Genomic DNA, 72,089 nt, shown 5'->3' on the forward strand with positions numbered 1-72,089 from the left:
GGTCCCCGATCAACTCTGCGCTGGTAGCGTAACAGAGTGTCAGTATTCTTTGCTAGTTAACATTTCTTGTACGGTTTGTATTTACTTTTTTTGCAAAGATCACTTTGTAATAGCTATTCGTTAAGACCCATCAGTCTCTCTGAGTAGCAACATAAATCCCTATGAACTAGGGGCTTGGAGTGAAATAATTTATTTTCTACCACCAATGGCTTTACAGTACAGTGGCTTTACAGTACAGTGGTTTTACAGTACATTTTTATTGTGCTTGGGATTCTATCCTTATTTTTCAGTTTTAGGTACCTTTGATTTGTCAGGTAGTGACATGAAGACCAGGCTGAAGAGAAGAATTTAGTTGGCTGGGGGATTTATGAAAAAAATGTATTTTATTTATAGTCCCTTAAGATATGAAAAATTAGCATTTTCTTATCAGTGTTTCATTTCAAGGTTTCATAACAACATGACCAAATATTACATATCAGAGATACTCAGCACAAAAAATCCAATCCTACTAAAAATGTGAAAATTGAAGGCTAATAATGATTGACATCTGCTTCAAGGATTTTACCATGAAAATCTTTCCAGAGCAATATTATCCTTAAAATTGGATTTAGTGAGTCAGAATCTCAGAGCCAAATAATTATCAACAAACATTTTATGTCTCACTTATACACAATCTGCATTAGGCTTATTCAGGTGATACCCCTGTAATACATTCATACAAAGGCAGCTCTGGGGAGACAAAACAATGTTTTCCAAATTAAGTTTTCAAACTAGGGAAGTCCATTTGACTACTATCAAATTCTATTGCTAAGGAATAAGCCGAGGAAGAAATATTCATAAAATGTTAAAACAGACCCAGATATCAGTGCAGATACTAGTAACATGACATTATCCAGAAAGGTAATATTATTTACATGGTAAAATTACATGAGAAATTATAGAGTGCTCACAGCAGCATCATAATATTTGGCCTGGGTTGGTACTTCTGTATGCTAGACAACCAAATGCCTGACAATTTTCAGTCTGCCTAAGAGAGCAGCTGCATGGGTATAATTCAGGGCTGACTTAAAATGTGGCTTCATCGGAAATTACAGATTTTTTAATAACATAATTGTTATTAATTTAAATAACTAATGTTATTGATGTTAATGTTATTCTTTTGCTTTTACCTGCACAACAACTCCATCCTCCAAACCTATAGACCCACTATAGATGACAGATAGAGATCATTCATAATGCACAATAAACATGTTAAAATGTTAAAAATGAAGTGTTAAAATAAGTAAAAAATGTTACATTTCCAGATAAAATTTGGTAAACTTGATTTGTATTTTATGCTAGAGGTTGAGAATTATGTTTTCTGAGTATATTGAATTATAGTATATTCAATCAGCTTGTCTCTGTCTGGCATTATTTTTAGCAGATTATCATTTTTGGAAACATTAATAAAATATTACAACTATTGTTGAAGGATGTACTGTGATAACCTAATAGAAATCATAGCATTAGTGCATCAACAGAAAATCAGGTGGGCCAGTCCCATAACCATTAACTTGGTTACAAAATAACACTACAGACTCAGCTACATATTTTTTGTCAGTTTTTAAATGACCTGTGGCTTTGCTAAGACCAAATAAACAAAGAGAAAGAAAAACCTGTTTTCCTGCCTCTCAACAGCAGTTTCCCTCACTGTGAAAGCTGAATGGGTGGCTGAGTTCCATGTCTGAGTTCCATAAGTTAGCAATTAGTTTAACTGGCATTTAAGTGGCTTTTTATATAAATGACAAGATATACAGTACTGTGCAAAAGTCTTAGGCAGTCAAAGAAAATATTTAAAACTACACTACAGTATATGGACAGAAGTATTTGGACAACCGTCTTAATCATTGAATTCAGGTGTGTCATTCAGACCCACTGTCTACATGGCCAAAGGTATACTCTGTAAGGGACAACATCAGATGTAATCATAAATAGAAAATCTCTGAATTTGTAGCAGCGGAGATAAAAATTGCTAAAGAAAATTGAGATAGAGTGTGCTGGAAAAGGGAGGCATATGAAATGGCTGCGGAGGAGTAGAAGAGTAAAAATAAATCAGAGGCGAGGATAAGGGAGGGAAATAAGGGAGCGATTTCTGCACTGGAGATCGGGATAAGGTATATGGTCTCAAAAACTAATCAATGGCATTCACTCATAATGGCAAGGTAGGAGAAGTGGAGTGCAGAGCCTTGGTATCTGATGGGAAATTGTGGCAGGGGAGAGAAAAAGGAATCAGGTCCACATGTTAGAAGAGTATGGATGATGATATCTCAAAGCCAATTAACACTCAGCATCCTCCACTTGCTTCGACAATCACCTCTGTTAAGACATTACTACTATGCTGATGTGTAGTCACAGAGTCTTTTGTTAATACACAGTTGGGAACTATTAAGAATGATTTAAATATGCTACATTGATGACGCACCCTGTTTAAGCACTTGAATGCTCCTTCGGTACTTTCCATTGAATTCTTTTAACCACGTCCTTAACATTAAAATTATTTGCTGTTACTAACACCTGCTGAGAACAATCTTTTTCATTACCTGACATTATTTATCATGTATTGATTATATTGACCTGCTATAATATTTAAAGGTTAAAAGGCTTCATTTAAGGCTGGTCTTGTGCTTTGCTTCTTAAAAGGATTTCTCACTGTGACCTTCATTAATGTAACATTTAATTAAAGGTCAATGGTGAATTTCAGGGCATGGCTTCTTTGGTGCTCATAAATGAATTAGGATCCGTGATGCTCTGTAGAAGCATAATAATGCTAAGACACAATGATTTTACATAAAAAAATTGTATACTACTGAATCCTGGGCTTTATATAGTTTTCATACATTATAGGAAAATAACCTATAAACATGACTACTTAAGAAAGATTTAATTAAAGACTGAATTTTCCTGTAACGATAAATAAAATGTCTCTGCATGATAGTATGCGAATCCCCTCAATCAATTATATGACTTGAAGTGAAATCTCTTTGAGCCACTGAGAATTCTCTGGCATCTACTTTGAGGGATTATCACTCATTCAGCTTTGGCAAATTTCAGTGCTGTCTGGCATGAATTTCTCACTTCAAACCTTGGACAGACTTAGGTCAGGACTTTCACTTCAGTTCAAAATGTATAATTTCTTTCTCCTGAGTTATTCTTTGGTAGATTTGCCTGAATGTTTCAGATCATTGTCTTATTGGAACAACCCAATTTGTCTGATATTTGTAGGTTTATCCGGTATGCTTCAGAGGGCAACGTGTGAGCCATCCCCAGATAATGATATGTCCACATACTTAAGCCAAGGGGTACGGTTTATCTTTGTGCTGGACAGAGTTGGATTATCCGTAAACTCCAAGATTACATTTTTGTTTGTAACCAGAAAGGCCATTTTTGACTCATCTATGCAGAGAGCAGAGTCGCAAAGATCTGCAGACGGTTTGGTTCCTTTTAGACCACAGAAGCTCCTGGAAACCGTTGCACAAATGCCAGTTTTCTCTTAGTGTTTTTCTTATTGATGAGAGATACACAATGACATCAGGTGCAATAAGAGATACAGATCACTGGATGTTTTCTTTGGTTTGATTTTAGGCCCTTGTTACTATTTTAGATGGTCCAATGTCGTGAACAGACATGATAAGGAACGATCCACATGGTGACGTGGTAACAAAAGGGAATTTATTAAAAACTGAACAGATCTGAGCCAGGAATTAAAAGGGACCTTAAGGGGGTTGAAACCAAAGCAAGAGAGCCAAACAGGAATTACCAAAACTATGCAAACTCATATACCAAGACAAGAGACAGGCGTGAATAACTCACCAATTATCAGAACACTCATGATCAAAAAAAAAAAAAACTGGATGGTCAGCGACATCTTCTGGCTGAACGGGGACATGATGGACATGATCCTGACATCCGGTTGCTGTGTTAGTAAATTCCGTCCATTTCCATATTATTTTTTGTCAAAGGAGACCAATACAATCTAAGTCTAAACCAAGGGTCACCAACATGGTGCCAGTAGGCTCCAGGATGCTCCCAAGGACCACATGAGTCGCCCACAAACCTGTTATAAAAATAGCACAACAAGCACAACAAGGGAGCAGTGTCTAAAATTTAATTTTATCCTGTTGCTATTCTTCTTTAATCACATTTGAATTTATATAGATTTGAAAATGACAATATCTAAAATAAAACATTTAAAACATGTTTATAATACATGAAGTTTACATAAGTTTAGGAGGGCGTTTCAAACTGGTAGCCCTTCGTATGGCTCAGTACCCGTGAAGTAGCTCTCAGTTTCAAAAAGGTTGGTGACCCCTGGTGTAAACCGTTTCAGTATGACGTATGTGTGATCTTCACAAATGCATTCGCACTAAGCTTCCAGAAGTCTTGAGGCCCCGATATTGAAAAACATCCACAGGGCAGGACTGAGATAAAAAATCTGCCCTTGACTTTTCATGCAGACAGGCCCACCATACATACATACCCACAAGTTCCATCCATCCATCCATTTTCCAAACCGCTTATCCTACTGGGTCGTGGGGGGTCCGGAGCTTATCCCGGAAGCAATGGGCACGAGGCAGGGAACAACCCAGGATGGGGGGCCAGCCCATCGCAGGGCACACTCACATACCATTCACTCACACATGCACACCTACGGGCAATTTAGCAACTCCAATTAGCCTCAGCATGTTTTTGGACTGTGGGGGGAAACCAGGGTACCCGGAGGAAATCCCACGGCGACATGGGGAGAACATGCAAACTCCACACACATGTGACCCAGAGGGAGACTTGAACCCGGGTCCCAGACATGTGAGGCAACAGTGCTAACCACTGCACCACCATGCTGTCCCCACCCACAAGTTTACCATCCAAATTTGTCAACCGGGAATGGGGGAGAGGGGGAGTGGTGGTCCCACTGGCCCACCAGGAAAACGCCTGGTATGACAGATGGCTGGTCAAGTCCTGGACATCAGTATGCTGTGTTATGTCCGTTCGGGACAAACTGATCTGTGATTGTTAGGTGATGCCTGATCGTGGTGCGGGGTGAGCGCCGAGTTTGATCTGGAGAGAGAGGGTGTTTCCAGTTGTTGATTAAAGTCATTTTGCTTAGACTCTCAAAGCACAACTTACCTCGCCTCCGGTGCTATCACACTTTCACATATCCAGCCCCACTGTGGTCACCTGTGATGCCTCAGCCACTGCCATTGGGCTGTACTATCACAGGTGCAGGATGGCATTGAGAGACCTTTTGCATTTGCCTCTTGGGCCCTCAATGAAACTGAGCAACGGTATTCAGTTGGGGAGCGCGAGGCACTTGCCTGCATCTGGGCATGCGAGAGATGGCACCTTTACCTGTATGGTCGCGACTTCACATTGAGGACAGACCACCAGGCCCTGACTACTCTGCTGTCCTCTGCGGGCACTGGCCACAAGCCCCTGAGATTGGTATGATCATTTACGCCAGTATAACTACACCATGCAGTTTATACCAGGCTGAGATAATATCGTTGGGGACCTCCTATCTCGATCAGTTCCTGCCCTGGCCCTACCCACTAGCATGAACCATGTCGAGAGTGAGATCATGCACATGCTACACATTCCACTCCAGGCCACTGTCACCCTACAGGAGCTAAAAGCATCTTCAGAACAGGACTCAGTTCTCTCCCAGCTCTGCACCTACATTCGACAGGGATGGCCGAAGGAAGTGCGAGAGGATCTGCTAGCCTGCATGGTGGTCCCAGATACCCTACGTCCGCGTGTGCTGACCATGGCACATGAGGGCCACCTGGGCATAGTGAAGCTTAAACAGCACTGCCGGGATCTGGTGTGGTGGGCAGGCATAGATAAAGACATGGAGACCCTGGTTAAGGACTCTCACGAGATCTCTCGTCGGAGTGAAAAATGGTCTCGCGAAGGCGCTGCATATCAGCTGATGTAAGCATGTCAACTTCTGACAAAATTACCATAGTAGATGCTCCAGACACTTTAAAATCTTTTACATGGCAGTGTTTTGTCTACTCTGCGGAAATATAAACAGTCATAGGGTGATAGAGAAAACACAAACCATCTGTAATCATTGTAGGAAAATAATGCCGTACACAGCAGCTAATGCTGCTACTATGCAAAGCCATTTTCAACACCATCATAGCTCTTTACTTAAATCCACTGCACCGGTGAAGAAAACATAAAAAAATGTTTTATGTTTGTTATTTATATTATTTTATCCATCCATCCATTTTCCAAACCGCTTAATCTACTGGGTCGTGGGGGTCCGGAGCCTATCCCGGAAGCAATGGGCACGAGGCAGGGAACAACCCAGGATGGGGGGCCAGCTCATCGCAGGGCACACTCACACACCATTCACTCACACATGCACACCTAGGGGCAATTTAGCAACTCCAATTAGCCTCAGCATGTTTTTGGTTTGTGGGGGGGGAAACCGGAGTAACCTGAGGAAACCCCACGACGACATGGGGAGAACATGCAAACTCCGCACACATGTAACTCAGGTGGAGACTTGAACCCGGGTCCCAGAGGCAACAGTGCTTACCACTGCACCACCATGCCACCCCCTATATTATTTTATTTATATTCTATTTTATGTTCAATTGAGTTGTCAAATTTGAGCCTGTCATTTGAGTTTGATAAATGGGCTGCATTTATATAGCGCTTTTCTACTCATACGAGTACTCAAAGCGCTTTACATTTTTATGCCTCACATTCACCCATCCATACACTCATTCATACACCGGTGGTGGAGGCTGCCATGCAAGGCGCCAACCTGCACACCGGGAGCAATTTGGGGTTCAGTTTCTTGCTCAAGGACACTTTGATGGGGTCAGGAGGAACCAAGGCTCGAACCAGCAAACTGTCAGTTGCTAACCGTAGCACTACTTCCTGTGCCACATCTGAAATGTTTTATGGTGCTACATATTTCTTCTATTCTTTACTGCATATTCCTCTTTGAAGTTTTCCTTGTTAAAATATTGTATCATTCTCGTGAACCCAATATCGTGTCTCGTCTCGTGGGCTGGGCATATCGTTACACCCCTGATATATGCAGACAGACACACACACACACACACACACAAATGTCCTCATAAAAATTACTTCATATACAGAATAAATGAAAAATTGGTGTACAATTATAATGCTCTTCACCGTTTATTTTTTAACACACCTATACACCCATTGACTTTCCTATGAATATGAATATGACTGTAACACCCAAACTATTGTTTAACCATTTCTGGAGCAGAACAAGAAAATCTACAAAAATAAGCATCAAAGGCTTCGAACTGGATATTTTTTTTCTGTCCAGTTCTAAATCCTTGTAATAATTTGACAATTATATTAGACTGCATTATCCAAATTTCAACATGACAAAGTTGCAATGAAAAAACTACATATTTATGCAGAAGTCAGTCTGATTCAATCACATGTTTGAATTTGTGATGAATCGTTTACACTTTTTATAGTTCACAGATTCAATCCCTATGGAGGCAACCAGATATATTGCAACCACACCACAATACAGCAACCACACCGCAAAGAAGAATAAAAACTCACAAATAAAATGACAGTTTGATGAAGTCGAGGGGGCTTTTATCTCTGGCCTAACTCAGCTGTGGTATGGCTCAGATTCCCTCCAAGTATTTCAATAAAATGCAGGTCACATAGTTTCAGTTACCCAGGGAGTCTTTTGCTGTCTAGGGAAGCTTCTGGAACACCAATTGACATGTCTCCTTTGCAGGACACAGATAGCAGCGAGACTGAACTGATATGGGTTCTGGCTGATAAAATGCTTAAAAAGCAGTTTGGTATAAAAAATAAAAATGCTTAAAAAGTTGAATATCAATAGGCTACATAGAAATGTCTCATATTGATTTGCACATTAATTAGACATCAGTGACTAAATTGTTGATTTTAACTGGTTTTTGGAATGGAGTCCATGTGAGCAGACCTTAAAGGACATTAATTTAATCTGAAAAAAGTTCATTTTTGTTTTCATTCATGTTCATAGTGGATTTTTTTTCATCACTGGCTTTATTAGTATTTCATGATGGAATTTAATTCTAGTCACACAAATTGTAACATTAAGAAACATTCCATGTGTTGATTAGGTACCATGTATCAGAGGATCTAGTGATCTAATCATTTACATTGACTTTCTCTCAGTGTCCTGCCTCCAGAAGCCTGACAACAGTCATTTGGCCACCATCATTGTCAAAAATGACCAGGAGAATTGTATTAAGACGAACTTGTGGATGACTACATTGCCTAGAATTAATCATTGTCCTACTGTTACTGTCATACATATGAGGTGATTGAGGTATTGATTGATTCTGATCGTGTGTGAACTGATCAAATTCATCGTCCATGATTCACCTATAATATTATTCTATTAAGGATAAAACCGTATAAGCAATGTTTCTTTCCTCTCTGATCACTTATATAACTTGTTTTTCACAAATGATTGGTTTCAGAGTATCCTTATCTTATATCAAAGAATTCTCGTTCTGGGATGTTTACCCTATTCAAGGACGCTTACCATGTTTCCCCGGGTTTAGAGGGGCTTGCTGACAACAGGGAAAGGTGTTGCTCAATATGTTTTGTACGCCACTGGTCAGTGTATGAGACACCTGCCTTATCTTCATGGGGAGGGAAAGCACTGCTCAAGGATACTTGTTTAATTATTTTGGGAACTGCACCTAGTCAGTCAGTGTGTGCAGAACTCTTACCCCCATCCTTAGGAGGAGGGGGGACATTGATTATAGAAACTTTCCTATTGAAACTGCAGGCGGCATTGCTCGGACAAAATTGGAAATTTGAAAATGCATTGCCTGGTGGGGGAGGGGAGAGTGAGCCTGGCCAGTTCGTCCCCTGCCCACATGTAATGCCCAAAATTTTGTATAAAGGAAGGGGGAGATCTCAGAGTTGGTTAGAGCTCAGCCGTGGGATAGAGCGCGCATCACCCGGCACTTTCTCGGGACTTACGTGTTGGTCTCCTGCCAGGACTGAAAAGGGCCCCCCAGTCTAAGAGTGAGGGTAGGTGATGATGGCACGTCCGAGTGTGAATAGCTTTGCAGTGTCAATGTGTTCATTCAATCAATTATCACAATAACTATAATATCAATTTACACTTTCTATGTATGCATGTTTCATTGTCACTTTTTATATATATACCTATAATCTGTTATATTTTCAGTTTAATTCTTGCTAATGACATATGTATATAACTATAATTATTAGATATCACTTGTGATACGGGAATATTTTGCATTGTCTTTGATCCAGTGGTTTGGTATTGATTTTAAGGCAAGGTTATTTTGTATTGCTTGAAATAAAAGGTTTTTAGAAGCGAACCTAAGTGTGCCTGTTTGTTCCTTCGAGAGCCCTACTGTATATCCCCCTCACATCATCTTAAAACAGGAATCATAAATTCATTTGTAATGCATGCAAATGTGGAATTAATCAACAGGTTTGGAAGGCCAATTGTATCATTTTCAGTTCAGCCTAGTTGAATCTGCTACATTTAGAAATAAAATACACTTCTTACATAGATGGTGTGTGGCTTGGCAGGTTAGGCTGCTGTGATAGTGATCAGCAGGTAGTGGGTTTGAGTCCTGTGACCAGCAGTGTCATCTCACTGTTAGGTCCATAACCCCCAATGGCTTCATAGAATAGCTAATATAGGCCACTTGAGATAAACACATAAAATGAAAATACAATTATAATTTCTTTTTAAATTGTACTTCAAGTGATTGGTACTTCATAGAACCTCCCTTGTAATTTTGAGAAGATGGGCAAAGATATACTATTTTTAATACAGTACTATCATTTTTGCGGAGCAGACAGGAGAAACAGATGAAAAATCAGGAAATATGGTGAAATCAACATGTTAGACTGCTATGATTGAAGACGGGGAAGGACTGACGATCCAAATGCAGCATAGAGTAACTAAAGGGGACTTTGTCGCAGAAAAGAAAAATATATAACAGGGAGTAAATAAAAGGAGTCAAAATAGGAGGGAGCGAGGATAACTCAGGAGGGTCCAGCACTGACCTAGGAACAGGGAAATGTTGGGTGAACAGTAACAGAAAACAATATAATTAACTACATACAAGCAGGGAGCAACACCGGGGAGCAACACCGGCAAGTAACACCAGGGAGCTACACTAACATGTACAGTACTAACAATGACTGAACTAGAGAACAATACACAGGCAGGAACCTACAGTATGTATATAAGGGTAATGAGGATCAGACAAGGAACTGGTGTCAGTGATATGGAACAAGAGGGGAGGAAATGGAATGGTCAACAGAGAACAGGAGTGACACAGACACATCGTGACATAAACAATGGGAAAAATGATTAAATTCTTTTTTGTTAAAAGACAATATTTGAGAAATGATGCTGCTTATGAGTGTCTGAACAGAGTCTGTGACCAAAAATAAAAACTTTCATATTTTTACAGATTTCTATAAGGCTGGGGTCTGAACTCATATCTGGCACAAAATGTGGTTATTTCTCTGAGCATGTGTGCATGTTTGCATTTGTGTGTGGGGGAGAGATGGGATTAGAGGCTAGTGAAGGCATTTTTTGATGAAGCAGATGAAGATAGATGAAAAGAACAGTCCTGCAGGGAAGTCTTCTGTACATCATAAGCTGTTAGGGTGTTATGAATGGCTAATTGAATAAAATACTGAGGAAGGTTCAATCTGATGCTTTGGTGAGCACAGCCCCTCTCCTGTCAGTTCCTGAGTTACAGTTTGCAGGTTAAATCCTAGACTGAGGAGTAAACATCCTTCCTAAACTCAGCTTAGTGGGTATTGAATCTTTAGTAAGTAATGTGGTAATCCTATATTCATATTCTCTCCTCTGCAGAAACTAATTTATTATTACATGGAATTCTATGAACACTTTCCTCATCATATCTGAGATAGAGTGAAGGTGGGTTTTAATATATTAATAATTTAAGTAACCTACTCAATAGACACACACCATAGTTTAAAGGTTTCCATTAGCCAGTAGCCAAACAAAGCTGTCCTTTCCATGATTGTGTTACATCAACTTTTCTGGCATAGGTGTGCATATACAGTAAAGGTAGAAATGACCATAGTTACCATGCAGGTTAAACACTTGTAACCGTGTAAGACTTGTAAGAACGCTAGACAGTGCACAGACCCCTCAGTGTGCTCAGTGAATCAGTCAGTCAATACACAGAAGAAAAGTTCTGTTTAAAACTGCTGGGATTCATGTCCAGTATTCTTTGAAGCATTTTTCAAGTTTTCAATGAAGTACTGAGCTATTTTTAAAAGCAAGCCCGATGACTGGATAATGCATGCAGCCCAAAATAAATCCCTTTTTCTTCCTATCTTTTATTGACATTGTGTCCGGTACTTAGCATAGTATTGTCAGGATGTGCGCCTGTCCGACTCTGCCCTCCATGTCCTGTTTTTGGCCAGCGTGTGCTGCTGGTCATTCTGTTTTCCCCCTCTCTCGCTTTTAGACCTCAGCCCTCGTGTGTTGTCTTTTTTTCTAGTCTGCTGCATAGCTCGCTGGGTTCAGCATGCGGCTCAGAGGTTGTCACTTCCAGTTGTAGGTTTGAACCTCGTCTCATCTGTTCATCATTGGCGCCTTTTCCTATTTTACAGTTTGCTCCATTTGCTACAGTATGTTTTATTTCTGTAAATTCTGGTCTCTCTGGTGTTTGCTGTTCCTTAGTTTTGTGTTCATTTAGTGTTACCGCTTTGACCTGTTTCCTGGTTGTTCCTGCACCTCCCTTGATTGATTAATTGATTATGAGTTTTTCTGTGTGAATTTAAGTTCCTGCCTTGGTTCATTTCTCCAGTGGGTCGATATGTTAGAATGTGTTCAAGTTACTCTGAGTTGTTGCTGCTGCTGCCCTCTTTTGGGTTTTTCTACTTCTGCTCCCTGTGTTGCTCTTTTCCCCTTGTTATACCTTTTTTATATTTTGGTACCACTTTACAATAAGGTTCCCTTTTGGTAGTAACTCATTAATAAAAAGAAAACTGTTTAAACTTGTTTAAAATGATCTATTATTAATTTACAAAGTGTTACAACCTAATTAATGACCAGATTATAAACCATTCATAAACTCTTTATATGGGTAGCCTTATTGTAAAGTGGCACCAAAATTTCTGCAGTTGCTCTTGTTTCCCCTATTTGCTGTTGATCCCACATGGTCCTTTTGTTTTGTTTTTTATCCAGTGTGTTGTTTCCCCAATAAATCCCTTTGTCTTGGAGCTTTGGAGTGGATTGTAAACTTTTTTCTCCACCTGTGCCATGCTGCACCATGACAAGTATATTCAGGTCGATGGTGTCAAAGATAGGATATTACTGGGTTTTGTAACTGTTTTTTTTCTTATACATACATTTAATTTCAGTTGCATAAGGAAAACAGTGCCAATTATCTTATTTTTGGAAGTGGCTTGGTTATTCAGATGCGCCGCATGCTCAGTGTTGAATGTGCTGTTGAGCTTTGTTTAAAACCTTGGGACCTTTAACTTGATATACAAACACTGTTGTCTTTATTGCATGCTTGCTAAAATAAAGATGCTGAACATTCAACATCTAGAGTACAGATCATTAAAATGAAAGTCATAACCTCCCCCTTCCCTTTCATTTAGCTTTATTCACTTAACAGGCAGTTTTATCCAAAATGACGTATGAGTTAGCCAGTCCCAGGAGCAAGTGAAGTTAAGGGCCTTCTTCAAGGACCCAGTGATGACATCACTTTGACTGCACCAATACCCTTCTGAGCATGGGCATAGAGCCCTAAGCTACAGAAACACACCACCGCATTCTCTTCTTTCCTGAATTTTCTCTATAGAGTTGCAGTTATGGCTCCCCGGAGAGACTGGGTTCCAGTTCACCAGAGGTCCACTAGAAGACAAAGCAATATGAGCACATGGCTTGACTGTCCTACTGCGTCTGTACATAGAGACCTGGTGTGGAGCAGATGGCAATCTTGCATGTTGTCACTCACTCTGACCCAGACAGTATCTCTCTCTCAGACTGCAATGCAGCAGTAGTCTTGTTAAAGAGGAAATTTGAGCAAATCCTACACACCACAAATTGTGTACTTGGCCTGCGATTGTGATGAGACATTATTACTAAAATGCTACTTCAATCAATTTAAATAAATTTTTATATAGTGCCTTTCAGAACACAGGCACCCCAGGGAATTCAACAAGAAGCTTTGACATTCCATTTCTACATTTCTACAACACCAGAAGACGACAGAGGAGAGGAATCAATAACCATAGAAAAAAACACATCTTCAGTGCCTACTGTCACTATTTTGTGTTTTAACAGGGTTTGTGCTAAGCGAGGGGACATTTCTTTAGAATACAATTTGAACAAAAATGTCCTTACAAATCATTCTTTCTTATTGTTATGCAAGAGAGAACATCCATAACTGTATCTTTTCTTTTGTGTTAGGCTAAAATACAAAGTTAAAAATGTAACTTTACAAATGAGTTTTACTTAGAGAGTTTTTTTTTTGCAAAGACAGAAACATAATATTGACTCGGGAGAAGATGAGTTGTCTTACACCATAATTTGTGCAAGATGTACAGCTGTGGGGGCAGCAGGGTGGTGCAGTGGTTAGCACTGTTGCCTCACACCTCTGGGACCCGGTTTCGAGTCTCCGGCTGGGTTATATGTGTGTGGAGTTTGCATGTTCTCCCCATGTTGTCATGGAGTTTCCTCTGGGTTCTCCGGTTTCCCCCTGCAGTCCAAAAACATGCTGAGGCTAATTGGACTTGCTAAATTGCCCGTAGGTGTGCATGTGAGTGTGAATGGTGTGTGATTGTGCCCTGCGATGGGTTGGCCCCCCATCCTGGGTTGTTCCCTGCCTCGTGCCCATTGCTTCCGGGATAGGCTCCAGACCCCCACGACCCAGTAGGATAAGCGGTTTGGAAAGTGGATGGATGGATGGATGGATGGATGTACAGCTGTAAAGTAAAATCCATCCATTACCGACCTCTTATCTAATGTCAGTCCATAGGAAGCTTGTAGCCCGTATCAGGAGGCAGGAAGGTAGCCTATACACATGCTATGGGTGACTTTCAAAGACTCCAATTTGCCTAATTGCATGTCTTTGGACCGTAGGGGAAAATCTGTACAACATGGGCAGAAGAGGGGAGCTTCACACACTGTGGGGGTGAGATTCAAAGCCTCAGCCCTGGAGATATGAGGCTACAGTCCTTCTGACTACATTCTCCTGCTACTCAATACAGAATATATTCATACAAATTAAATTTGTGTTGTGTAAGTTGTATCTTAAGGCACGTTTCAGAAAAAACGAGCATCCCCTTGCAGTCTGTTCATTATGGCACATGTCGATTTAAGAGAAAATTCAATTATAATCAGCAGGGCGGCGTGCATGATCACTAAGAGCCTTTAATTAAGTTCTTATTATTCTCTTCAGGGATACCATTGTCTCAGCAAGGTGGCGTTCCTTTCAGTGTGCCTCAAAATGCCATCGCTGGAATTCCATTTGCATTACTATTTTTGATGAAGTCTGAAACACAGAGATTGGTAGCTGTCCCGGAGCAACATGATTCGACAGGCCGCTTGAATGCACACACTACAGCCATTTACGACTTTTGACATCACATTGCAGGGAAACATAAATGGATGCAAGATGTTCATGTTAATCGCTTGCAAAAATGCTTGGCGAAAAACAGCCTGAGCAGGCCTGACTTTGTATTATTGCAAAAAAGGCAGAATACTGAATGTTTTAAATGCATTCAGGGAAGAATTTCTCACTTGAATCTGAATATAAATGCAAGGCAGGAGGCAGCTTCGCATTTTCAGTGTGGAAATGAAGAAACGCAGTCGATTGTGCTGTTGGAGATACTGCTGATAAGCATTCCATCGACCTTCAGCGGCTTAATTGGCTCTAACATTATACGAAAAAGTCTATACGCCTGTTATCCTTTTTATCACTATGTAAGCAGACCTGGACATTCATCAGAAATGTGCCTGAGCAGGATTTTAAGTTCTCCTCCTCTTCTATGCAGTAAGTCTTAAAAGTGTTTTTTGGGGGGCAGGACCATTTCATCCTGGCACCACCCTCTCCAAAAGAGCTTCAGCAGTTAAAACAACCTCTAAGTTTGTAGCCACCAGTGTATTAAAAACACCCTATCGAATTGTACATTTTGCTGAATTGTACACAACTGCTCAACTCTTGTCCAGAGCTGGAAAAATATCATATGGGATAAAGCTAAAAAAAAAATACATTAAAAGCCGTCATGAGAGATGACACAGCACCTATTCTACCAGTATTAAAACGTTTTAGTAATGGAGAAAATATGTGGATTATCTGTGTCAAAAGCTATTTTGAGGGCTTTGCAAACAGGTATGAAACTACTCGAGAAGAGTTCATCTCCATAGACATCAAGGTCGAAATGTACAATTTGCAGTAAATGTTGGACCTTGATACCCCCACCTCCAGCTATTTCTGAAGGAAACATTTCAATTCCTCGAGAGAGACAAACTGTCATCTATCTTCTTTGTTTGGGAATGAGGAAATGAAACTTTGAATAAAACAGGCAGCATTGTATCATCACATCCATTTCCTTCCACTTTGTCTTCTGTTTGCCTTGTCTAATATGGACAGAGACTGCCGAACGTCCTGAGAAGCCCCCACAGACATCAAAGTGTGCACGGAATGACAATGAGGCCAGACTCCACTGTTCTGTCTGTTTTTCACCCCATTTATAATTTTTCCCATCATGCATGTGTCAGTTACAATAAAGTACACATTTTATTTCCTTTTCTATATTCGTGTCATGGGTAGCTGCTGTAGGCCTGTAATATCTGCATATCTCACCCTGGAAGGCCAACAGTGTCATCAGCTGTGAGGCTAACATTAGGGGACAGCCCTGTGCCTGGACACAGGACATCAGGGCACCATCTGCCATCAGGAGTAGGGGACAATGACAATCACATGTGACGATGGGTGAGATCAGCGGCAGTCAGATGATGGAATCGGTACTGAAAGGTGAAAGAGCCTCCTGGCCGTTTACTCATCACCCAGCATTCATCGGAGTAATTAAGAGTCTGCTTGCCCATAACTCAATACTCACGCAATGTGAGCACCACAGAAAGGCTGTGAAGGTGTACAAAGAAGAAGCTGAGCCCTATTATCGCATGTCAAGGCGTTTTTAAATCCCAGATCCACCCTTTATGACAACTTGGTCATTTTATTTATTTCCTTCAGCGTAGAAGCCTTTTTAGGTTTTTATATGCCATCACTTGTATGTTGTTTTGGACATTTGACGTCTGCCAAATATGGGACACATACTGTAGACGTGAACATGTAGAGAGGGAGGAGAGACTGGGGGCAGCCATGTTGTTTTGGACATTTTCTCAGTGTCATTAAAGAAAAATGAAACCCATAGCAAGAGTTCCAAAAAACTCATAGACATACCAAAGCTTGCTAGCTACCTGCCATAAGTGTGTGTGGTTGTTTTCATGACCACATCCACCTCCACATGAGTTCAAAGCATAATCACCTACTTTTGTATAATGTACAGTTACTCTATTTCAGTTCTGTCTAGTTCAGGGGACAGCAACTTGTGGCTGCGTCTCTTCTCATAATGATAGGCGAATTCAAATTTTCATGTCTTAGCATATTATAATAATGCTTTCTTAAAAATAAATAATTTATTTATGGGTTAATATTATTTTTCATTCAGATATTTCTTTAGCTATATGTGAATGAGGCAGTCCATCGCACGCTTCTGTTACGTCTTAAATGCGTAATTTATCTTCCTCAAAGTCATTTGCTAAAATGAGATTACCTCTCTGGTTAAATGGTATGTTTTCAGTGGTTTCTTAAGCACCTAAGATTGGATGTACGCTTCAGCGTTTATTGGGATTCCTAATTCTTTCATACTTTTTGTAGTAAATCGTCACCACGTCTTACCAGGTCCTTGTAAAAATGATTATATTTTCTCCGATTTATATATTATAGCCAGCTGAGTTCAGAGTGGCGAGTACATTTTGCACTGCTCGGTCAGCACAGTTACAGTACTGAAGCGGTGAGCGAAGAGCAGACGACTACAGAGCCAAACGAAAGGAGGGATGAGGGTGAAGACTATCGCTACAGAACTAATCAGTGTTGTACTGTTAGTCGCCCTTGCACTGTTACACGTTCGAGTGATTTAAACCTGAGAAGCCTCTGCTCCCCCCAAAGTAGTTTTTTTATATAATAATTTTTGTAAGTAGTTAAACTTTTATTTTTGTAATAAATGCATATATACACATATCATATAAAAAAATCGTATCTCAATCCCCTTTCTTTACCCATTGTGGCTCTTTGTAAATCTTGGGTCAGACATTTAGGAGAAAATGGCTCTTTGCTATAAAAAGGTTGCTGATCTCTGGTCTAGTTAATGTCACATTGTTCAGTTTTGTTCAAGTTTGTTTATCGGTTTGGCTCTGTGATTGAGACTGGTTTGATCGTTCCTAGTCATACCTTTGATTTGTTACCTGGTTTCTGGTCTAGTTCTTTGTTCTTTGAGTCTTTGTTCCTCATAACTAATCATCTGAACTTGAGTCGCTCAACCCTGTTATTAGCGATACGCATTGTAACTCAGAGATACCTCACAGTTAGTGGTCCCTATACTACCAGCACCCGGAGGCACACGAACTGGAAAGTAGAGCACAGTGAGGCTGAAAGCTGGCCTGCTGGCTATCTGTGACCATCCATTGTGTTCAGGTCCAGGATACTAAAGTCAGATTTTCTGTAACTGTGTCCCATTATCAAGATATTAATCAAAACATACAGGTCTGTACAACATGTTACATTTAATATTATGCATAACATCCACAGCTAAAGTCGCTGTAATGCTTGGTGTGAGGATATCTTTTGACTCAGTTCATGGAATACTGACCATCAATTCTCTCCTTAAATTAAAAATATTTGGGGACCCACAGGGACTTTCTTTGTGAAAAATAGTTAAGCCCTTAGCACTGATAATGACTGCTCAGCATTCTCCATTTCCTGCTGAGGGGTCTAAATGTCACATTCATTAGAGGACTTTCAAATGCCCACAGAGGCAGCCCGCATTAATAGAGTCACAGGCGACCTCTTGTGCCATGTTTTAAATGCACAGCGAGTGGCTGGCTTCCCCCGTTGACAGTGACAATGATAGTGCCCTTTCATCAAATAAGCCAACAAGTAACCCAACCACAGGAGCTTTTAACACACTCCCTCAGGGTAAAGGCACAACACAGGTGATGCCGCTAAATTCTTTCACTGGCAGCTCACTGGATGAACGGTGTTTATTAACAGAACTGAAAACATTAGGTGCGTTCGACTTCATGAAGCCACTTACAGCGCTGGCTTAAAGCAATGCATTCTGGTCCTGACGCAATGCATCAGGGTTAGATTTCTTTGTCCAACTTCACCCGGTGCCGCAAAATGTCACCACGTGTCACATGTCACATGCTACAAAAACCTTGCAAGAGCAAGACGACTTAAAACAGATCGTGCAGCACCTCTCAGCCGGCTGCACAAACTGGAATCGCCTCCATGATGACACAACTTTGCCCTTATTGGCTGAAAATTTTAGTCATATTCATGTTTGTATCCCCGACATGAAAGACTCCGACAGATGGGTGCAGACCCTGACATTGATATTGTATCTTATTGTTATCTAGCTGAAAGCCAGTGATAGTATCTGAAGAACTTGTTACATACTGTACAGGGCCACACACTGACTGTGGGCGGGGGATTTAAACTCATTACAAAATGCACAGAGGAATGATACACATTCCAGTTCAAACTGAAGTGTATCCATCCATCCATCCATCCATCCATTTTCTTAACCTGCTCGTTGAAACGAAAGTGTAACTATGTTTAAGTTATTTAGGGGGCAGTGTGTGGCTTAGTAGGCTAAGCTTCTGGGCCTGTAACCTTGACCTTAACTGAACAGTCTATGGACCCTTGAGCAAGGCCCTTAACCCCCAGCTCTAGAGGTGCTGCACTCTAGTGACCCACCCCCTTCCCCCCAAAGCTTGCTCACACCTCCACATGCGTCTCATGGAGATTAAGATGGGGCAAAGCGAAAAGAAACTTTCCCCATAAAGATTAATATAGTATCACTGTCCCATTTAGCGGTTTTGTTTATCCAAAACAATGTTTAGGGGCCACCAGCTGGGGCTTAAGGGCTTTGCTCAAGCAAAATCGTACTGATAGAACTAGTGACCTTGTGATTACAGGCACAGCATCCATACCTGCTGAGACACACATAAACAAGACATTACATAATCCAGAGATATTCTAAACACTGTTTCCTCTAACTTAGTAGTAGTGACTCTTACAGCGTTATCCCCTGCAAAACAGTGGAGTTGTATCTTGCAAAGTCTTTTTTCCCTGAAAAGATAATATTTGATATGCAAAGACATTCTGGAAGAGACATTCTGCTCCTTTAGCACCTTCTCAAGACTATCAGAAGCACCGCCAAGTTTAGTATGTAATGTTGTTTCTATTGGCAAGAGGATACCGATGAGGTGGTCGGAGTAATACCCCAGCCAAGTACATTGTTGCTTGATGATGACATTACTGTTGATGGCTAACATACAGTACAGCCCTCCCCAGGTAGAAACATACCAGCCAAGATCCACGAAAATGCCACACTGGTCACAACAGAAACTGTCACTTCTGATTTCTCTAAATTTCATAATTTCTGGACTACATCATGAAAGATATCCAAAAATGTTAAAAATTGTACGTTATGCTAAGGGGAGCACAACACATCCAAACATTAAGAACATCCTTATTAGTGACAGTATTAGTCTATAATGCATTAAATATTGTACCAGGTATATCGATATGATAAGGATAAATGTGGAACATTGGTAATAGATGCTCACCACCTGAAACACATGAAATGAAGCATGACCTAGTGGATCAGATGCATTTTTCATTGAGAACCACTCCTCCCCCTTCTTAGTTGTGGCAAACACCATTTGGTGAGTTGCATATTAACATTACATAACATGATAAGTTCTATTACATAACATGATACTCCATGTACTCCATGTAGGGAGCAGAAATATAAAGTACAGGTATTTTATGGGTCCCACTGAAATAAAGGTAGCTGATCATGAAAAAGACCTTGGTGTGTATGTTGATGCTTCCATGTCCCATTCTCACCAGTGTGGGGAAGCAATAAAAAAGCCCAATAGGATGTTGGGGTATATCTCCAGGTGTGTGGAGTACAAGTCAAGGGAGGTAATGCTAAGATTATACAATTCCTTGGTGAGACCTCACCTAGAATATTGTGTGCAGGTTTGGTCACCATATCTTAAAAAGGACATTGTGGCCTTAGAAAAGGTGCAGCGTAGGGCCACAAAAATGATTCCTGGTCTTAGAGGAATGTCATACGAGGAACGGTTACTTGAGCTAAATCTGTTCAGTCTCAAGCAAAGGAGACTGAGGGGGGACATGATCCAAGTATATAAGATTCTAACAGGTTTGGATGCTGTTCAACCAAATAGTTACTTCAGCATTAGTTCAAATAGACGAACTCGTGGCCATAGGTGGAAATTAGCGGGAGAACATTTCAAACTGGATTTAAGGAAGCACTTCTTTACACAGCGCGTAGTCAGAGTATGGAATAGTCTTCCTGATAATGTAGTGCAAGCTGAATCCTTGGGTTCCTTTAAATCAGAGCTAGATAAGATTTTAACGACTCTGAGCTATTAGTTTAGTTCTCCCCAAGCGAGCTTGATGGGCCGAATGGCCTCCTCTCGTTTGTATAGTTCTTATGTTCTTATGATAGGTTCATGCTTGTAGATGTTTACCACATTAGTGGTACAAGTCTTTTTCCTCATAGTGCCAGGTTTGAAAAAACAAGATAAATATGGAGATAATTTATTCAAAGTTTCTACGATAGTGTCAGGGTGCATGGTTGCGGACGGGCAGGCTGGCAGGAAGGAGGCAGGGAAGGACGAAGCAGGGAGGCAAAAAGTCGGGGCAAACGGGGATTTATTAAGGGGGAAGACGGCTACGGGAAGGGCAGGACGGAATAACAGCACTGACATCGACTAACATCACATAACTGACAAACATCAATGACGGACAAAAACCAGGGCAAGACGTGGACTGATATAGAACAGACAAGTCAAAATAACTAGGAACTGCTGGGCACAATTAGGGAAGCACACGTGGATAATCAGGGGGGCGTGGCACACACGAGGATCGTACGAGCTGGGCATGACAGATAGGACCCAGAAGTTTTATTTTGTAATAAACATATAAAAAAAAATACATAATCTATTAACACACAGCTGCATGATATATTGTATGTATGCACTATAATGATTTGTTGGCACTGTTTTGTGTGTGTTGACGAAACCCTAGGCAAGACTGTCAACGTATTTGACACACTCTACTGGTATATAATAACCATTTCTTTTTGGATATATTTTGTTTCAGGTAATTTCACCAGCTGCTTTTGTTTTATAAATATTGCAAGTGTTACTTGCAGAAATTTCACTTAAAGTAATACCATGTAGAACTAATTAGCACCTTACCCATACCAAACAATCATTTCCTTTAAATAAGAAGCCTCTTTCACTTGATTGAAGGCTCTCAGATTTGTTCAGCAAAGCTAATCAGTGACAGCCTCGGCTAATTATGCCAAACACCTGTTCTTTACCAGAAAATACCAAGACGATCTGGCTGCAGAACACTGGGCCACATCCACTAGGAGGATTTCCACTGTGGGGCCGGAAATCACATGATTTCCACAACAGCGCTGGATATGATGTCAGTGTAACATTGGGAAATTACTTAAATAATCTCTTTTAAAATACACATTTTCTTTTCTGGTGATAGTCATTAATAATCATTTTAAATGTATGAGGATGGATGCTAATACACTATTTTTAATAGCTGTTTTGGTGTGAAATTCTCACTTTTATCTAGCTTATGATATTATGAGAAAGAGTCGTCTTCAGAATTTTAATGGAAATAAGATGCCATCCAGTGGTAGATTAACGTGTTCATGGGTGTCTAGGTCGTAATTTCCGTAGACCTGTCTACTGCCCCTACTTCCCAGAATGACAAAATAAATTACCTTTAAAAGTAATAAATATTAGCCATCCATCCATTTTCCAAACCACTTATCCTACTGGGTCGCGGGGGGTCCGGAGCCTATACCGGAAGCAATGGTCATGAGGCAGGGACCAACCTAGGATGGGGGGCCAGCCCATCGCAAGGCACACTCACACACCATTCACTCACACATGCACTCCTATGGGCAATTTAGCAACTCCAATTAGCCTCAGCATGTTTTTGGACTGTGGGGGGAAACCGGAGTACCCAGAGGAAACCCCACAACGACATGGGGAGAACATGCAAACTCCACACACATGTGACCCAGGCGGAGACTCGAAACCGGGTCCCAGAGATGTGAAGCAACAGTACTAACCACTGCACCACCCTGCCGCCCCCACAGCTGTACATCTTACACAAATTATAGTGTAAGAAAACTCATCTTCTCCCGAGTCAATATTATGTTTCTGTCTTTGCAAACAAACTCTCTAAGTAAAACTCATTTGTAAAATTACATTTTTAACTTTGTCCCAGGTCCCAGAGATGTGAGGCTAATACATATTAGTAACTGTAAAATACTTTTAATAAAGAGAATCACATCAGAAGAACAACAAAGCGGCAAGCTTACACTTTCACATCAGTCATATGAAGGAAACAGAAAGAGCGTAACAGAGACCTCACTGAATAAAGGCATTACAATAGCAGTAACCATAAACATGACATTCTGATCCGGCGTGTGTCAACACAATGTGCACCCAGGCCACATTTATCATACACTGCATAAACCACAGATAAACCTCCATAAACCTCTGTACAGAGAGGGCAAATTCCAAAAGAATACAGAACTTCTTACTATAAGAATGTCTTCCTCCTTGCTTTCCTGGTAGAAAACTCGTTGATTAGGCTCATAATATCCATTTTACACAGGAAACAGACTATGCATACCAGAAAATAGACAATAGTATAAAGAACACCAAAAAAAAAAAGAAATTTAGAATTGGTTTCCCCATTCAGTTTTAACCAATCACCAACTCACAAACAAATATACTCTGGGCCCCAAGACTGCAGCCTAGGCAAACCAGTTTATTAATCAGCCGCTGGTGCTATCTATCCATATGCTCAGCCTACTGAATTCGCTTCAGTAGTGTCATATCCAGGTCAGATGTGGAGGTCATGTGATTCCTATCTCCACAGTAGAGGTCGCTCAGTGTTCTGCAGCCAGACTCTTTGAAACACCCACTCTACCTCTTACCTGCTTATATTTGCTCACTATGCTATCAAACATTGATCCAGTTTCTTACCAGATTCAGGGATTTGAAGTCAGTTATCTAACTTTTTACACATCACCCTAGTATGGATTCTCAAAGTGTGCATCACAAGTTTAAGGTTTGCATATATCTGAAAAAGTAAGCTAGGAAGTATCTGAGACATCTTCTGTTACAACTGCCTGCCAGCCGTGAAATGGTTTCTCATTTGTTGTTATTTGATGGTGCACAATAATCCGACCAATAATGGCTGTAATATATGGCATATATATCTTTACTGGAATTTTACAGACTAGTTTGTTATATTTAATGTGACATATATCTAATCCAAGGCTGCAAATTATTTTTTATTTGAAGCATTAATTTGCCACTAAAAGTGAAGGATTTTTGATGTTAAATTTAGCGTAAAATTGGTCTGTAAAAGTAATTCTTAAAATCTACATTATAAAAATTCATAGTGCATTATTCTAGTGTGTTCATGTAAAGAAAATATGAAGATCATTTGAAAATATTTTTAAAGATTGCCATGAAATACCTGACTATGAAAGTGATAGATAGATAGATAGATAGATAGATAGATAATGTACTGACAGACAATTGAGCCCTGTCAATATTTTCATGCAAAAAGAATATCATTTAGTTGCAGTATAACACATTGTGCCGATTGAACATGTAATGTACTCTGAATTATGCAAACTGACCAATTTGCCCAGATCCCCTTTCCAACACTCTTCAGATGTGAACTCCATTAGTTATTTTTAACAAAACAAAATTGCTTTATCCATGTCCTATTTTTAAGCCAGAATACCATTATTTTGACACTTGCCTATTATTGAGAAACTACCACACCGAATCGGAGTTGCCGTGTCCTGATCTCTCCACTGTTCCCCTGTTTGGCCAATGGGCAAACATTTTCCCTTTTGTAAACCCCATGTTAATTATGTTACCTGTGTTTATGTGCTTTAGTATTTCTCCTTGCTTTTCCTGGTTAACCCTGCCTGTACCCAGTCTGTATCCATGCCCTGTATTCCATGTATTTCCGGTGTTCCCTGTAGCTCCTGATCCCTGGTGTCTGAGTATTCGTAAATGACCCACACATATCCCTCCTTTTTACCTTGTTACTTAAGTATAAAGTACTTGCCTGTTCTCAGTTCCCTTATTGACTATTGTCTGTGTTGCATGTTACCTGAGTGTGTTTGTGTTGATCCCTGCTGAAAGGCTTGTTCTTGGTCTGCATGTTGCTTCTTGTATTACTTCCGTGCCTTTGTTTAGACCCTTTGTGGCCCCATTTGTTTCTGGTTATTTTGAGTTCAGTTCACAATAAAGTTCCCCTTTGATCTTGTAAGCCGCATTGTGGACCATCTTCAATGCCCCAAGAAGACACAGATTCAGCTTAATCTCCTACTCCTTTGGTTTAAAAACACATCTTTTCATGCTAATTGGAATTCGTGTCAACCAGCAACTTTTAATATCAAATATCAGTTTCTACGTAGTTTTTAAACTCATTCATGCTGCCTCTTTTTGCAACATGCCTGTGTATGAATATAACCAAAGTCTATTTGTATGTAACCTTTCATTTTCAGACATCTACCAGAGAAGAAATAATAGAAATAACAAACACCTTTAAACCTTAAATAAAGAGAGCTGGATTTCTTCAGCTGGTCAGAGGCTTCCTGTGTGACTAATTGCCAAAGTCAGAAGCAGGGAATTAAAATCAGCTGCCCGAGGATAGTTCTGCGGGAGGCCTCAGATTCCCAGGAAGCCGCAGAGTGAGAGTGAGATATGTCATGCGGGAAGGCAGGACTGCTAGCCGGTGCTTAGCTGACATCCAGCTCTGGCTTGTGAGGCACACTAATCCCATAAAGTCACCAAACTGGGCACTCACAGACCAGGGAGCTGTGAAATCACCTTGAGGTCTGTCTATGTCGGCCACCCCCCGGCTTCATTTAAATGGATGAGCCTCCAAGACTCCAAGCCGTGAATTGATGAGGTACTTTAATTTTTCTCTTAAACCCAAAACCATAAGTCTGGACAAATGCGACTTGTCATGAGTGTGAGTGCTGCTCATTTGCATATCACCCTTGCAAGCGGCAAAATGCTGCAGTGCAACATTGAAGTATGGGGAAGATAAAGTTTTATGTGTTAGGAAAATAACAATCTTTCTGTTTCTGCTTCTGTTTTACCACCAGAGTGGAGAAAGCATGGCTATCAACTAAATTAACTTAATTTTAAAAATCTCATTTTAGCAACAATATTGGGCATTAATGTATATTTTGAAGGATGGATTCTTTCAGGAATGCTAATATCTTTAAAACGTGGACAGTTTCAGGGTTTCTTTTGTTATTTATTTAAACTAAAATGCTAAATACATCAATAACTATATTTTTCAAAATACCTTATATTTATTATTCTCTTGCACTGGATTTCATACCTCATTCTGGGATGCATTAGAGAATAGCGAAATGGAAACCACTGTTCACTTAAAAAAAGCATAAAACCTCCAATTCGGTTTTGTCTGAAAGCACATGGGTATGTCTGAAGACTCTATGTAATAATGAATCAAAGGTGGATGTTGTTTGGCCCTGTTACATCTAGGGAAAATAAAAACAAGTGTTATGTTGCTGGTGTGGTGATCTGGGTATCTTCTGCTGCCTCAGGACCTGGGCAAATTACCATAATTGTACATTGGGTCATGTCTGCCTTATAAATACATATTATATAATATTTTATCTCCAGTTATATATATATGTACTTTTTTTATTTGTATTTTTATATTGAAATGGGTATTAAAATGTTCTAAAAAAGAATGAGTCACATTGACAACCTGTAAGACAAACAAACACATAAAACTGCCATGACTGTACTAAGGGATTTTTCTAAAACAAGTGCTATTTCTAACAATCCCTGAGGCCGTAGGACAGGGCACAGCAGAAAACAGGTAACCACTTGCACTGGGGGGTTGCTGACCAGATGGAAGGTTCCAGAACAGTGTTGACAGAAGAAGGCTATAGTGCAGATGGTTGCTGGAGCCGGAGGACAACACAGTTGTGAAATGACACCAAGAGATAAAAACCAAACAAACAGATTACAAAACTGACACCACGACCATTAATACGAGACAAATAACACTGGCGTGCAAAGACTGAACCCTAAGAAAGTGCCATTGCTCAGAATGTGTCGAGACTGATATCTCTCTGGCGACACAGGTACTGTAGTAACTGGCGACTGGGACCTCTCTGGTGACACAGGTAGTAACTGGCACCACAGGATGTAACTAGAGACTGGGACCTCTCTGGTGACACAGGTAGTAACTGGCACCACAGGATGTAACTAGAGACTGGGACCTCTCTGATGACACAGAAAGTAACTTGCGACTGGGACCTCTCTGGTGACACAGGTAGTAACTGGCACCACAGGATGTAACTAGAGACTGGGACCTCTCTGATGACACAGAAAGTAACTTGCGACTGGGACCTCTCTGGTGACACAGGTAGTAACTGGCACCACAGGATGTAACTAGAGACTGGGACCTCTCTGATGACACAGAAAGTAACTTGCGACTGGGACCTCTCTGGTGACAGAGGAAGTAACTGGTGACACAAGAAGTAATTGGCGACACACGAATGACAAGCACAATATACAATTTGGTGTCTGATGTGAGTCATGTACCAACATTTTCACTCTTCAAGAAAAGGCATAAAATTAAATTGATGTGCTTACAGGTTTCTTGTAGTGAACATATTCTTTGTTGATTACTTATTTCCTATTTGACATGTATTCCTGCATTCTTCTCAAATGGTGCACATAACGTATGTACATGGTTCAGAGGACCATAAAGCTTTACTTAACTTGACTTTGCTTGATAATTCCAAAGCTCATTGCAGCCCAAAAAATAGTGATTAACGTCCTCCACTTCTTCTTTTGAATGGCATGCTACAGTATGTCATGTGAATAATTTGCATAGAAATATTTGTCTATTTAACTGCTTGAATTAGGCTTTTCCTTGTTGTTCACAGATGAAAGCAATTGTGATTCCCTTCCAAGCTTCCAAAATGCACACCTGTGTTAACAGACATTGTTTTATAATATCACAAACCTGGGAACAATTGACCAAACAAAACTGAAATATTATTGTTTTTAAGAGGTTTTCATTTCATTTCCTTCAGCTGAAAAACACATAAAAGTTGGCCAATAAGTTGAATAAGAAGGAAAAAGGCAATAAATTGAGTTTTCTTGTCAGTCTGTAGCAGATTTTCTGTCTGCTTCTAGAAGTTAAGCCTTCATTCTAAACCATGAAAAAGCTCCTAATCCCTGCTCTTCCACTCTGAAGGTACTTTAAGGAAATATTTTACACTCCATTCCACAACATCTTAGTTACGAAAATTCTTAACTCTCACGCTTCTGAGATTTCAACCTTGAAGTATGTTGACAGATTTCTGTTAGGAAAGTTCTAGGTTTTCTGTAAGATTCGTGTAAAGTAACAGGTTTCTGTCATTTTTCCTCACGAAATCCATGGATTCCTGACTTTCCACTACAATCCTTTCCAAAATCCTTCCAAAATATTATAGTCCTGAGAGAAGCAGAGAATCCCCAAATTCCTGATATTTAACATACAATTTTTAGCATACAATTTCTCAGCACAGCTGTATGCCTCAATTCAGAATTGCCCCCTGCACCGTGTCCCCTTTTCTGGTCTCTCTCCCCTCAGTACTGATAGTTGCACATCTCTCCGATTACTAGTCTATATAACTAGTTTGACCAGGAACCTGTGTCATCCAGCAAGATTTTTTGGTTATCAGGCCATGCAGTAATATGATGAGTTTGAACCCCCCAGCCATGTCCCCCCAAGGTATATTAGTTAGCTAGATTACTTGTTGTATTTACGGCACTTTATCTTCTGGACTTTTCCTTTGCTGACCCATATTTAGCCCCAAACTATCTTGCTAACCCAAAAATCCAGCTTTGTGACTCGGGTACCAGCTGTGCGAGGAATTGTCTCCATTTTGATGACATCTTTTGTTTGCCTGTTTTGTTTCCTACTGTGTGCCTGCAGACCTTGATACCTCTCTATCTGTGTTCTCGCTGTCCTGTGTCTGCAGATGTGCCTGCTTTACGTTCATACTTCACGCACGTGGATGTGACACCACGCGCGCGACTGTGGTGATGTAATTTTCGTCACAGGAGCCGGCCTCGGAGACTGCACTGGGCGGGGGGGGGGGCTGCACACACCACTCAATTTGAAACTATGCACCTGGTCCATTCAGCATGCTTTGATTGTTTATTAGCCAGGGGAAAAGTAGCAGGAAGTCTGAAAAGAGACTGGACCAAAGATTGTATATAAACTCGTTTTTCTACCCTCTCTGATCAGACTGGAAAGAGGTGTAGCTATCTGATTTGAGGAAAAGTTAAGCAAGTCCATAAATACCGGCATTTATTTTATATGATTCCTCTTAATGACATCATAAAGACTCCCAGACAGCTGCAAACTAAGAATCACATACAGGTGTGTTTCTAATTGCAATGTCACATGCCGTCTTTCTCCTTGTGTCAGTGTTATTATAAATATGATTTTCTAAATAAAGTTTTTGATGTTTTTAAAATATATTTTCAGTTTTCATTTGAAATCCTGTTTGCCTTTAGTTTTTTATTTTAAATGTGTATATCTATTTAGTTTGTATATATTTTACTTTCAGTTTAAGTTTTAGTAATTTTATTTTTGTTGATAAATGGAAAGGTGTAGGACCTTGCTAGCTTCTGCAAAATGTTGGGTTGTAGTGCATCCCACTAGGACCAGAGATAAACATATCATTACTTTAGATATATTGTATTTATATATAGCAATTATGTCAAGTACTTGACATTTTTAAATTTTTATTTCAGTTAGTTCTGGAAGCAATATTTATAGTTTTCATTTAGCTTCTTTAGTTTATATAGTTCATTTTGTTTTCGTATCTTATTTCAGATTACAAAAGAACAATCATAACTCTGTCTTGCATGCTGTAACATTCGTATCACATTTTATAAACATGACTTAAGAGCAGATGTGCTTTACAGTGCTATGCCAGGTGCTGCAGAGTAGTATGCAGTTGCCTGGTTTGTTGGCACTTGATGTACATTCAGGATCACAGTCGGTCTGGCACATCAGCTGTGTCTCACTGACTCCCCACTTTATTTAAGTATCCATACTGGATAATTTGTTTACTGACTCTCTGAGTAGTTTGGCAGTCAGTAAGTTGCCGAGTGCAGCATGTTCAGCTTTAGCACTTACTCATCAAAACTTGGGAGACTCATAAGACGAGTTAGACTCCCTTCAGTACCAAAACTCACCAAATGACTGTTTCTGATCATGCTGAAAGTTTGTTTGAGCGTTACGAGTTAAAATAACTGGTTAGTAAATATTCTAATCCCAAGAGTCCTTGCGAACAGCGTTTACTAGAATTTAGGTCGATACAATATAAACTAAAGCCTAAAGGTTACATATTCTGCATGTTAATGAATGAAAGATACAATATATATGGTTGTGGCTTTGGTATTGTATCTAAAGTATTTTCAGACATAATGTTTGTAGATTTCTTAAGATACCTTTACTGGCTTTTAGAGGCTCATTGTTTGTTTATATTTTACAAGCTAATGTCTGCATATGAGATTGTATTTCAGTAAAATTAGACATAAAGTGTATTATGAATGTTATAAATTCATAAGACTTCAAGATTAACTAACAATATTTTTATTAAAACAAGGTTTTAGTAAACATACTGTTTGAGTTAAAGTAATTTAACAGTAATTGAAGAACAGCAGTATTCTTATAGTAACATAACAGGAAACTAGAAATGCAAATAAATACAGCAAACTTAAAATACGCAAGGTATAGTTTTTCTCCATTTAAAACTAGTGAGACAGCCATAGAATCTCATTATGGCAGTTTTGTGCATCAAGATGCATTTTAGATGCACAATTTATAAAACAGCTACACAGCAGCGACAATAGTGTGGTTATTGTTTAATTTATATTTAGATATAAGCACTATATGTCAAACAGAACCCCCCCCCCCCCCAACTGATTCTTTGAATCGAACATTGAGTTAATTTAAACAAACAGTTTGATAGGATTGAATCGAACTTCCAATCACTAGACAGCAGGAGGTATGAAGCAGACCTGCACCTCGAGGAGCATCCTATTGGCTTACGGCTCATACTTCTGACCACATCTTCTGGCTCTGGGCTTTGATTTTGCTTTGCTCTGCATCTGCATCTCTGACGCCGGAGGGTTCAGTTACACGGCGATTATGGTGTTGCCAGTGATTGCCTGGTTGAAATGTTCAGATGAAAGTGTCATTCTGTTTGTTTAAATTAGAAGCTGTCTTCTCTTTAATGCCTCTAAAAAATAAACCAGCTAATTCATGAAAATCAAAACTCCAGCCTTGGTCACTGAATGGGGGAGAGTGAAGAAAAGATGAATGTATCATTTCATCATTCTCAGATCAGCATCCATCACCCTGCATATATATAATCATGCAATATCCTCTTCCAGTAGTAATTAACACACAGGTTGATGTGTATTGCTGCAAATTCAATCCTCTATCCTCTACAAGTTTGCTTTCAGGCAGGCAAAGGACAAGAAAATACCCTTCCTCTCAGAACTTTTTAAAGTAATTGAAATAAACTGTGCAGCGACTTCATTATGAACGGCTGCTTACCTTTGTGTAATATTCTACAATTTTGTATCTGTCATAGAAACAATCTGGACAGTATGATTTTTTAAATACACGAAAACTTAAAATCAGCTTAACACGGAAACTTAAAACTCCCCTTGCACTGAAACGGAAGGCAGCCACTGCTTTTGTAGATACCGTCAGCCCTCCATTTCCACCGCTTCCGCATCTGTGGAGTCAACCAACCGCAGACTGAAAATATTTTTAAAAAAATTCCATAAAGTTCTAAGCTGAAGCACTAAGCTGAATCCACACGATGATAGTGTTTGTACTGAACCTGGACAGATTTTTTTTCTTGTCCTTAATTCCTAAACAATACAGTACAACCACTACTTACATAGCATTAACATTGTATTAGATATTATAAGTAACCTACAGTTTATTTAAAGTATGTGGGAGGATGTGCCAGGGTTATATGCAAATACCATGCTATTATATGAGAGACTTGAGCATCTACAGATTCTGGTTTCGGAGAGGGCTCCTGGCCCCAGTTCCTGTGGACACTGAGGTGCGGCTGTATATTATTTCTCAATGGCAGTCATCTCACTGTTTTCTAGTCAAATTGTGCTGACCTACTGATGCATGTCCCCGGTAATGCATGTCTGACAGTCATGCCAGACACCAAGTAACTAAAAATGCTGAAATGACAGCACGGTGTATCAGTGGGTAGGTCCTTGGCCTCATGCCTTCAAGGGCTGTAGTTTTGCCTCAGCTCCGTGTTTGGAGTTTTCTTATTTGCCTTGTGTCTGTGCGGCTCTCCTCTGGGTAGCCCAGCTTCCTCTCACAGCCCAAACATACGCAGTCGAGGTGAGGTGGTGACTGTGCTTCACGCAGTAGGATGCAGACTTTCTGTGACTCTGATTTCGATAAAGAGGATGGGTGCCACTTTACAATAAGGCTACCATAAAACACAAAACTAAGCAAAACAGTCATTTTCATCAGTGATTTTACTGAGGGTGCAGGCCATGCACCCTCTATTCATCACATAAAAGTGGTACTTTAACACACTAAGTTCAATAAAATTTAATTATACTGTATGGCTTATGTTAGTCATATCAATGTGCATGTGTGATACTTTAGCCCTAACGATTGAAAGTACCTCCCATTTTGAGGTCATCATGCTGATTTTTCCATCCCAAATGGTAACTTTGCCACACCCCCCACTGAGTACTTAGCCCTGTTTCTGCACGGCACTGGTCTGTATGACTGGTTGGGATCTCTCACTTTGCACCCCCTGGGAGGGAAGCCTAGCATTGCCTATGCTCAGAGTTAGTAAATGCAGCAATGAGCTCTGCAGTTACCTATGGTTCACGGTACAGAAGGAACAGTTTTGTGATTCCTAATATACACTATACTGCCAAAAATATTTGGACACTCCTCCAAATCATTGAATTCAGCTGATCCAATCACTTCCATAGCCACAGGTGTATAAAATCAAGCACCTAGGCATGCAGACTGCTTCTATAAACATTTGTGAAAGAATGGGTCACTCTTTGGAGCTCAGTGAAGTCAAGTGCAGTACCGTGATAGGATGCCACCTGTGCATAAGTCCATGCATGAAATTTCCTCGCTACTAAATATTCCACAGTGAACTGTTAGTGGTATATTTACAAAGTGGAAGCAAATGGGAACAACAGCAACTCAGCTACATAGTGGTAGGCCACGTAAAATCACAGAGCGGGAACAACGCATGCTAAGGCACACAGTGTGCAGAAGTCGCCAACTGTCTGCAAAGTCAATAGCTACAGACCTCCAAACTTCATGTGGCCTTCAGATTACCTCAAGAACAGTGCATAGGGAACTTCATGGAATGGGTTTCCATGGCCGAGCAGCTGCATCCAAGCCTTACAGTGGTGTGAAGCATGCCATTGGACTCTAGAGCAGTGGAGACGTGTTCTCTGAAGTGACGAATCACGCTTTTCTGTCTGGTAGTCCGATGGACGAGTCTGGGTTTGGTGCTTGCCAGGAGAACAGTAATTGCCTGAATGCATTGTGCCAAGTATACTGTAAAGTTTGATGGAGGGGTGATTATGGTGTGGGGTTGTTTTTCAGGGGTTGGGCTTGCCCCTTAGTTCCAGTGAAAGGAACTCTTAATGCTGCAACATCCATAGCCATTTTGGACAATTTCATGCTCTCAACTTCACGGGAGCAGTTTGGGGATGGCCCCTTCCTATTCCAACATGACTGTGCACCAGTGCACAAATCAAGGTCCATAAGGACATGGAGAAGCGAGTCTGGTGTGGAGGAACTTGACTGGCTTGCACAGAGCCCTGACCTCAACCCAATAGAACACCTTTGGGATGAATTAGAGCGGAGACTGTGAGCCAGACCTTCTCATCCAACATCTGTGCCTGGCTTCATAAATACCCTTCTTGAAGAGTGGTCAAAAAATTCCCAGAAACACATTCCTAAACCTTGTGGATAGCCTTCCCAGAAGAGTTGAAGCTGTTATAGCTGCAAAGGGTGAGCTGACTCCACATTAAAGCCTATGTATTAATAATGGGATGTCATTAAAGTTCATGTGTGTGTAAAGGCAGGTGTCCCAATACTTTTGGCAATATAGTGTAGTTTTGGAGGGGTCTGTTCAACGGTGCTAAAAACACATTTACAATCATGATTTTTTTATTTCAAGCCAGTTATTTTTTTCCTGAGCAATTGAATATATGGCTGTGAAAATTACTATGTCATATAGCATTGATATATACACACATACATGTAACAAATAGTGCTATTTTAGCAGCACCAACACAGTATGCATTTGTCCTTAAGAAGTAGAGTATTTTCTATAATTACTCTTACAATGGTTAATTTCCGCAGAGGGATATTAGTAGTTCCACTGTCTGTGCAATTTAACTACTTGTAGTATCTCCGTTTTACGATATTTGGAATTATGAAGAGATAAAGTAAATTAGCTGATGCTGCGAATAACAATGTAACCCAACAACTCTATTCTTTTTTGATTACCAGATGAGGTTTTATACCAGAAAACAAACTTCAGGAGTTGCGCAAATGAAAAATTACAAAAACACTTTAGAAGCTATTCTTCTGTATTCATCTACTTCTTCTGGTATTCTTTCTGGGTGTAAAAGCATCAGCGGATCCCATCCGGCAGAGTTTCTTCCTTCTTGGCATCAGAAGCAGTCTCACCGATTGAGAAGGTAACCCATAGCTCTTGAGCATAATTTTCTATTACACTGAAGGTACTCCTGTTAATTAAGTACTGCATATGGTAAAGTAAACATGAAACATTATTTTGCACATGTATTTATAAGAAATACCTCAATAAATTTCAAGCACAGGCACTCAGTGGGGTGCACAGAGGCCATAGATATCCAGGACAGTCGATGTGTGGCGGTTTCATATTTCTATTTATCTATTTATCTAAATTACAAACAATTCTGGACATCTCCTTCAGGGGGCGATCATCTTGGAGCATCTTTAGTAATCAACTCATTTCAACTTGCTGTAGTGGCCAGTGTAAACAGAACCAGACATGCTCTTGTTTATGTGAGTCAAATTGAGTGTTTTCACTTGTTTTCTTCACCCAATAACAACTCAATTCTTATCATATTAATAGCACTGTTTGCAAACAGGTGGGCGATCAGGACAGCTTCCTGACTCAGACACTCAAGCAAGTGACTCTTGTTATTTTCATTCTCCTTACAAAGTTCTAAAAATATATTTAGTTTCTTACAATATACATTTGAAATGTAGACTGTTCAGTTTTTCTGGGGGTGTTTTTTTAATGTTTCTATGACAAAAACACCTGAAGTGTTTAAAGCGGTTTGGTGAGATTTCTGTTTGTTCCTCTGGGCGAGATCGCTGACTCCAGACAGCTAAGAAACACCGTCTTATCTTGTTTGCATGGGCTTCCTCTAGGTATTCTGATTTCTTCTTGTAGTTCTAAAATTTTTTTTGTTTTTTCCTGCCTTGTGTTTCTGGTGATAGTCTCCAAACTTATCGTCATCCTGTGCTGGACAGGCAGTTGGGAAAACAATGAAGGCATCTTTTTTTTTTATCTTTTTGCTTGTCATTTAACTTCATTGTTTTATAGCTGTAGGACATTCTGTATAGTGAACTCACACAATTTACCATGCATAAGGTGATATATAACTCAAGGATATCCTTCTTTTGCCAAGCTTTGCACTTTACCTATGTTACTCATACAGTAGGTCACAGTTGAAGCATAGGCACAATTTTCAATAAGTATAAATCTGATTACGCCATCTATCCTGGCAAGTGTTCTACAGTTTAACAAATTTAAGATAATAGCAAAATTTAAACCCTTATACAGTAAAACCTCGGATTGAGAGCATAATTCGGAAACGTGCTCGTAATCCAAAGTGCCATACCACATCAGACTCCCTCTCCATGTTCAAGAAATGCCTCTAGACCCAGCTATTCCAGGATTTCCTCTACTAGCCTGATGTCCCTCTATGTTCCTTGAATGTTCTTAATGTTGCACTTCTCATTGTTGAATTGTCTTCTTAGGCTAGAAGATTTTATGTTGTTCTTGTTCTACTTACACTTGTTACTTGTCAGGATCGGTGCCTGTCTGCTCTTGTCCTATGTGTCTTATTCCCGTTTGGCCAGCAGGTGTTGCTGGCCATCCTGTTGCTTCCTGTCTTGTACCTCATTTGTCTCTCTAGTGTTTGCTTCCTCCCTATGCCGCTGTACATCTTACCTGGCTAAGTGCTTCACCACTGTTATTAGCTTCCCTTTTGGGGTTGTGGGTTCAAGGCTGGCCAGAGGCCAATCTCAAAAATGTTTTTTATTTTAGTTCTCCTGGTTTCATATTTGTATAGGTATTTCAGTTACAGTTCATTGTCCTTATTTCCTGTTCATTCAGTTGCCCTAGTTTTGTTTCCCTTAGTGTTTGCTCCTTTTCTCCCTATCTGTTAATTGACCTTTCACTGCCTGTTAATTATAATCCACCTCACCTGTGTTTAGTTAATTGTGTTCCCTTTGATTGAGTTGATTACAAGTTACACCTGTCCTTTGCTTGTGTATTTAAGTGCCTGCTCGCACTCAGTTTGTTAGTCTGTCATTGATCATGTTACCATGTGTTGGAAGTTCTGTACCCTTGCCTATTCCTGTTTTTTTTTGGTTTTTGTTTTTGTTTGTGTGTTCTGTTCCCTTTAGTCCAATTATCTGGAGCCATAAGTGGACCGGTACCTTCCTTTCTCTATCTGCACTATGACTCTGGTCCATAATAATTACTGGCCGGAATTACTGGAATCCCAGCTTCGACTATTTGACAGTCGTATATTTGTAATGTTCTACTTGCCTCACTTATACATTGCTTTGGACAAAAATGTCTCCCAAAAATAATCAATGTATAATCGATTATGTACTCTGTGATTGCATGAGGAAGCAACAGAGGCACTTAAGTATTTATGGGTGCCTGCACACACTGTGAAATTCAAATTCGAATGGAAATTCTGGATCCTGTTTTAAACCCTAATTCAAATTCATGAATCGCATCAAAATTTCAGGGCCATTCTCAGTTCAGTCCTAAATGGTGCACACCCCTGGATGCAGATCATCAAATAGGATGTAACCAAAATACACCTAATTTTTGTGTCTTAGATTCCATAATTTACATAGATTTATCAGTAATCCAGATTATTGTAATAAAACTTCAGTTAATGAATATACCAGTTACTTCTTGTTCTCTTTACCTTTCAGGCAAAACTAATGTCTGCAGCTTGCTTTTGTTTTCGTATTTTTGTTATGTGTTTTTCTGAGGAGTGTGGACTGGCAAAGGTTTTGAACAAAAATGATACATAATGGATCAGCTAGAAGCTGTCTGTCTGTCCTGATGTTACCTCCCTCCAATTCCAAGTGCACACAACCCGAATTCCCAGGACAGTGTTGACCTCTGCCTTGTGTGGGTAATAACATTAGATTTGCATGTATTTTCTAAACCCTGTTTGTATACAATAATTCAACCTGTGCAACATAGTCACATGCAGACATTTTTGTGCACAATTCCTACCATGTGAACATACTTAAATCAATATTATTGATGAAAGTAGATTTAGAGGTTGTAAAATGTTGTAATGACTTTAATTCCACCAAAAGCAAAGGTTTGACTGAGACAGACAGATAGATATAGATAGATCCCAGGTTAAGACTGCATGTGCAATTAAACATTTTGTAATACGTGTAAGTATGTAAGATGTAATACAGGTCTGCATTGCTTAATGACCACATATAGTAATAATAATAATAATAATAATAATAATAGTAATAATAATAGCAATAATAAATTCTCTCACACAATTCTTATTATTACATATGATGCAGTTGAGGGTTTTTCTATGGGGTACAGTACAGTACTGTACCAAATGCAATGCAGTACTACAGTGACAGTACAGTACTGAATATAAAATAAAGGCATAAAAGTGTTGACTGACACAATGGAAATAAATTCTCCATATTTTCCTTCTTTGTTTTATTTTACAGCAAAGTTTCAAGTTCTGTTGCTTTCCTTTGTCTTGTGGGAGCACTTGTGGGGACATTCTCCTTTCACTTTTCCCCATCTTGTTCTCCATACAGGTGACAGCATGCTTAGGGCTCACAGCAAAGGGGCCTGTGGAGGTTAAGGGCCATGCTCAAGGGCCCATGGACACGTGATTACTCAACCAACACCAGGCTTGAATGGGTCACCTTTTGGTTACAGGCACAGAGGCTTTGCCTGCTGAGCCACAAATCACCCTCTTCAAGTTGCTCTATGCTATTTCTATGGGTATATCAGTAAGGGACACAAACCTGTATTCGTTTCCATGCAGAGATGGGTAAAACAAAAGTCCAGACCAAGATTTTGTTTCAACCAACCAGTTGAGTACTTTTCATTGAATCTTTATGCTCAAATAGTTGGTTGTAAGAAAATCTTAGTCTGGACTTTTGCTTTCTGGACCTGCACTACCCATCTCTGCATGACCTAAATTACCAACCATGCAAGATGTGACTGTCATTCTGGATTCTGTTTCATTACTGTAATAATATTCAAAGAGATCTCCATGAATGATTTCGAGCCAGGAATGTATGAGTTGGATTTTTGTTTGACAACATTGGGGCGAATGATGCTGAGCGTCTTCTCTCTTAAGGCTGATACTGTATTATACGCCTGAAATGAGGTTAAGTTCAGGAACTCCTGCTATGGTGAGCAACCCTCATTACTAGATTGCTCTTCATTCTTTCATACTGCAGTCCCTTTCCTTCACACAAGGGAGGTTGCTGTCTCTCTAGATCATTTCATCCAGGGACTTCAGACGACACATGTAAATGAGTGACATTAGCATACTGCATCCTCTGCACAAAGGGTGATGGCGGGTCGCCGAATGTTAATATCACTCCTTAACTAATGCCAAAGTTAATTATGCCCTTGAATGGACTTTTCGGTCCTGAATACAAAAGGATACAACTGACAACTTTTTTTTTTTTAATAAATTCCTATATATCTATACCATTATAGCTTAACTACCTTAACAAATAAAAATCACCTTTTGTGGTGGTTATTTCTTTCTTTTAAGAAATGTAACACCTGAACAGGGAATGTAGGAGGTGAAATTCAAAGGGTTGATTTATATTTATAAATATATTATCAGGTAATGTCATGGTTTTGTTTCAGCTGAAGGTGGGTTTTTCCTCTGTTCCAGATCTTTCTGTCCTGCTGAAACTTTCGTTTTTCCATTCCGTGGTTTTATCTTGTGTTGAATGGATCTGACATGCTATCCCATCCCATCCCATTCCATCCAAGCCTCCGTAAGGGCTTCAGGTTCATTCATTTTCACACACGCCTCGTATTGAACAGCAGTGTAAGACAGGTAGGTATAAATGGGTACAGTAATACTTATAGTGCCCTCCACAATTATTGGCACCCCTTCTAAAGATTTGTAAAAAAGGGTTAGAAAAAATCTACCTTTTGGTGATGCAGCTTTATGTCACGCTGAAAAATTGAGAAATATCCAACCTTTCATTAACATAAATTTATTCCAAGAAAAAAAAATCCTTCATCAAGAAATAATTATCTTTAACAAAAACACATGTGCCACGATTACGGACTGCTTTTAATACTTTGTACAACCTCCCTTTGCCAGTATAACAGCACTGGGTCTTCTCCTATAACATTTTATAAGGTTGGAGAATACCAAGCAGGGCAATTGAGACCATTCCTCTTTACAGAATCTCTCCAGATCATCCAGGGTCCGAGGCCCTCTCTTGTGCACTCTCCTCTTCAGCTCAGCCCATAGGTTTCAATGGGGTTCAGGTCAGGGGACTGAGGTGACCATGGCAGAAGCTTGATTCTGCGGTCAGCTAACCATTTTTGTGTTGATTTGGACATGTGCTTAGGATCACTGTCTAGCTGGAAGATCCAATGACGGCCCAGTTTTTGTTTCCCAGCAGAGGCAGCCAATTTTTGATTTAAAATGTCTGGTATTTCATGGAGTCCATAATGCCACGTACCCTAACAAGGTTTATGAAGTTCAACACACTTCTCCCTCATTTGGTTTGCATGTTCTCTTATCTTTCCCATGCTGATGGATTACGGGAATTTGGGCTCTGTGTCACCTAATGTTCATATCCCTGTTAACCAGGAAGTCATGGATTATAGCTTGAAGGTTCCTATTCACTCCACTAAACTCAAAGATGTACAATTTACAGGGGAAACATGCTTTGGTTACATTGTGTTCACTATAATTTCCAGGGCTGCCAATAATCGTGGCACATGTGTTTTTGTAACGATAATTATTTCTTGATGAAGGATTTTTTTTTCTTGGAATAAATTTATTTTAATCAGTAAGGTTGAATTTTTCTCAATTTTTCAGTGTGACATGAAGCTGCCTCATCAAAAGGTGGATTTTTTCTAACCCTTTTTACAAATATTTATAAGGGGTGCCAATAATTGTGTAGTGCGCTGTAATAATAACAGATGTCGGACAAAATGCTTGCCGATTGTTCTGCTACCATGACTAAAATAAATGAATGCCAATCTGTGACTTTTCAAAACAAACTTAACATTTATTTAACAGCTGGGTCAGATATTTTATTTTGGGTCAGATATTTATTGATTAGATGGCTTCATTTCTATTGCTTTTAAGTACAAATTACATAGTATGAAATTATTCTAGTAAATTTACTTGCTTCACAAACCTAGGTTAGATTTGACATTATTATTCAAATCAATAAGCAATACTGCTTAAAAGACATCCTCAAAAATCAGGACACATTTTGTGCATTTCCCATATATAGTGGCAGAGCAAAGAAACCGACAGATGACTGAACTGACACGCAGATGGCTGAATTTCGAAATGCGCAAGAGATGAGTAGTTCAAAAGCAATGACATGAGAAAAAGGTATTTCTTTTTTGTTTGCAATAATACAATTTTATGATATATTCAGTTTCAAAGACACGTTTACTGGCTTCTGATATATGTAACATATGAGGTGACCTAATATAAAAGAAATTCAATGAAGCCAATAAATGAAAATATTGTTAACCAAAAAGGAAGTGCCTGACCCTCATTTTGAAGCCTACCCACTGAACAAATATACACTAAAGGGACAAAAATATTGAGACACGCCACTTAAAAATTGAAGTGTTTCCTTCTGACTCATTGGTGTATAAAATCAACAACCTAGCCATTCAGTTGTGTTGACAAATATTAGTGATGGAAAGTGTCATTTTGAAGAGCTCAGTGCAAGCAAGGTACTATCATAGGATGCCACTTTCAAATTTCTTTCCTGCTAGATATTTCATGGTCAACAATAAGTGTTATTATTGCAAGTGGGAGCACTTATGAACAACAGAAACACAACCACAAAGTGGCAGAGCACATAAAGTAACAGAGTGGGGTCGCCCAGTGCTGAGGTACATGGTACATAAAGTTGCCGATACTCTATTGATCTAATAACAGCAGAGTTCCAAACTTCCTCTAGCACAAAAACATGGAATGGGCTTCCATGGCCAAGCAGCTACATGCAAGCCTCACGTCACTAAAAGCGCAATGCCAAGTCTTGGATGGAGTGGTGTAAAGCATGCTGACACTGGACTCTGGAGCAGTGGAAATGTGTTCTTTGGAGTGACAAATCTTGAAATTTTCTGTCTGGCAGTCTGATGGACAAGTCTGAGTTTGGTAGATGCCAGGAGAACCTTGTCTGACTGCACTGTGCCAAATATAAAATTTGGTGCTGGAGGGAGAATGGAATGGGATTGTTTTTCAATGGATGGCCCGTTAGTTCCACTGAAAGAAACTGTTAATGCTTCAGCATACCAAGACATTTTGGACAATTCTATGCTTCCAACAGTTTGGGGATGGCCCTTTTCTGTTCCAGCATGTATGGGCCCCAGTGTACAAAGCAACATCCATTAAGACATGGTTGGGTGAGTTTGCTGTGGAAGACTGGCCCGCACAGAGCCCTGACCTCAACCCCATAAAACACCTTTGGGATGAACTATAACAAAGATTGTGAGTCAAGCCTTCGCATCCAATTGTTGCGATCGCCCGGTGGGCAGGAAGGCAGCGAAGCCGTGGAGTCAGGAATAGGGGTTTTTTTCCTCAAAATGACAGGGCAGGGTACAGCACGATAAACAACATCAATGACAGACCTGGGGAAACAGACTTGAATGCAGACTGAAATACACAAGCCAAGCCGAAATAACAGGAAACAGGTAATTATAATCGGGGCAGCACATGCGGTTAATGAGGGGGCGTGGCACACACGAGGACGAGCTGGGCATGACAGCAATATCAGTGCCCGAACTCATAAATGCTCTTCTGGATGAATTAAAGCCTGGTATAACAGCAAAGGGGGGACCAACTCCATATTGATGCCTATGGATTTAGGATGGGATGTCATAAAAGTTCCTATAGGTGTAATGGTCAGGTATCCCAATGCTTTTGTCTGTATACTGTACGTTCAAAATAATTGAAAAGATAAAGTTTGAAAAGATATCGCCTGAGGAGCCAGAATGAAAGTTTTGATGACGTCTTTTCTGAACGTCCAATATTGGGTAATACATGTGTCTTGCACGTCCACAGATATCCAAATCATCTCCTAGCCAGATGTTCAAATATTGAACTGCATATCTATGATGTCCAAGATACTGAACCTGAATTGCCAGTCATGCAGGCATACAGATATGGTCCCGAACCATCTGATGCAATGCAGATATTATTCATATGTCTAGCAGGCGTCTTATGTTTGCTAGGTATGATTGATGCTTCTTTTTCCTCTTACTTTCACTTCAGTTGGTTTTAACAGCCCTGTTGCTGTCATTAGGCAAAGGTATTCTCACGGGGCTGGGGGCCAAAACTGTAAACACCTAGCATTTTTGCCATTACGCTTTCAAAATTAGCACATGAATATGGACGATAGCTACAAATAGCTGGAGCAACAGCACAAGTTCTGCAATCTCTAAAACTTGGAAGTGTTTCCACAATTTTGGCCACTAGTGTAGAACGATCTCCCATGAAAGTAGCAGTGACTCCGAAATTTGCTGCCATTGGATGGAATGGTAGGTGGTATGATGTTTACCATGTGATCATTCTCAGACCACCAGCAACCTCCAAACTAGCAGGGGTACGGTATGTCATTTCAAAATGAACACTGCTAGACCTGGTCAGTTACCCATCATTAGAGGTAACTGATTGACATAATTCTTCACCTCTGAAGGTAAAAAGAGTTCCACCAATCTGCTCATAACAGGTTCGTCACAGTGAAAATGTATCTTTATAGTTAAACTTTGCATTTAATATTGGACTAACTCTTCTATTTTTTCATTGCTCCATAAACTTTCTGAAAATCACAGAACACTGTTGGAATGTCGTCCCAGCTAGTTCCCAGTCTGGTTGGCCCCATTACCAATTTATCATTCTTGCAGGAACACACTATTTAGAGTGAAGGCTTTTTACTGCAAATCTGTTACTCTCAGAAACCAGTGTGATTATGCATTATGTAAATGGAGTGATTCCAAGCTCAGGATGGAACACAGTGGAAAAATTGACACACCAAGAGCTGCAGTTTAAAGAAATAACTTTATCTTAATATTCATTGTGGGTTTTTTTTCTTCTCTGATAGAATGAACAACAAGCGCATCCTTAAATTGTTTCTTCTCCTGCTAACACTAATGTTGGAAAGCCATAAAGGTTCAAGAAGGTCCTCATAATGTGATAAAAACCTGCTATTTTGACATATTTTCACTCCCCACAAGAAAGAACTCAATTTTATAAAAACATCAGTGAAGCCAATCAAAAAAGTAAAATAGCTAAAAGACATATTTTGTTTGGTTACTTATGGATAAGGATAGGTCTGAGTAGGGGTTAAGGTCACCATTGCTGAGATTAGGGTTTTACTCATAGAAATAAATGGATGGTCCCCACAATAAGTACAGGCCTACAGTATGTGTGTGTGTGTTTGAGGAGGGCTTTCCTGAATAATCAGTCACAGTGATAAATGCTGTGTTCGTCTTGCGAGATATAACAATATTACAGCTGTTTCAGAAGATGGATGTTTTTTCAGAATATAGTCCTTGCCAAGAAAAAATGAACTTCCATTCTGGTTGTGAGAAATCAGTTTCTAGAGTGCTGCGATTTGCTGAAAATCTCTTGACGAGCAGAGACAGCAGAGCCTAATGGAGCCTGAATGGCAAGCATCCACGTCCGGTGCTGCTGCCAGACAGCAAAAGGGCCATTTCTGTGTCATTTATTTTCACGGGGGCTTACGCCTCCATAGCAAAGTGTCATTACCTTTACCTCTTAATCATCTCATTGCGTGCTGTTAAATCACCTTCAGCAGGCTTATTTGCGGTCAGCTTAGTTGCTAAAGTTGAGTACAGAGCACTAGCAGTGACAGAAAGGCGGAGGTAGGTTTAGAAATTTTTAGTCACTAAATTTTATTTCAGTCTTCCTGGTCATTTTGGTATTTCCTAAAATAAGTAGCAGGCAGAGTGAGTTAATTTGAGGGGTTTCTCTACATTAACACCAGCATATTGTCTTTGACTTGGATTCTGCTGGGGAAGTTGTGCCTTGCTGTCAGGGAAGGGTTGCTGATCCTGCAGTAGAACATCAAAGACGAGGAATGATAAGAGAAGATGTAAAGTAGGGCATACTGAGTTCAACGTGTCCCTGGGTCAACAAGGGAGGGGCTTGTATTTCTCTTCTTTCACCAGTCACATTCTTCATTGTATGTCATTACCACATTGGTCCATTTTTTTCTCATTTTCAAAGTCAAGGCTTCCAACCACCTAGCTGGTGGTGTGATTGATCAAAGAATTACAATACATGGAAGATTGTGATTGCTTAAAGAACTAAAATGCAAGAAAGACTGTGACTGGTTAAATGCAAACCCCTCCCTTGTTGACCAAGGGACCCATCGAACTTGGGAAAATCAGGACGTGCGTGGAAGGTAGTTGGGCTGCCAAGAACTCTGATGTGAGGTCAAGAATAAATGATTGTAAATGATTGTTAAACAGCGTTGGGGTGACTTAAAACACCCCCTGTAAATTTATGTTGATATCTTCACTTGTGTCACTGTAAGGGATGGGCATTTCGGCCAGCAGTTCATACCTTGTTAACAAAATTGGGAACACCTGTGACATCCTTTTAAAACAGTAAGTCAAGCCAAAACGAGCCCAGATGCCACCTTATCTGCTCTACACACAGATTTCTAAGCAGGTGGTCCAGCAGGTGGTTAGCTTTAGAAATTTTAAATACAACCAAAACGACTTTCTGTTGACTGTTTTTTCCCCCCATTTATAACAGAACATCATCTATTCAAAAGTATATGTGTGCGGAAAAAAACCTCAAAACTATTAACAAGTTAACTTTTGTTTCATGCTGAGCTCAACAGCTGAACATTAAACACAGTATTACTGTACTGAGTGTAATTATTTATATTGTATATATGGGGGTTCTGCTAATTAGTGCCTTAGTCTTCTTGGCAATTGTGTGATATAGGCATTTATCTCCCACTGCCCATTAAAAAAAATAAATATCTTTCACTGAAATTAAATCCAATAATTAAAATGCTATCCATCCATCCATCCATCCATCCATCCATCCATCCATCCATCCATCCATCCATCCATCCATAACCACTATTCCAGTACAGGGTTGCAGTGATCCTGTTTTTCCTACCTTAGGAAGTACAGCGTACGAGGTAGTGGGCACCCTGAGCAGGATGCCAGTCCATTGCATGGTGTGCGTGCAATGCACACATGCGCACACACACATACAAACACCACACATACACGCACACACACACACACACACATACACGTGCATTATCTCCCATTCCCCTAGTTTTTCTTTGACTGAGTTTCATTTCTTTCATCAGTAAACATGCCTGATGTCCTGCATCCAGCGGTAGCCCGTCTGCATCCGGATCCCCTTTTCTAGTGTTTGTATGTGTGTCTCTGTGTGTGTGGGTTATGTTTATATAAGGGACCAAATGTCCCCCACAATGTGATAAAAACCTATTATTTTGACATCATGGGGACCATCGCATTTCCACACTTGTGTGTATGAGTGCCGCTTTTTCTTCACTCTTTGCTCCAAAAACATTCCTCCAGCATTCAGTTAAAGTTAAAATTGTGTCCCTTGTATTAGCCAAGGTAATGCACAATTAGTTAAGTGCATATTATAATGCATATTATAACAGAAGCCATGTAAATGCATCTGAATAAGAGAATCAGTCAAATAGATGATTAAACAACAGAGGTTTCCATTCTTTCTGGCTTTCTGCGATACTTCATGCCAAGTGTTTCACTCAGGTGTCTTCCTTTTCCTATTCGTAATTGTCAGTTTAAATGCAAACACTGTATCTGGGCAGATTTGGTTACATATGTGGGGTGTTTAGCTAATTGTTACTTTATGAATCGCATGTGTCTGTCATACTGCCGGCCACAATGAAACCATTTATCAATTCAGTGCACGAAACAAAATGTGACAGACACAAGCTGTTGTATGAATTCTCCACTAAGAAAAACCTTAATTATAAATATTAATAGCTGATCAATACCAGTCCCGCCACAAATTACATTTAAACCTATTTCAGCAAAATGTATTAGACTAATGTGTTTGAAATGTTGTGGTTCAAATGACAAATGATACACCACGATGTTTCATACACATTATTCCTGTGTCATAAGACTTGCGTAGTTGACTTTTACCACATCAGAGAAGTATAACACATGCATTTACACACCCATGGCAATTTAGAGACACTAGTTTACCCAAGGGTGGACATCGAACCCACAACCCAGCTGTGCTTCCTGGCTGTTTGTCAGCTGAGTCGTGACTCTTAAACCACACAATTTTACCCTGTAGAGTGCAAATAAATATTGTTTGTATGAAACTTTAATGCAGCAGGGAGTACACTTACTGGCGCAGTACCGTACTATCATAAACCTCATCCAGTCAACATATAAAACAGGACATTTTACTCTAACAAGTTCTTATATTCCCAGCATTTGTTTTTTCTACCTTGACAGATAAGAATAAGTCTCTGCCCCTTTACAAAGTGACAAGAGGCTCACTGACTACATGAACAGGCAGTTTGGTGTCTTATGTGACTGAAATATTTCCTCTTGCAGCTACAGCAGTGGTCTTATGTAGCTTACAGCAGATGATAGCCTAGTAGCTTCACTCTCTGAATTCCTCCAGCATTCAGTTAAAATTAAAATTGTGTCCCTTGTATTAGCCAAGGTAATGCATAATTAGTTAACTGCATATTATAATGTGTCAAACTCTACAAATCCATTCACCCAATCATCTCTTTAGTTTTGTGTCACTGTTTAAAAGAACGTCAAAACTATTGTGTGCTATAAAAATAAATAAAAATGTATGTGTTTTTTCCTGACATGTTAAACCACGTTATTTATATTGATTACGTTCTTCAAAGAGCTGAGGTTTAGTGTGAGATAGCACTTCCTGTCAGGACTGACCTTAGCTATAGGAAGAATAGACAGTTGCTCTGGGAAGTGAAATGATCATCGGTTTTCTCGGTAAGGGGAGCCTCCCAAGTAAAGCTTTGCCTTCGGCCCTTGGAAAAGTAGAGCCGGCCCTGCCCTTTGACACCTTTAGTTCTTTCAGGTGACCCTTTTTTTATCAATTAATGATTAAACTCTAGTTTAGGTCAAAATGTAAATTCTGTTTAGGATTAAAAGCCTGATTTCAGTAGTTTTTTGATGCCCCCGGGCTGAGTAGTGGGACGCCCATCACATTCTGTTGATGAAACTCCCTTTTGAAACAGAAATGTAATGCAGATATATTCACACAAGTCTCACAGCGCAATGCATTTCCTAGAGATGGAAGCAGCCTATTCTGAATTCTTCAGAGGGAACTGTGCACCAACCAGAAAGTAAGGACGGGTGATAAAGAATAAAGCAGCTACTGGTCTTTGATCAGGAAAACAGAATTCCACACACAATTTTCTGCCAATTACTATTCTCAGACGAAACCACATTTCATCAGAGTGGAGGCTGTTCCTGTCCGCAATGTTTTGAGCCAGAAAACCATCTTGTTGATTCACAGAACCACAATTTACGTGCAAATTCTCCTTTATAGGCATGTATTCTTTCTGAGACGACCATCCTTGATACCAAACCAATGCATAATGAAAATTTTACATAAATAAACATTTTGAAAGGAATAAAAATAAGCAATACCCACATCATCATGCCGGTTTCCGTTATAAATAGCTGAATTACATTAGGGTAGCTCAATGGGTAGCAGGTTTGCAACATAGCTGCTGAGTTGGGGTTTGTACCCCGCTGCTCTCTGTGCGCTGTGTTTGCATGTGTCGCTTTCAGGTACATACAACACGCCGTTAAGTTACATGGTTTCTCTGAATCACCCATAGCGTTTGTTGGCATGCGACCTACAATGGACTGGTATCCTCTCCAGGGTCCAGAGCTGCTGTTAATGGGTTGCTGACTGGGGAAGGGGCCCTATGCTGAGCTGGTGTCAGGGGGCTCCAGGATTTCTTAACTGTGCTGTGACTCTCCAAATGTGCCGAGAATCTATGCAAAGATTATACATCTCCAGAAGTTTCACTTTCTGCATTGTATACATATTTTTATAATTTTTTATTTAATTGATTAATTCTGTGTCCAGAAATTAATAACGAAGTTTGATCATTATTGAATGACTCTTCACCAAAAGAATTATCGTTAAAACGTGATGAAAAAATGTTCTTTTATTATTTTCTTCTTCCTTTGTGTGCCAAAATGGTGTCAGTACCTACGCTGAATTCTATCGCGACAATTTCTGACAAATGCCTCAGCTCCAGATGGCTTGTCAGATAAATTACAGAAAAATACATGCTTGGATTTCCCTGGATGAAGAAGTCAAATTACTATTCAAATGGGACTGTAAGTGTGGCGATTTCTTGAAAAAAATCTTTCTCGTTTCAGAACTGTACTGTATGATGGCTGTGTACTTTCAGCTAGGAGACAAACAGAACAGACAGAGAGGAGACAGAACATATACATATACATATATATATATATATATATATATATATATATATATATATATACACACAACTCTGGGACCCAGGTTCGAGTCTCCACCTGGGTCACATGTGTGCGGAGTTTGCATGTCGTCGTGGGGTTTCCTCTGGGTTCTCCGGTTTCCCACCACAGTCCAAAAGCATGGTGAGGCTCATTGGAGTTGCTAAAATGCCCGTAGGTGTGCATGCGTGAGTGAATGGTGTGTGAGTGTGCCCTGCGATGGGCTGGCCCCCCATTCTGGGTTGTTCCCTGCCTCGTGCCCATTGCTTCCAGGATAGGCTCCGCACCCCCTGCGACGCAGTAGGATAAGTGGTTTTTAAAATGGATGGATGGATGGATGGATGGATGGATGGATATATTCAAGTGTCATGTTTCAGGATTGTCTTTTGAAAAGAACAGAAAAACCAGATGCTGAAATTTATATTTTTTATATATACTAAAATATGTGTGGCATTTTTAGGATAGGTCTGTCGTCCTAAAGCATTTTATTTGCCTCACAGCTGCTTTTCCCTTCTGTAACACATGCATTTTGATGTATAATGTGTCTTCACGGTCGGGTCCTTTTTATGTTTAGCACGACGGTTGCACATTGCTTTGTCCTATCCTGCCCCTATTGACATCCTGTAATAAAATGCTAATAGCTCTCCTTTTACATTCTGTGTGCTTGTCAAGGCCTCACCGGATGAAGGGCAAAGCGTAGCTTTCACTGAGGCCTTAGAGGGCAGTGGCTAACATCAAACAGCTAGGGAAGGTGTCCTCAGGGCTCGCATCGGCTTTCTCAGGTTAGCACTAAGGCTAAAGGCCAACAGACTCTCTCTAATCACCCCCAAACACTTTCTAAAATGAATGCTTTCCAGCTGGCCTTCATCTGCTGTGGCTATAGGGGAGAACTTTGACAGTCTGGCATTTGCGTGATGAACACACTGACACCATTGTGTTATTGGATAAAATAAAGGGAAAATTTACATTAAAATGATTTATTTTAAAATTTAAATCAATACCATATGATATTAGTAAAGCCTATTTAAATTTTACAATTTTAATCTGTACCAGAATATTCCCAGGTTTTGTAGAATATAAATTTCTTGAATATTCGAATATGGTAGCATTTAAAGCCTTTTTAAAAATTATATTCAACTATATTGTTTGAACGCAAGTTTCCAGTGCCATAGGATGGCATACTTTCAGCAAACAAATGTCTTTATTGTGAAAACCTGAAACGATCAAGAGAAGGGAGCCTAAACTCTCTACCCTCATGCCCATAAAGTCATGTATCTGACCTTATTCAGCTGAGGTTCATAATACGAGGCATCGGCAGTCACTGGGCTGCTGATTGGTTCCCATGGTAACAAGAAAGATTGCTTGAATCCTGCCTGGCTCTATTATTCTGCGTCCTGCTGTCTCACACCAGCCTTCCCCTTACTGGGTTATAAACAACTGTGCAGGACCTGCCCTCATGGCACTCTACTGCTATGTTATATGGCACTAGTGGTCAGTCATACGCACTCATATGCCCACTGCAGTGTAAGGAGATGGGAAAGGGGAATGCCAGTCTAGGACATGGACATCTATCGCATTGCCGTAAAGCAACAAAGCAATAAAATTGTAATAAGCATTATAGTTTGGATGGATAATTTATTCTTTTTGCTTGTTTGTATAAATAACATCAGTAACAATTTTGATTAATGGTACAGTGTGGCACCTCAGCTAGTGTACACGCCAGCCTTGTGCCCTGTGCTGATGAGGAAGGATCCAGGCCCTCCACTATCCTGACCAGAATATGTGGTTAGAAGATGGATGGATGGATGGACATCACAATACAATGTAATGACAAGAAGACCCAGTGGGCGGCACTATTGCCTCATACCTCCAGCATTGGGGGGTTGAATCCAGTCATTGTCGTGTGTGTGGACTTTGCTTGTTCTTCCCATGTTGTGTTGATTTCCTCTCACAGGCTAAAGACTCAGTTAGGTTCATTACTGTCTCTGAATTCAATTCAATTCAATTTAAATAATCTTATTTGTCCATGAGCTGCAATTAAAGAAAACTTGCACTTCAGCGGGATTCAAACCCACACCTCTAGAGAGACCAGAACCTAAACCCAATGCATTAGACCGCTTGGCCACGCTACCAGAATGTGTTTCAGTATGAGATTGTATTTGTAGGTGTATAACCTGCAATGGGCTAGCATCCTCTACAGAGACATCCTGTACCCCCATGTCTTATGCCGCCAGAGGTAGGCCCCAGTTTGCCCTGTGATCCTGTACTAGATAAGCAGTGGGAAGCGTGGATGTGGAAAACACATTTCTAAACAAGTCATAGATCATGAATGTAGAGTCTAAGCGCTCTGCTTTGTATTGCTTTTGTATTTCTTGAATATTTGAATAGTTCTGATCAAGAAAGGCCGAAAGGAAAAATACTTTCTTCTACAGATATAAAATTGATAGTTTCATTCCTGTGTTTAGATGAATGGGCCGCTTTTAGAATGGTCCACTTTTAACAATTCCATGCATGAATTGCATAGCATTTGAATGCAAATTGTGCTGTTTATGATTTCTGTTTATCATTGTTTATACCTCTACTTTACCTTTGGTCTAAATATTACAATTGTTTCAGATCACATACTACACGGTTACAGATATCAATGGCAGAGGAATATTTTCCCAGAGCCATTCAAAGTTACAAATGAAGAGTTCAGATGCAAAAACCGCTAAATGCCACCTCCGTAAACAATGTTGAATGAATGCTCTCCACACGTAGTATATGTAAATCAAATGATTTGCTAAATACCACTCTCTTTCATTTCATTTTCGCCCTCCACCCCTTCCGGGGTATGGGCCGCCAAAGGTAGATCTCCAGAGGTTTCTGTCCTGGGCCATTCTTTCTAGTTGACTCCAGGTGTAGCCCATCCTTGTCATTTCTGCCTCGAGGTCTCATCTCCAGGTGTTTCTTGGACGGCCTCTCTTCCGCTTGCTTTGGGGGTTCCATCTGAGAGCCTGTCTGGTCATGTTGGTTTGTGGTTTGCGGAGGGTATGCCCTATCCATCCCCATCTTCTCTTCCAGATTTCTGCTTCTACTGAAGGTTGGTAGGTCTTTTCCCATAGGTTGGTGTTACTGATGGTGTCTGGCCAGCGGATGTGGAGAATCTTTCTGAGACAGGTGTTGATGAACGTCTGGATTCTTCGGATGTTGGTTTTGGTTGTCCTCCAGGTTTCGGCCCCGTACAACAATACTGACTTCACGTTGGAATTGAACAGACGGATCTTGGTGGTCAAGGTCAGTTCTCTGGAAGCCCAGATGTTCTTGAGCTGGATGAAGGCGGCTCTTGCTTTGCCGATCCTTGCCTTGACGTCTGTATCTGTTCCACCGTGCTGGTCGATGATGCTGCCCAGGTAGGTGAAGGACTGTACCTCCTCCAGGGAACTTCCATTCACGGTGACTGGGTTGTTGCTGTTGGAGTTGGTCTTCAGAATCTTGGTCTTCTCCGTGTGGATGTTGAGTCCAACCTGTGATGATGTGGTTGCCAGCACATTGATCTTCTCTTGCATCTGCTGCTGACTGTGGGAGAGAAGAGCGAGATACCACTCTCTGCCTCATCTTAAATATTTATTTGTTGGCAGATTCCTTTAACCACCACTAACCTTTCGCAACAAAATCCACTATGTTCCGAGAGCCAATCAGAACGCACGATCGAATCGTGACTTCAAGTATTTTCGCTGCGCTGAGGAGTCGGGTTTTTGTAAACAGTGTTCTTGTGACTTTAAAATCGAACATGGAATACGACGGCATGGATGAGCCTGTCCTAATGACAGCAAATGGATAAAGAAAACATCATCACCCTCAAAACTCTGCCCGTTATAAGGCGAAAGAAAACCGATACAGTGGAAATGGCTTGATTGCAAGTATAGCATGCATTCATGAAAATTTTTTCTGCGCTACTGTTGCTCTCACGGAAATGGACTTATCATACATCAATCAACAGCTCTATTACACCTGCAATAAAGTCAAACAAGATGCCATTCTTCTGTCTCATACAGTATGGATGTTATGCCATGCAAATGGAGGTGGCAACAAATGAAGGCTAAAGAGAAGAGACGACAAAGAGATGTGTCGATCAAGCATATGGTTTTAAAAGATAAAACATCGGTTCCTGTCATGTATTTTGTTTTGTTGAATTTTTTGTGTATTGTCTGTTCTGTTGTTAAAATAAATGTACTGCCATTTTGTGCCATTGTAGCTATATCCTACTGTGTGAATCTTTTTCTCAATCTTTTTATCATATATTTGGGCCCTTTGCCTTCATTCATACTGGGCAGAAGAGTGACTGCAGAGAAATTGGGTAGGATGAGCTCACGATCACAGGTCCCAACCGAAAATGATTATGGAACATGGGTATTAGTATGAATGAACCTACCTCCCCCCACCCAATTGCTTGTGCATGCTGTCATTAATTTCAGTGTTCCCAGTTGCATCTTAAGTGATTTTGCAACTTTTTCCTATGTCTTTGTGGACGAGGTGGATTTAGAGGTTTTTGCGAGAAAAGAACCTGTCGATTTAGCTGATTTTGACACAAAAGAAAAAATTATTTGTTGAAAAGGACTGAATTGGCTGAAGTTACATTTCTGAAAAAAAAATCACTAACTAATATCCTTATCATTGCCTTATCAAATTAAGTGACTGAACTTAAAAATAGGTGCCCAATAAAAAATGTTCTTTTAACAGTGGTCAGGTGTATTTAGAGGGTTTTGCATCTAAACTCTTCAAATGTATGCATTTTGAAGGTTACACAGGCATCCGCCCATCCATCCATCTCCTGACTGCGTATCCTACACAAGGTCAGGGGGGTGCCAAGGGAGATCTGGATGGCCGCCCGTGTGACATACGGCACAAGGCAGGGGGACACCAGAGGAAGGATGCCAGTCCGTGGCAGGACACGTAAACACAATCCCACAGCAGTTACTCGGGCAACTCCCATCTGATAGAGTCATTAAAGAGGCGGACATTTCAGTCCCAGAAAGCAAAAATCCAAACCATGATTTTGTTTCAACCAACCAGTTGAGCATAAAGAGTCACAGTCACAGAGAACTCAGCTGGCTGGTTGAAACAAAATCTTGATTTGGATTTTTACTTTCTGGACCAGAAATGTCCTCCTCTAGGGTTTCTTATAAGAAACTTAATGTATACTTTGCATAACCATGGTTAATGAATGACCTGTGAGAAGAAGATAATTTTGGCAGATGAGCCCCTTTTCACATATTATGCTAGACAATGCGAGACATGGAATCTGTAGTATACATATTGTAACTGGCACCACAAAGGAGGAAATCCCTGCTTGGGACTAGCAGACGGTCAAAGCAGGGGTAGCTGGACCATGTGATAAGGTCACCCACCCATGTCAGACAACATGCATCTGTTCCCTGAGGGACTATGTGTGGCTACCTATAAGGATTTGCCTCATCATGTATCCCATGTGCTTTAAAGCACACAATAGCCTGGAGGGCTGCTTTTGAAGGAAACAAGCTTCCCCTAAATCATTTGCTGGCTATATCCCGGGACAATTTCAGTGTTCATATGGGAACCCAAGTCTGCCAATGTGTGCATCTCGTAGCATGCGTCTGTCCATCTTAATGCTGCTGTTTTTATTTTTAGACTTTCCACAAGGTACGAATATGCATATTTCAAAGTACCCACTACCTTGCCTCCCCATGAAAGCTGATTTAAATTTTAATAACATGCTAGCCAGCACAATATCACCCTGTCTGGACAGAGATGAATGTTTTAATGCAAGCACTCATCCGTTTGCCCTTAGTGATTCCACTACGGGTGCAGCCGCATTAAATGTAGTTACTTGCAATACCTGTACATTGTTGAATAGTAGGCTAGCACTGCCATAGTGCTGTATGGCTTGATTTGACGCGCTTGTGTAAAGCTACATGCACATAGGTATGCTCTATATTACAGCATATGTAAAATCCTTCAGAAAAAGTATTGCTTTAGAATGACTGATTTAATGTACTGTATGCACACACCGCCGAATCCTTTCAGGAAGGCAAATGATCAGGCCTGAGAAAGTTATAACTGTCTGTCAGCGTAATATTTTGCATTAGTAAGTTTAGCAACTGCTTTGCGTTCAACAAACCCAGCTAGCTAGTGTCAGTGACCTCCCTCAAATTCACATTCAGGTTCATACAATTCTTTTCAAACATTAATCTAAATTGGAAGTGACAATGATCATTATAAAGTAGAATTATAACTGGATAATTGACCTATTAATACGCAGTGCACATCAATAAAGAGATGGACGCAGGAGATGCATCTGTAATATACTGCAGGATATGATAAAAATGGTGCGTTGATTTAGCTGGACCACACAAAACTGTGCTAGTTTTGCGTTATGGATTTATTTGCAAAAGTGTGTAATGCATTCTTCCCTAAAGCAATTTAATACATTGGAAGAAAGCAAAAAAAAAAAAAAAAAAGAAAAAAATCAATAATGGTATTGAGACCCACAATCGGATCTGGAATCTCCAGTGTAACTTTCCATTAATTGAACTATTTTTAGCACATGGTAAGAACAGTTTAATGACTGCTAATATAATATACTTTCTGCCTTCTTTTATTTTGCCATGCAAAAAGAGACCGCCAAATAAATGAATGTAAGTGTTGCAATGTGAAGGGGAATCATGGTTGTGGTGAATCTTACATGTATGCTACTAATGAAAGGTTTATTGTTTTGTAAACAAACTTTATTTTCTTACATTGTCAGACTGCGGAATGTGCCCATGGTCACCAACTGGCATGTGTTACTATGACTGGCAGCACCATGCTTTGCAAAATACAGAAAAAATCCCTTTGTTGCACTTTCTTAATATATAATCTGCATAACATACAGTGCCACTCAAAAGTTTAGACACACTTATCCATATAAAGGTTTATTTGTACTATTTTCTGCACTGCTGAAAACACATCAAATCTCAATGGGAGAAAAAAATCATGCTGAATATCAATATTGATATGGACTGGGTAATGTGTTAGGAACGAGGATGGCCATTGTTTGATGGAAATGAAAATGATCAACCTACTTGACAATGCCGGGACATGCTCCTAATGAGACAATGGATTGTGTCCTGTGGGATCTCCACCCAGATCTGGCCCAGGGCATCACTGAGCTCCTCGTCAGGCTGAGGTGCGACCTGGCAGCGTCAGATGGACCGAAACATAATGTCCCAGAGGTGATCTACTGGACTTAGGTCAGGTGAGCGTGGGGGGCAGTCAATTGTATCAATTCCTTCATCCTCCAGGAACTGCCTACATACTCTTGCCACATGAGGTCAGGCATTGTCATGCACCAGGAGGACCCACTGCACCAGTTTAGGGTCTGACTATGGGTCCAAGGATTTCATCCCGATACCTAATGGAAGTTAAGGTGCCATTGCCTAGCCTGTAGAGGTCTGTGCATCCCTCCATGAATATGCCTCGCCAGACCCTCACTGACCCACCGCCAAACTGGTCATGCAGAACAATGTTACAGGCAGAATAACATTCTCCACGGCTTCTCCAGACCTTTTCATGTCTGTCACATGTGCTCAGGATAAACCTGCTCTCATCTGTGAAAAGCACAGAGTGCCAGTTATGGACCTGCCAAGTTTGGTATTCTATGGCGAATACCAGTCGAGCACCACGGTACCGGGTAGTGAGCACAGGGCCCACTAGAGGACGTCAGGCCCTCAGGCCAACCTCATGAAGTCTGTTTCTGATTGTTTGGTCTGAATGAGACGTTCACACCAGTGGCCTGCTGGAGCTCATTCTGTAGGGCTCTAGCAGTGTTCATCCTGTTCCTCCTTGCACAAAGGAGCAGATACTGGTCCTGCTGATGGGTTAAGGACCTTCTACGACCCTGTCCAGCTCTCCTTGAGTATCTGCCTGTCTCCTGGAATCTTGAGACTGTGCTGGGAGAGACAGCAAATCTTCTGGCAATAGCACATATTGATGCACCATCCTGGAGGAGTTGGACTACCTGTGCAACCTCTGTAGGGTCCAGGTATCGCCTCATGCTACCAGTAGTGACACTGACTGTAGCCAAATGCAAAACTAGTGAAAAAAACATTCCAGAAAGATGAGGAGGGAAAAATGTCAGTGGCCTCTACCTATTAAACCATTCCTGTTTTGGGGGTCGTCTCATTGATCCTAGTGCACCTGTTGTTAATTTCATTAACACCAAAACAGCTAAAACTGATTAATAACCCCCTCTGATATTTAATTTATCAGATCAATATCGCAGAAGTTTAATTGACTTGATGCTATACTCTGATTAAAAAGTGTTCCTTTAATTTTTTTCAGCAGGGTGTGTGAGTGTGCGTGTCTATATATATATATATATATATATATACACACACAGTACATTTTTCAGTAAAATGACTTAGCACTTGCCTTTTTATTCTGCTACTACTGCAGTGAATTATAGGACTCATCATGGTTTTATGCATTTTATACATGGTTTATACATTTAAAGGCAAATTCTCATGCCAGTGAATTCAATTTCAAGTTCAAGCTCATTTTGGTTTATTATGCAAAAGTGGGGCGATTAGCAGTTAATGCCAATTTTATGCATTTTATGCAATGCAAATAATTTTCATGTCATTTGTTGCTGCATTGCTTGCATGTTGGATTTACACTTACGGTGTTTTTCAGACAGTGTTATCTGGAGTGACTCTGGGAAACACTACAGCAACAGTAAACAACAACATTCAGGGACAGTGTGGAAAGCAGCAGAATCACAGCTCTATATTTTAATCTCTGGTGTGACAAAAAACAATTGGCAAACTATTTTGTAACTGTCTTGAACCTGAGGGCACTTTGCGGTGTGCTTTGTGAGCTAACAAATCTCCCATTTCTCATTAAAGGTGATGGTGGAAAAGCCCTCTGTAAGTCAGACACCGGTACAGCTCCTGTGACAGGGCACACAATGGCTTTAATGAAACAGTCAGAGGGCAGATTTCCCCAGACACTGTGAACTGCACACACAAACACACCTCTGGGGATTGTTGGAATGGGGGATTTAACTGATCCGCACCGATGGAGTCGGCTGCTGAAGTCTCTGACTGGGAACAGCCATGGAAACAGAGGCTGCCATTTGGAGATTGTGTTTTGTCGGTCATTTGAATTTTAAGTAACTTTTTACAGTTTAACAATGCATTGGCCACCTGGCAGCCAAAAAAATGCCTGTAATGAACTGTGACAGTACAATGAATACATTATACATCTCCCTAACATGAGAACAGCATAACAATGGATGAAATGCCTCAAGATTACTTAAAAAGTTGCCTAAGTTCTGGATTGGGTTGTATTAAAAATTTTTATTTTTTTCCTAGGATAATTAAATTTTTGATAAAAACTGAAGAATTAAACATGCATATAACTGGCCGCGCCTAGCTATGCATTAAACAGTGATTAAGTAACAAATAACAAACCTGCATTGCACCTCCAATGTGCTATAATCATTGATATGATTACAGGACTGTGTGTGTGTGTGTGTGGATTAGGTTTATAGTACATTGTGATTATATTACCATTCTTCCGGGCCCCTCAAGGGTTGGTGAACTATTTTGTTTGCTTACTTATGGGTAAGGTTAGGGCTGGGTAAAGGTTAAGGTCATCATGTTGGGATTAGAATTTCCCCCAGAGAAATGAATAGAGAGTCCCCACAAAGATATAACTACAAACATGTGTGTGTTTGTAATAACACACATATACATACATACACACACACACACACACACACACACACACACACACACACACACACACTTTTAAAACCACTTTCAAGAATAACCCCCCAAACATTTAAACCAAATCTGCCTAATTATAGTGTTTTAATTTAAACTTCCTAATTGGGTATTTACATGGTCTCTGTGAGGAACTAAAATCCCATACAGGTGCATGTTCATCCATCCATCCATCCATTTTCCAAACCACTTATCCTACTGGGTTGAGGGGGGGTCCAGAGCCTATCCCGGAAGCAATGGGCACGAGGCAGGGAACAACCCAGGATGGGGGGGCCAACCCATCACAGGGCACACTCACACACCATTCACTCACAAATGCACACCTAAGGGCAATTTAGTAACTCCAATTAGCCTCAGCATGTTTTTGGACTGTGGGGGGAAACTGGAGTACCTGGAGGAAACCCCACAATGACATGGGGAGAACATGCAAACTCCACACACATGTGACCCAGGTGGAGACTAGAACCCAGGTCCCAGAGGTGTGAGGCAACAGTGCTAACCACTGTACCACCATGCTGCCCCCGGTGAATGTTCAATATATCAGTAAATGATAGGTGTTTATACAGTACTGTGCAAATGTCTTAGGCAGTCAAAGAAAATGTTTGATGCTGTTCATCTGAGTAGCAAGTATATATTTGCTCAATGATCAGCCAGAAAAATATTAATACCTCCACCAAAATTATGAATAACTAAATTATATTGACTATCTTGTAAAAATGGTACTTGTCAAGGTGTTAGTATATTAGATGGCAAGGTAACATTGGGCAGTCCTAGATGACATGTTCAGTGCAGCAGAAATTGGCAGGGATAAAGATCTGAGTGACATTGACAAGAACCAGATCATTACGGCCAGGCGACTAGGTCAGAGCATCTCCGAAAGGGCAAGACTTCTGGAGTGCTGCATTCAACATGCGACTACAAGTACAGAATGTACGTTTAATATATCCCAGACCTCGACATGCACCGTTTTTATGAGATAGTCAACGTACTATCATGGGGAAAAAATGTCCCCACAATGGCAAAATAACAGGTTTTTAATCACATAACCCACACAAACACCACATAGACACACACATACTATACAAGCACCACATAGATAATGTACACACAGACAGACACACACATGCAAACAACACACAGACACACACTTAGAATAGGGGGTCTGGATGCAGACGGGCTACAGCTGGTTGCAGGACATCAGGCTTGTTTACTGATGAGAGAAATAAAACTCAGCCAAGGAACGACTAGGGAAATCGGTAGAGATAAAGTGAAAGAATGTGCGTGTTACTTGATTTTCACCTTCAATCTCCTCCAAGACAATTTCCGAAAAAGAATTGAAGGGGAAAAAAAAACATAGAATTCTGCTAAGGTTTGGACAACTAAACATTCCTCCCTGAAATCTTCAAAGAAGGTGAGTGCGTAGTACTTCTGGGGGCCGTGGTGACTCTCTGAGTAGCACTGTTAACTAACACCTCCAGTACTGAGGGTTTAATTTCTCTGTGCGTGGACTTTGGATGATCTCCGCATGTTGTGCCAGATTCCTCTGGGAATGCTGGTTTGCTCCTGCAGTCCAAAGACATGCTCTTAGATAAACTGGTAACTCTAAAATGCTCATAGTATGTGTCCCTCGTGATGGACTGGCATCCTGTACAGGATAATCCTCTGCCTCGCTCCATGTTTTGTCTGATGTCAGACAATATATTGATGATGGCGGAGAGAACCCAGGGTACAGTGATCTTACTATGACAGAAAGCCAAAGCAATCAATTGCATCAGTACAATTAATGATTCCACACATGGATTCACTGCTCACTGCTGCAGGCCAGCTCTCTGGATCCAGATGGTGATCTAAAAGCAAGGAACCCAGATTAGGTGGAAGTAGAGTAATGAGAGCTCAAAAAAGGGGCCGTGTGCAGTGCTGATAGTTATACCGGTGTAGACTTAACCAGGCATGATATATGAAAGCCCCGGTTAAATTAACTCTGTTAGAATGATGAAAAATATTGAAGCTGGAAGATACATATGCAAGAAGGAGGGAGACCTTAGAAGATCAAATGCAAAACAAAGTGCGGAAGAGTGAATATTGCTGATCGAATGTAATGTGAGGCTTTCTGGCTCAAAAACAGACTGAAGAAGCAGAGCTTTTACTCCAGACCTATACATAGAATGGATGTGTGAATCCTGGACATAAGCAGGCAAATAATTCCATTAAACAGGATGTAAATATGTAAAGGCTGTACTACATTTGCATACACAACCTCTGTTATATTCCGTAAATGAAAGAGACCTTTCATACACTCCTAATGTAAAAATTAACTATGACTGGACTTAATCGCAAGGGGTTTTATTTATTTAATTTAAGGGACACCTGCATTGATCCAGCCCCCTCCAGATTAAACCCATAGTAGCTATGTCTGAATGACTCAGGGGAATTAGCCCCAGGGCCGTGCAGAGAGTTTCTGATGGGCAGGAGCTCGACAGGAAATTATCAGCCCTGGGGGAGGGGGGATTGCTAAGATTGTGGCTGCTGGCAATCAAAAGTAAGAATCACAAAAATGTAAGGAAGTACTTTTAATAGTTCAGCCAAAAGGGGCAACTTCTCAGGCACCTCCCAGACCACCTCCCAGAACACCCCCCACCCCCTGACGTGCATGGTTTATGGCATTTTAGTCATATCAAAGTTCAGTATACACACATTTCACACGTATCAATAAAATGTCAATATCAGCGTTACTTCATGCAGTATGTAGGCTGGTGATGTTCTTAACACCAGCTGCACATCTATTAAAAATGATTTTGTTATTGTGTATTTCTTCATGATCGTTCAGGATTTATTATACTGATAGCTATTAATGATGAACGTTAAATGACTAAAAAGATTATCGATATGAAAGTCAGACGTGTGACACTCCTTTTCTGATGTCACCTTTGCTGGTCCCCTGTCCTTCACACCCACTGGCGTTGCTCTGGTGATTTATCTGTGGCATCCTCCCTTTCATGATACTGGTCATTAAGATGACAATGCAGATTAATTAAACGTGACGCCGGCTGGCCCACTGTTAAAACAATGAATCGCTGTCGAATTTCTCGCAGAGTTTGCTCTAGATGAGATAATGCAGTAAATGAACCACGGAGGATGTGATGAGCTGACCATTGTAATCTGTTTAAGCAAGCAAATTACGTGCCTCAGACGGAGGTTGCTACACCTATCAAGAGCTTTTCTGTCTTGTAGCTCCATTAAGACAGGGATGAAGATCAGGGTGTATTTTAATTGTGGAGAAACATGGAGATCATTCGGTATCAGCACTTCAGCATCGAATAAATTAACGTGACCTTATGCTTAGTCCACAGGATTATTTTCATATTAGGTTGAGCCATCCGGAGATAAGTAATGATTAGCAAGCGCTTGCAAAGGTATCTCATGTGCTTTTCCAAAGAGTTCCTACTGCCTATAATTACTTTTAGCAAGCGGTGAAGTTTTCTATCTCACATGACAGAACATCTGTTAGATGGAGCATGAAGTTTACGGTAGTGTTACCCAGTTAGCATGCAGCTGCACGCAGACATTAATCTGCAATGCAGTCAGGGCTGCTGATGAAGAGAGGCACTTCTCTGCAAGAGGCGTGTAATCGCAGCATATTGTCAGCCATCGAACGCCGTTCAGCTTGTCAGCTGTTGAGCGGAGCTCCTCCACTGACTGCACGGCTAAGATAATCAACTGTAATTCTTTCCACGGCTTCTTATTAAGGATCCAAAAAGACTGAGAAGACAGCTGGCTGTCAACAGAAACCAGCACAATCCTGTCTTTTGGCTGTGCAGAGATAACAAATAGACCATGTTCTATTCAGATTTATGACAGGCATAGGAATAAATAACCATAAATATATGTAATGACATATAAATAGGTGCATTTGAGGACACTTTGTAAATAAATGGGCTCATTGATTAGAGCTGGAGTTTGTTGATGGAGATATTTTGCGCTCAGGGATGGTGTGCCCAATGTGTGATGTTTTTAAAGATCATGAGACAGCGAAGTTCTGCTTTTGAGTGCATGGAGTATCTTTCATATTCTGCTTATGTCATTTTTATTGAGTTTTCCCGAGGTGCTGTGATTTACTCACACAGTCCTATATGGCATGTGGTTGAAAGTGAACGGCGACTCAGATACCCATACAGTGCCCTCAGTGAGGGTCTGTTTGAATGCTGTACATCAGCTTGACAGCTTCGGTTCCTGATCATTTTGCAGCACTAATGAAATCTGGTAATTAGCTGTTATCCAACTAGCCCTGTGCTGTGTCTTGGATCGGCATATTCCACCGACATGCTCTATATGTGCATTTTCAAGTTTTTTCTCACGTTCCTTTTGTGTATCAGCCAACATTATTTGCTTATAGTGTCTCTATTGGGACACAATGTAAAAACTCATATATCTGCGACATCATCTATATGTGAACTTTGGGCTGACAGATGCAAAGACCCAGATAGATTCTAACTTCCAGTTGCAAACGGAAACTTATTAAAAAACAGTTCTAGCTAGGGGGTTTTGATTTTTATTTCACTTTCATTAAGCCTTCGGTGACTCAGAGTCCATGCCCCCCCTCCCCCTCGCCTCCCTACCCCCCCCAGATGCTGATTTTTCCAACTAGAACTTGATTTAACTGTGGGTTTATGGCTGCTTGTAAAACCTCCAAGTTCTTCTACCTAATCAGGAAATGCACTTAATCAATGAAATGAAAGTTTTTCCAGTGTTGATTTCACTTGAGAAGCAAAACAATGTTTCCCCTTGTGGTTTAAAACAGCTTCCGTATTTCTTTGTAGTATCTTTACTGTCAGAAAAAAGTACCAATTTGTACCTTTGAGGGTATAATTATTTGTCACTGGGGCTGTACCCTCAAGGGTCTACCAATTGTACCCTAGCTGCAGATAAATTTACCTTTTATTGTAACTTTGGGTACCGAATTGGACTCTGAAGAATATTTTTGCACCATTAATGTTGTTTGTACCTAACAAATCTTTACCAAGGCTGTGCCCTTTTTCTGATGGCGTTGCTATAGTGCAGCTTATATTGATTTATTTGTCATGGTTGACAGGAAACATCTGTGGATGAGACTATTGACAGTAATTCCAACATTTTGCACAAACTAGTATAACCCTGCGGCTTTTTTATTCTATCTTAACATGATACATTCCCGCTGACAGAAGACCTTGATGTTATGGTTCTGCTTAATGTACCACTGTATCTTATTAGTGGCAGTGTAAATCCTTTAAAGAGTTATATCTCTCCTGTTACTTTTAAATAGTAATGTATTAATGAAAGACTTCCTTTGGTGGGGAGGGTGAACAGGACCGTGCGACAGGGGTGGGAGGAGGTATGCAAATAGAGAGGAGTTCAATGTCAGAACAAGGGAAACGTGGGGAGATTAAAAGGCATGTCAGCCTTTGGACAGGACTGAGGTATCATGTCTGTGCACGTCTTCACAAGCCGAGAGAAAAATGCTGGGACAAATGCCAAGGATTTTCATTGTCATTGGGCAGGTGTGGTTCATCAAGAACAATGCAGTTTCTATACACATCGATCTGAAGTATGTGAAAGGAAATAGAAACAAAGTGAATGAAATAAAAAACTACAGTTATTATATATATATATATAATTAAATGTAGTTTTTGATATATATATATATATATATATATATATATATATATATATATATATACTGTAATATGTATATGTACACTACTAGTCAAACGTTTTTGCACACAATGAGATTTTCTACATTTGCATGTAACATTTACTTACAATAGACTCGAAATTCTTTGCTGACAAATAAATTTACAGTATGTTCATCATTTCAGTACCTTTATTAGCAAGAGAATGTCATATCTTTGATTCACCAAAGTAACCTCTAGCAGTTATAACAGCAGAGCTAGTTTGAGGCATGCTTTCTGCAAGGGGCATTAAATTCTGCTCTGTTTCATCGGGTGAAACAGTTAACTAGTGCATTTAAAGTTAAGGACAGCCTAGAATTTGACTAAGTCATCACTACACTACCAGTTAATAGGATGTCAGACATGCACTGTTACAAACTCCTTCCATATTATAAAGGAAACTTGTTCACTTAACTTTCCCATTCTAAACAGGAACAGTGGAAAAGTGCTAAAAACCTCTGGTGTGCAAAAACCTTTGACTGGTAGTGTGTGTGTGTGTGTGTGTGTGTGTATGCACACACCTCCGGTTTCCTGGTCTCCATAAGGGAAAACTCTATTTTATAAAAATCAGTGACTGCTATGAAAAACCCAAAAATGCAAAACTGTTGTATTTTGCTTGGTTACGTATGGTTATGGTTAGGGCAGGGTGGGGGTTAAGGTTGTCATAGTTAGCGTTAGCATTTTTCCCATAGAAGTGAATGAGCAGGCCCCATAAGGATAGGTATACTAGACATGTGCATGTGTGTGTGTTGTGTGTGTGTGTGTATATATATATATATATATATATATATCTACAGCATCTACCACTGGATCTACAGCAATGACATCGGAATGTCATTCGGGCTGGATAAGTGTAGTCGAATGGTAACAAAGAGGGGGAAAGTAGTCAGAACCGAGGGGATCGTACTGCCAGAGGGCAACATAGCAGACATTGAGGATAGCTACAAGTACCTTGGAATCCCGCAGGCAAACGGGAACCATGAAGAGGCCACAAGGAAAGCAGCAACAACCAAATACCTGCAACGAGTAAGGCAAGTCCTGAGAAGTCAGCTGAATGGGAGGAACAAGATCCGGGCAATCAATACCTACGCCCTACCAGTCATCAGATACCCCGCTGGCGTTATAAGCTGGCCAAAGGAGGAGATGGAAGCCACTGACATCAAGACAAGGAAGCTCCTCACAATGCATGGCGGGTTTCACCCCAAATCCAGCACACTGAGACTATACACTAAGCGGAAAGAAGGAGGCAGAGGACTAGTGAGCGTCAAAGCCACTATCCAGGATGAAACATCGTAGATCCATGATTACATCAGGAAGATGGCCCCGACTGATGACGTGCTCAGTGAATACCTCAGGCAACAGAAACCCAAGAAGGAAGAGGAGCAAGAACAGGAACCATCATGGAAAGATAAACCCCTGCACGGCATGTACCACCGGCAGATAGAGGAAGTGGCTGACATTGAAAAATCCTACCAGTGGCTGGACAAAGCTGGACTGAAAGACAGCACAGAGGCATTAATCATGGCAGCACAGGAACAAGCTCTAAGTACAAGATCAATAGAGGCTGGGGTCTACCACACCAGGCAGGACCCCAGGTGCAGGCTGTGCAAAGATGCCCCCGAGACGATCCAGCACATAACAGCAGGGTGCAAGATGCTAGCAGGCAAGGCGTACATGGAACGCCATAACCAAGTGGCTGGCATAGTGTACAGGAACATCTGCGGGGAGTATGGGCTGGAAGTCCCAGGGTCAAGATGGGAGACACCTCCAAAGGTGGCTGAGAATGATAAGGCTAAGATCCTGTGGGACTTCCAGATACAGACTGATAAACTGGTAATGGCTAACCAACCGGACATAGTAGTGGTGGACAAGCAGAGGAAGAAGGCCATAGTGATAGACGTAGCAATCCCAAGCGATGGTAACATCAGGAAGAAGGAACATGAGAAGCTCGAGAAATACCAAGGGCTGAGAGAAGAGCTAGAAAAGATGTGGAAGGTGAAGGTAACAGTGGTCCCAGTGGTAATTGGAACACTCGGGGCAGTAACGCCCAAACTGGGAGAGTGGCTCCAACAGATTCCAGGAATGACATCTGAGATCTCTGTCCAGAAGAGCGCAATCCTAGGAACAGCTAAGATACTGCGCAGGACCCTCAAGCTCCCAGGCCTCTGATAGAGGACCCGAGCTTGAAGGACAAAGACCACCCACAAGGAGGGTGAGTGGGTCCTTTTTTTTATATATATATATATATATATATATATATATATATATATATATATATATATATATATATATATATATATATACAGACTATATTGCCAAAAGTATTGGAACACCTGCTTTTACACATAAACTTTAATGACATACCATTCTTAATACATTGGCTTTAATATGGAGTTGGCCCACCCTTTGTAGTACAGTTGAAGCTTCAACTCTTCTGGGAAGGGTGTCCACAAGGTTTAGGAGTGTGTTTATGGGGTTGAGGTCAGGACTCTGTGCCAGCTAGTGAAGTTCCTCTCATCCATGTCCTAATGAACCTTGCTTTGTGTACTGGTGTGCAGTCATGTTGGAACAGGAAGGGGCCTTCCCCAAACTGTTCCCACAAAATTGGGAGCATGAAATTGTCCAAAAGGGCTTTAAATGCTGCATCATTAATTAAGAGTTCCTTTCACTGGAAATAAGGGGCCAAGCCCAACCCCTGAAAAACAACCCCACACCATAATCCCCTCTCCACCAAACTTTACACTTGGCACAATGCAGTTAGGCAAGTACCATTCTTCTGGCAACTTCCAAACCCAGACTTGTCCATTGGATTTCCAGACAGAGACGCATGATTCGTCACTTCAGAGAACATGTCTCCACTGCTCTAGAGTCCAGTGGCAGTGTGCTTTACACCACTGCATTTGATGCTTTGCATTGCACTTGGTGATGTAAGCTTTGTATGCAGCTGCTCGGCCATGGAAACCCATTCCATGAAGTTCTTTACACACTGTTCTTGAGCTAATCTGAAGGCCACAGGACATTTGGAGGTCTGTAGCTATTGACTCTGCAGACAGTTGGTGACTTCTGTACACTGTGTGCCTCAGCATATGTTGTCCTCGCTCTCTGATTTTACGTGGCCTACCACTTCGTGGCTGAGTTTCTGTTGTTCTCGATTGCTTTCACTTTGTTATTATACTACTAACAGTTAACCATGGAATACTTAGTAGTGAGGAAATTTCACGAATGGACTTATTGCATAGGTGCCATCCTGTCATTGTACAGTACCACTCTTGAATTCACTTAGCTCCTGAGAGTGACCCATTGTTTCACAAATGTTTGTAGAAGCAGTCTGTATGCCTAGGTGCTTGATTTTATACACCTGTGTCTATTGAAGTTATTGGAAACACCTGAATTCAATGATTTGGAGGGGTGTCCCAATATTACAAATATAGTGTATACATGTATTAAGAGCATGCAAAAAAAGTACTTACTAAGTAAAATGGAAAAAATGTCAGGATAATGCAAAGTGCACAATACAAATACAGGACAAAAATAATACTACACAAAAAAACAAAAAAATACTATCAGCAAATTAAAGCTGCTGAACAGATCCTGGAGTATTGCTTGGGTACATGGAAGAATGAGTAAGCGGTGCTACCAGTGGTCAGCGGAAACTACCAACGGCTGGTAGTCTTCAGTTTGGCTCTGAAGAAGAAGCAGTGGATGAGCCGCATTAGGTGGGCAGATATCATTCTGTATCTTTTACCAGATGTAGAGTGATCATACTATGTCCAGAGTGAGTTGGGTTTCTGACCATCTTGAGGGCAGCAACAGAGATTTCTGTTGTTTTATAAATCCTTGAGGCTGGGCAATTCTAGGCCCGTTATCTGTTTATCTGACTTGAGGATCTGCTGCAGGACTTTCCGTTCACCCCTTATCTTATACAGTTCATGAAAAGGCACAAAGTAATGAATGAATGGGCTTGTAACCCAACTTCACCCTTCCTTAGGAGTCCCAACCCTCCAGCCCCCATCGAGCAGCAACGCATTACATGCTCTGCAGCCCTTGAAACATTCTAAGCTTGCTTTAGTAATTGTGTGACATAATGAAACTGAATGTACATAACTGATATACACCATTATGCAATTACTGGTTTGTATCAGTTTCAGAGCTCATATGAGTTTAACTGATGGGAAAAATATCACATGGCTGACATGAGAGCATCAGGCTACATTAGCATGCTAATTGTGCATGCTCTCTGAATTGCAGTAAGAGTCACTGATGAGAGACGCTGATATCCAGTGTCGGAGAGGTCATTTTTCTCCATGAAGCACATTAATGGATCATTGTCACAGGCGAACCAGAAAATCAGCATTTCTCAAAAACCTGGAGAGGACCTGTAAATGATGATCCTACATAGTGATAAGAAAATTAAATTTCAAATATATGCAACAGATATCAAAAAGATTGCTATCAACAGCATACCATGAACAAAGACATTATTTAAATTTTTATTTATTACATACTTTCCCCGTACAGCTTATACTTTTTTTCACATTTTCTCACTGTTGTCACTTGTGAATATCTTAACATTAAATGTACAGTATAAGGCAATACAACACTTTTTATCTGTCGATCCCATGACTTGAAAAACGTAAACCATAATTAGTTTACATAATTCTGAATGCTCTGCTCTACTGTTAATTACAAACTTTTTTTAAACTGGGGGAGTTCATGAATCCAATTACCATTTGCACTTTTCCAACTATTTATTTCACACTTCTGCTGCAAAACAGGAATGAAGTAGTTATAGGCTAATATTTCTTTATTGATAATGATATAATATGAATGCTTCCACATGAGTGTGTATAAAAACTTATAATGCATGGCTTGGAGTGCATTAGCCCACTTATTCCATACTTACCACATGTTTGTACTTAAGGACATTGTTTAACAGTAACAAAGCATACCGTGCTATTTCCTTTGGGTGAAACTGCATCTTGGGGGATCCATACTCCTAAATTTTTTGTTTATATACGTCACAAGCCACCATTTTTCATTCTAAAGTACTCCATTGCTAAAATCATATACCAGTCTTTAGTTTGAAATGACCGGCTTCTAAGCGCAAAACTGGTCTTTATGTATGTATTGTAGCGAGCCGACCAGCCATGGTATGGGTGGGCACAGTAAACGGCAAGAGGCAATAGGAGTTAGCCTGAAGGAGGCATTTACAGTAGTGTGCCCGTACCTGTCACTCTGATAAGGCACCTGCTCGACCTATCGTGCCCATCGCCCTGCTTACTCATAACACGTATCGTGGGCACACACACACACACACACACACACACACACACACACACACACACACACACACAGTGAAGTGAAGTGATTAGTCATTGTTGACACACCACAGCACACGGCAAATGCGTCCTCTGCATTTAACCCATATGTGATATCAAGACATGCAGGGAGCAGCCAATTCAGCACCTGGGGAGCAGTACCTCAGTGCTAAATAAAAATTCAAATAATTTCAGTACTGTGTACCTCAGTGCTAGCTGGCTGGTTGGGGATTTGAACCAGCAATCTTTCAATTGCATCCCTAACCATTAGGCCACTACTATGCACATCAACTGCTATTTTACACTCTGCTCATGACATTACAATACAGCACAAGACATTACAATGCATGTCAATCATGAAGGACTATTTACAAGGTTGGCACCAGTCCAATCTGCTGCGCTGCCCGGTACCACTCAAACAGCTCTGACCCCTCGAGACTCCAGAGACCTCTGAAAGTGTCCTGTGGTACCTGGCATCAAGATATTAACAGCAGATCCTTTATGTCCTGTAAGGTTCAAGGTGGAGCCTCCATGGATCGGACTTGTTTGTCCAGCACATTCCACAGATGCTTGACTGGGTTACAATCTGGGGAATTTGGAGGCCAAGTTAAAACTTAAAATTTTTTTTTCATGTTCCTCAAACCATTCCTGAACTATTTTTGTAGTGCGGAAGGGCGCATTATCCTGCTGAAGGAGGCCACTGCCATCAGGGAATACTGATAGGCATTGGTGGCCTAATGGTTTGGGAAGAACACTTGTAATTCAAAGATTGCTGGTTCAAAGCCACCGCTGAGGTACCCTGAGCAAAGTACGACCCCCAAGCTCTGCTCCGTGGGGCTGAATTAGCTACCCCCTGCTATGTCACATATGGGTTAAATGCAGAGGACACATTTCTTTGTTGTGTGCTGTGGTGTGTCCACACTGATCACTTAATTCTGTTGCTATGAAGGGGTGTACAGCTTCAATGCTGAGGTAGATCCATACGCTTGTCCATTTTCTCCTGCTTCCAACATATCAACTTCTTGAACTGTCTATTCACTTGCCTAATATACGTACAGTATAATGGCACCCTTGACAGAGGTCGTTGCAACAAGAAAATCAATGTCTTTCATCTCACCTGTCAGTGGTTTTAATGTTATGGCTGATGGGTGTAGGAACCTGCTGGTATTGCTGTGCTTTATGCGTAAATCCTGACTTATTTAGTGTTTACCGATTATTAGACCCGGACTTACGTACCATCCTGCTTAAGCAGGTTAAATAGGACTGTAAAGTATGACTGCACTACAAGTGCATGACATCAGTAAATCACATTTAATCACTAACCATAGGTCCTGGCCCTCAGTCTGAAGCACTGTTGTTGTCTAAGTGACTTGTAGCAATTTCTTTCTTTGCTGCTAGTTTCTTTTAAGTAACATTAGAATTAAAGATACTACTGCTGTGATTCTTCAGGCCAGAACTGCCAGTGTGGTTATAGCAAATTAATCCATACAGTATATATTAGAAGATGGTGGAATTTACTCAGTTTATTTTTTTACTTGTATTTGTGTGATAAAACTGATTTCCATTCTCCAAAAATAGTGAGATGTGACGTAGGCTTCCACGTGATGGGCATAACTTAGGGTGCATGATCACAGCGATTCCAGGGACATGCGGTTAATCTCGTCATGCTCACATGACTGTAAATTTACTAAGCAGGAAGCGCTGCCAAATGTATGGTGCCCTGCTGAGCATTTCTGCTGCTCTAATTGCATTGTTATGGGAACAGGAAGAAGAATGATCTGCTTATGGCCGGTTACAATTATAACTCCCTGTTATGCACTTGTGCGTAATGCACTTGCCGTCTAGATACTCTGTGAAATTTGCAGCATCTACAGTAAGTAGAACAAGCAAGCAAACAGACATACAAATAAATAGTTACATTCATCGCAGCATGACGTTTTTGAATATTCCTATGAGTAAGTGGTTGGAAGATGGATGGATAGATGAATGGATAGATAGATGGATGGATGCATAAATGGATGAATATTGCAAATTGGAATGATAAAATATTGCCTGTACACTATAAATTTCACTTAGTTAAAAAATACATAAATGGGATTTACAGCCTGGAATATTTCATCTATTGAGCCTTAAAAGAGCCGTAATGAGACCCATTCAGTGCAATCAGAAGACGTTTTTAGTTGGGATGTTGTTTTGTTTTTGTTTTTAGCTTTGTAAATTGCAGACATGCAATAAGCAGTATATTTCTCATTTACCAGATTATTTTCCCTTCAAAGAGCACTCAGGAGCATTGCATCCGAATAGGAATATTATATTTATTTATGTAATTCTTCCATTCACACAGACCCTTCAGCTAATACTAATTTTAGAAGTATGAATGCTCTTTTCCCATTTTCTGTCTGTCCACCCACCCATCCATCCATCCATCCATCTTGCAACTGCTTATTCTGGTCAAACAAATGCTGCTATTTGCATGGCTTTTTTTCTGGACAGCATTACATTTTTTGTATGGTGGTAACCTTGCTCCATCCATTAACTCAAACGGCCACCATTCAGCTCCAGCTGCAGACACATCCAGCCAAACAAGAGAAGGAGCTCGGAGTTGGATCTGACTGCAGGCTATAATACAAAAAGCAGCCCCCAGA

The 72,089-nt window shown here is 40.5% G+C and overlaps 1 long non-coding RNA gene across 1 annotated transcript; it reads left to right on the forward strand.

Moving 5' to 3' along the window:
• The first annotated feature begins 8,635 nt into the window (after positions 1-8,635).
• LOC125721209 (uncharacterized) lies at positions 8,636-55,901 on the forward strand. The gene is made up of 7 exons (XR_007385723.1): positions 8,636-9,081; positions 34,205-34,273; positions 34,531-34,622; positions 36,867-37,005; positions 37,677-38,947; positions 40,374-40,477; positions 55,783-55,901. It is a non-coding gene; the product is annotated as an uncharacterized LOC125721209 (long non-coding RNA).
• Positions 55,902-72,089: the final 16,188 nt, after the last annotated feature.

The sequence above is a fragment of the Brienomyrus brachyistius genome, unplaced genomic scaffold (assembly GCF_023856365.1).
Source record: "Brienomyrus brachyistius isolate T26 unplaced genomic scaffold, BBRACH_0.4 scaffold32, whole genome shotgun sequence".
NCBI classification, from domain to species: domain Eukaryota; kingdom Metazoa; phylum Chordata; class Actinopteri; order Osteoglossiformes; family Mormyridae; genus Brienomyrus; species Brienomyrus brachyistius.